The sequence below is a fragment of the Sminthopsis crassicaudata genome, chromosome 3, assembly GCF_048593235.1.
Source record: "Sminthopsis crassicaudata isolate SCR6 chromosome 3, ASM4859323v1, whole genome shotgun sequence".
NCBI classification, from domain to species: domain Eukaryota; kingdom Metazoa; phylum Chordata; class Mammalia; order Dasyuromorphia; family Dasyuridae; genus Sminthopsis; species Sminthopsis crassicaudata.
The window spans coordinates 619280028-619352116 of NC_133619.1; the positions used below are offsets into that span (position 1 = coordinate 619280028).

At 43.0% G+C, this 72089-nt stretch overlaps 2 protein-coding genes across 2 annotated transcripts in view; one reads left to right on the forward strand and one right to left on the reverse strand.

Annotated features, from left to right (window-relative positions):
• PLOD1 (procollagen-lysine,2-oxoglutarate 5-dioxygenase 1) overlaps nt 1-21613 on the reverse strand; it is a 51594-nt gene extending 29981 nt beyond the window's left edge. Inside the window, exons 1-2 of the mRNA XM_074306249.1 lie at nt 21340-21613; nt 4549-4640 (exon numbers count right to left, since the gene is read on the reverse strand). Of these exons, the coding sequence (XP_074162350.1) occupies nt 4549-4640; nt 21340-21424 (177 nt within the window). The 5' untranslated portion in view covers nt 21425-21613. The remainder of the gene's footprint in view (nt 1-4548; nt 4641-21339) is intronic.
• A 6562-nt stretch (nt 21614-28175) lies between these two features.
• On the forward strand, nt 28176-34453 carry KIAA2013 (KIAA2013 ortholog). Its single transcript, XM_074306250.1, has 3 exons — nt 28176-29685; nt 31299-32152; nt 33676-34453. The coding sequence occupies exons 1-3, from the start codon at nt 28584-28586 to the stop codon at nt 33691-33693; spliced, it is 1974 nt and encodes a 657-aa protein (XP_074162351.1). The 5' UTR covers nt 28176-28583; the 3' UTR covers nt 33694-34453.
• Nucleotides 34454-72089: the final 37636 nt, after the last annotated feature.

The window sequence follows — 72089 nt, forward strand, 5'->3', positions numbered from 1 at the left end:
TGACTGCCTTTGTCCTTCTTCTCTTTTCTCTCTATACTTTGAGGTCAGTGGGTCCCATGGATATAATTATCATCTCTATGGTGAGATAATAAATTCTCTCTCCTTAGCTCTAGGCTCATATAACCAACTACCTTTTGAACATCTGAAACTAGATATCCCATAGCAACTCAACATGTCCAAAGAAGAATCATCTTTTCACACCCCTCCCCCCATACCCACTCCCTTTCCTAAATAATCGATTTCTATTGAGAGGTCAACCCAGTCACTAGATATGTGACATTGGTATCATCAGCTTCTCTCTCTTACTCACCCCATAGAGCCATTCAGTTGTCAAATCTTGTTTTTATCTCTACAAAATCTCTCAAATCTCCCACTTCCCTCTGCCTACACAGGCACCAGGTTATTCAGGCCTTCTTCATCTTATTCCAGGACTATCACAATAATCTCCTAACTGTTCTCTCTGTCTCGATTCTCTCCCCTCTTCAATTCATCCTCTACTCAAATGTCAAAATAATCTTCTCAAACCACAGGTCTAACACATCACCCTCCTATTCCAAAGTTCAATGGCTCTCTATTACTTCTAGGATTCAATTTAAAGTCCGCTGTTTGGCTTAGAAACTTTCTATCTTTCTAGTCTTCTAACACATTACTCTCTCCTTCCTCATTATTTCAGTTTCTAGAGCCCATTTTTGTAATTATAAAATGATTAGGAGGGAGATGGAAAAGGAAACAGCCTGCTAAGACCTAACATAGCCACAAAAAAGGGCAAACACAGGCTAAAGTGGAGTTAGTCATGTCAACTGCTAAGACAGCATTTTTAGTTCCCCAAATGCCTTTTTCTACAGAGGACAGGTCTTGATGCTTCCAAGGGTTTTCTTAAAATAACAAAACATGCTGACTGTGAGATATAAAAATTACACAAATTACATAGTATCACAATATAAAATTTCAAAGTATGTAATCTTAGCCCTCTGGCAGACAGTTTAAGGGCAGCTAGATGGTGCAGTAGATAAGAGTGCTGAGATTGTAATCAGGGAGACCCAAATATAACCTCAGATACTTCCTAACTGTGTGACCCTAGGCAAGTCATGTCACCCTGTTTACTTCAGTTCCCTCCTCTGTAAAATGAGCCGGATAAGTTAATGTCTCTATCTCTGCCAAGAAAACTCCAAATTCACTGAGTGACTTAGTGACTGGAAAATGACTGAATAACATAATATTTTAAAAACCCTGGAAGGGAATCTTTTCGAAACATCTTCCTCTTCCCTTTACTACTGAATTGCTTGACTTTGGGCACATCATTTGTGTGTTTTCCTATCCACAAAATGGAAAAATATTTGCCCCACCCCTCATTAATATTGTTTTGAAAAATCATCAGGGTTTGCCTAAGGTCACCTAGCTAGTTGCAGGACAGATCATTAAACTAACGATTATATTTTTGGAGCAATTCACCATAGTATAATAGCATCATTCTGTCTTCTATTTTTCTTTTTAATTGGTAGGGAAAAGGGTAGGTGGGGAAGCTTTTTTAGAGAATTTTGCTTTAGAGACAGCCAGCCACAGGCATTTCCATGGAATTGAAAAACAACAAAAACCAAAACAACTTGTGTAGTTGAAATGCTTTAAGTGGTTTCTTGGTGCTTGCTGTTTAAAATGCCAGCTCTAATCTTAATAATATTTCTTGAAAAGATGATAGTTTGAGTGCACACCTTATACATTTTATAAATATTGATGCAGAAACACAATTGTTCTTTTAGCAGCTGCCCCAGATCTGTACTAGTCAGAAAGTCAACTGAGTAAGTGATGTTATTAAGTTATTAAGTGATGATGTTAAGTACTGTATGTCATGGACTGTATTAAGGCAGATACAAAAGAAAAACTGCAGAGAGAGAGAGAGAGAGAGAGAGAGAGAGAGAGAGAGAGAGAGAGAGAGAGAGAGAGAGAGATACAGAGAGAAAGAGAGAGAGAGGAGAGACAGAGAGAGAGAGAGAGAGAGAGAGAGAGAGAGAGAGAGAGAGAGAGAGAGAGAGAGAGGAGAGAGAGAGAGAGAGACAGAGAGAGAGAGAGAAAGAGAGAGAAAGAGAGAGAGGAGAGACAGAGAGAAAGAGAGAGAGAGAAAGAGAGAGAGGAGAGACAGAGAGAAAGAGAGAGAGAGAGAGAGAGAGACAGAGAGAAAGAGAGAGACAGAGAGAAAGAGAGAGAGAGAGAGAGAGAGAAACAGAGAGAGAGACAGAGAGAGAGAGAGAGATTCAAAGTGTAAAGATCTGTGCAAGATCCAGACAGTACAGACAGAAGAAAATGTCTGAGGCAGGTGGGGATGGAACAAGGGCGGAGGATGGTAAACAGACTTCCTGCTTCAAGTGAGATTTGAGCAGATTCTTTATGGAAGCTTGGGAAGGTTTGGAAAGAGGATTGGATAATAATACATGATAATTTGGGAAGGAGAGGCGCAAGTGTGGGGAGATTAGGAAAGATCAAATACAAAGCTCTTTAAAAGGCAGCAAAGATCTTGCGATCATAGTGCTGGAGATTCATTTAACATGTAAGGAAAATAAAGCCTGTGTGGTTTAGGGCACTTGCTCAAGATCACTAGTTTGTATTAGAGAGAAGATTTGAACTCAGGCCCGTGACTCCGAAAAGGAACTCTAGATTGAAATCCTAGCTCCGCCTCTAACTTTCTGACCATGGGCAGATGAGAATATTTTTTTCTTTCTTTAGGGTTCAGACTTCTCATTTATTAAATAAGTAAAGTAATCCTCAAGTTACTTGCCTCAGATGATCGCTTTATAATTCTGAAAACTCCATATAAAAAGGAATAAAATAACTCCCATTAAAAATAATTTTAAATTAAAATAAATTTTTTACTTAGCCTACAAAGCCTCTTGCTTGGCAGTGACCATAGCACTGGACCTAGATTCATAAAGACCCAGATTCAAATTCTGCCTCTGACAGACTAATTGTCCAATCTCAGATAAGTCACAGAACACCTCTGACCCTTAGTATTGTCTTTCAAATAAAACAACAACAATAATAATAATAGCATCTACCTTACAGATTTTGTGAGGATCAATCAGTCAGTCAAGTATTCATTAAGTCACCTACTGTGTGCTAGATACTGTGCTAAATATTGAGCTACTCTGGAGGATCTCAGTCCAAAGGAAAACAATATTCAAACAACTATGTACTGTTATGTTTAAAAAATTCAAAACACAGAGACAGCAAGTTGGTGCAATGGACAGAGCACCAGCCCTGAAGTCAGGAGGACCTGAGTTCAAATCTGGTCTCAGACACTTAACACTTCCTAGCTGTGTGACCCTGGGCAAGTCACTTAATCCCACTTGCCTCAACAAAAACAAAAAATGAAAAAAAAAAAGTTAGAAACACATAGTTTTTGGATAATTCAATCATTTTATTAATAAGGCTAGCATGTTTATTAACAAAATGATGTCAGTGGCAGTCTCAAAGGCTAATAACCCCTCATAGATATGGGTTCACAGATTACATGCCCTTGAATGAGTTCGTATTCCTAAGGGTGGAAATCAACTCTAATTGGTTAAAAATTAATAAGAGAGTGAATATCCCAATGAAAGGCTGGGCAATATTCCAAGGGGAATCTTGGGAACACTTAGATCACCTGAGTCTTCGTCCAAGAGACTAATCAATTTCCATATCACCTATGTGAGAAAAGGGATAATCCATATTTACCCAGATCTGTCTGAGCAAATACAAGCAAAAATCCTCCCGTTGGCCTAAACTTGGAATTTCTTTTACTGCCTGATTAGACCGTAACCTGCATAAGTATTTCAGCAAGATTTCCCACACTGATTGAGTTCTAGATGAGGAAGTAGAAAAGGAGAAAAACTTTGGTCCTCATTCAATAATAAGCTATTCCTACAAGGAGAAATAATCATTTCTGTCAGTACAAACAAGCCACAGGCAGGACAGTTGGAGACGTCATGGATAAAGCGCTCTGCAAACGTGATGACTTTCTCCAGGGGCCGAGAACTTCCTATTTCTTTCACCTCTCCCCACAGTCCTCAGCACAGAACTTTGCACACATGGAATGGGCAATACTTTCTTGGCTAACTAGACAGTCGGATGTGTTTCTTTAACTTCTTTCTGCATGGGAGGATGAAGAGGGAGAGTGAATACCCTGAGGCCTGGTTCTACACATTTGGATGGACATTGGGGGAAGGGGCAGATGAGAGAGAGAAAGAGAGGAAGATTTTGTAACTCAGAGAGGATGTAACACTAATTCCACAACTACCCCTCGGCTTCCATGTGTGGCAAATGGTCAGGGAGCAAAACTGGGAATTCCCATTTGGCCTTCTTTCTGTTCCTCTTTTGTTAATTATTAATTCTACTCCGGGTTTCTTTGAGGAAAGATGTTGCCGTCTTTCCTCCTACCCCCAAATTAATGTTCTTCAGACACATTTTGGTTAGAGCAAAGTTGAGGGAATAGTAGGTCCTTTCTTTAGTCCCCTCCAATTCCTGCCCAGCACCCTTGGGTGGCTATATCTACCCAGGCTATGATGAAAAACCTCTCACCTGGACTTTATAGTTGAAGAACTGGGCTGACCTCTTGAAGCGCCGGAATCCCTCGGTCTCCTTGGTGGCCACCGTGAGAACCAATAGGTTATCTGAGAGATAAATGGGTGGGAATGGCAGGAAGGGGCAGGGTAGAGATATGAGAAAGGGTAAGGGGAGAGGAGAAAAGAGGAGAGAGGAAGGATCAAGAGATAAATATAAGTATATTTTTTCCCCTTCTAGGATCCCATCGAAGTGAAGAATAATGTAAACAAATCACACAATTGGAATCCAGTGACGTGCATTTATTAAGCACTTATTATGCTGAGTGCTAGGGATTCAAAACAAAAATTAAGCAGTCCCTTCCCTGGTGAAGCAGTAGACATTTTACCGTCATTATCGAGAATTATAAAATGCATTATGGTTTGCCTAATGTTTTACAGATATTATCTTATCCGATCCTCACTATCACCACCCCAGTCATACATTATTCCCATTTCACAGATAAGGAAACTGAAACAGGCATAAGTTAAGTGAGTTACTCAATACCACACAGGCTAATAAGTATCTGAGACAGGATTCTAACCCAGGTCTCCAGTCCCCTTCTTGGAGAGATAAAGGATGATGTGGGAGTAAAGGATGAGTAGATGATGGGATAAGGAAAGGCTTCCTACAGAAGGTAGAACTGAAGCAGAACTTTGAAGGAAACTAGAGATTGTAAGAGGCAGAATGAAAGAGGGAGGGCACTCCAGGGAGGGACACAGCCTGTGCAAATGCAAGGAGAGAGGAAACACAGTCCCGTGCACTTAGAAGGAAGAATAAAGCCGGCTCAGATCACAGTGGGAGTGGAGGAGAGCAAAGTGTAATTAGGCAAGCAGGGTTATAGAGAGCTTAAGGGCCAAACTGGTGGTAAGCAGAATCACGGGGTTCTTTGAGTAAGAGAGGGATATCTAGGCCTAAATCTGCATTTGTCAGGCTGTGGAGTCTGGAGGCAGGGAGACCACAATTAGGAAGCTGCTGCAGTCCCCCTGGGGAATGATGATGAGGGTTTGATGGAGGACACTGGCTGCTGATCAGAGAAAAAGGGATGGATGTGAGAGCTTCCAAGTCTGGGCCCATCTCTATGTAGAAATTAATCATGAGTTATCCATATGGGCAGAACTCACTGAGGCCACCAGGGGGTGCCAGAGGGCACAGAGTACCAGCCTCCTGTCAGAAAGACTCAACTTCATGAGTTCAAATCTGACCTTGGACACTTAGGACTTGTGTGACCCTGGGTAGAGGGCTGTCTCCAGGTGTCCTGATGCGCCCAGAGGGCTCTGGAGGGGAAAGTGAGGCAGGTGGCAGCCCTCCCTCATTGAAATCCAGCTCACTTGCATGTCATGGCATTCCCCAACCTGATTTCATGGTCCTTTTCAAGAATGAAGGACAAAACTCTCACCTCTCAGATTGGCTAAGGTGACAGAAAAAGATAGTGATAAAAATTGGAGGGGATGTGGGAAAACTGGGACGCTGGTGCATTGTTGGTGGAGCTGGGAAATGATCCAACCATTGTGGAGAACAATTTGGAAATTTGCCCAAAGGGCTATCAAACTGTGCACATCCTTTGACCCAACAGTGTCTTTCCTGGGCTTGTATCCCAAAGGGATTATAAAATGAAAAAGACCCACATGTGTAAAAATATTTGTAGCAGCTCTTTTTATGGTAACAAAGAATTGGAAAATGGATGGATGCCTATCAATCGGGGAATGGCTGAACAAGCTTGTGGTATATGAAGGTAATGGAATATTATTATTTTATTAAAAATGATGAACAAGCTGATTTTAGAAAGATTTACATGAACTGATACTGATCTAAGCAAATAGAACCAAGAATACAGTGTACACAATAACAGCAAGAATGTGTGATGATCAGCATGAAAGACTTGGTTCTTCTCAGCGATTCAGTGATCCAAAGCAATCCTAATAGACTTCAGACAGAAAATGCCATCTGCAGCCAGAAAAAGAACTACAGAGACTGAATATAGATCAACACATGTTATGTTCACTTCTTTTTTCTGTTTTTTTTTTTTCTTTTTCCCATGGTTTTTCCCTTTTGCTCTGATTTTTCTCTCCCAGCATGATTCATAAAGCAATGCGTATTCAAAACAAATAAATTTATTAAGAAAAAAAAAAAGAATGAAAGACAAGGGGCAGTTAGATGGCATAGTGGATAGAGCACCGGCCCTGGAAGCCTCAGACATTTAACACTTACTAGTTATATGACTCTAGACAAATCAGTTAATCCGAATTGCCCAGAAGGAAAAAAAAGGGGGGGGCAAACTACCACCACCCTGAGTAAGACATTTAACCCTACTTGCCTCAGTTTCCTCATCTGTAAAATGGGCTTGAGAAAGAAATGATAAACCACTGCCCAAGAAAACCTCAAAGGGGATCATGAAGAGTTGGACCCTACTGAAAAATTGAACAAAACACCCAGAAGATTAATACTAATAATAGATAATTTAATAATAATAATAAATAGTTGGTTTTTGGGTGTAATACCTTAGTGCTGTATATCCAGGGCCTTATTTGAGCCTCTCAAGAACCCTACATGGCAGGTGAGACTCAGGTGGGTTAAAGCACCTTGTTCAGAGTCACACAGCCAGAATCTAAGCAGAATTGGAATCGGCAACATCACCCATCCTACCGTGTGAGTCTGTACTGGTAAAAGGGATGGGAGAAAGGGGTGGGCCCTGGGTGGGCCCTAACCATCTGAATGGGGACAGCCTTGGGAGCAAGGGCAGCCAACCAGACTGGTAGCTACTCCGTAGATGGCTGCAGTCTGCTGGATCTGAAGAGGTTGGAGCATTAAGTTGATCCAGATGCTTCAGGGAATAGGACGCTTGGCTGAGGCTTCGGGGCTCTGGGTAAGGGAGACAGCTTGGCAGACTAGCTGTCATGGTGCTGCCAGGGGGCTAGGGAGGAGGGGCACAGTCTACACCCCCTTGGGGATCACTGGAGGGAAGGCTACTCTCCCAGCCTAAAGGAAACCAGCAAAGTGCTGCAGGCTTGGGGCCCTTCTGGCGGGACAGGGCCCTGGGGAGCACAGGAAGGAGCGTCGGGTTTCTGAGATGGAAAAGGACAAAGAAAGGTGTTTGTGTCTGCACACGGGAATTTGAGAGCCTGGAGCTGGGCCAGGAACCCACCCAGCTCCTCTCTGGAGCTCATGCTTCGAGGGTTAAAAGGAAAGAACAAACAGCCCTTTTTCCCAAAGCACTGGAATATGACATGAGACCCCCCTCCCTGCCACCCCCCTCATTTGTCTGGGAAATATTCTCACCGGGCTGGGCAGTGAGAGGCCAGCATAGAAAAGACAGGCCTCCCTTTTTTTTTTGGCCTTGACTTAGAAACCTTCACATAGTTTTTCTCATCTTCCTTTTTTCTGCCTTCATTATTACACTTCCCTTATTATGAAGGTAGTAAGTTGTTAGGATTACTAAGTGAGAACTGAGGTTGTCTGGATAGTTACAAGGTGAGAACTCAGGTTGACTTGGTAGAAGGAGCAAGCCCATTGGCTGAAGTGGTTCTTCCCAGAAGCCCTTGCATTATCCCACGCCCATTCTCTGGGAGAATAAAAGAGAGGACTCTCAGAGGAAGAGAAAGACTCTGAATTGCATCAGGCTTGACGGGGCTCTCTGCAGGAAGGGAAGTCACTTCTTTGGACAAGAGTTAACAGCAACTGCCTGGAGACAACGGTTCGTTACAGGAAGAAGAATCTGTTGGAGAGATTTGAGTAGACACAGCAGATCTCTTCCCAGAGAGCGATCCAGCAGCTTCTAGAGACGACAGCTCGCTACAATTGGCGTCCACACGTGGGGCAAGGACTTTTGCTTATCCTGACAAGAGGAGCTAGACCAGACCTTTGCAATTTGGCGCCCGAACAGGGACAGACACAGTCCTGATTCCAGTGGAAAAGCTTCCGATCTAGATCTCAGTCTCTCTGACCCAGAACCGTGAGTAACGAGGAAACTTTGTTAAAGATTAAGTGAGTGTGCTAATAGATAAATAAGGAACTTAACTTGTTAAGGGATAAACCAGCAATCTCTTATAGCTGAAATGGGGCAGATGTTAGCTATATTCAATCCCTGGACCTCAGCCGACTCAACCTCAGCCCCAGACGCAACCTCAGCTCCATTCAGGAGTGGTACTATAGAGAGTATAATCAAGATAATTGAGGAGCAGAGTTTACTTGTAACCTGGGTACAGATTGCTAAACTCTTGGCTGCATTAAGACGCACATCCCCTTGGTTCTTAGAGGAAGAAAAGATAGATGTAGATAAATGGAAGCTAGTGGGATATGAAATGAAAGAATTTCAAGCAAAAAATGGGCCTCGTTCAATTTCTGCAGAAGTATTTTATATCTACAACATAGTTCAATTAGCCTTAAACTATCAAGCAAGTTGTAGGAGAAGGAAAAGTTCTAAAAATGAACAGAGGAGGAAGTGTGAGGAAAAAAGGAAAGATCAAGATCTTTCCCTAGAGCAAGAGGATTTAAATGAGGAATTATGGTATGATTCTCTTGAAGAAGCTTCAACCCTGCCTAGAGAACAGATTATTGACAGGCCCACATCAACCCCACCTTCAGAGATGGAGGAAGAAAGAGGGGAAGAGGCAGAAACACAAACAGAATTGCCTGTGAAGAAGCCTAAGCCTATGACAAGATTAGAAAAAGCATTGGTTAAAGCTAAGAGAGAAGGACAGGATATAAGTGATTTTATACATGCATATCCTGTGATTGAAAATACTGACTCTGTAGGTAAAAAAAGGAGAAGATATGCACCTTTAGATTTGAATACAATTAAGGATTTGAAAAAAGGTTGTACCCTTTATGGGGCTACATCAGCTTATGTCAAAATGTTACTAGATGGTTTGTCTTATGAAGTCCTAACCCCGAATGATTGGAAATCCATAGCAAGGACATGTCTGGAACCTGGAGAAAATTTATTATGGCTTGCGGAATTTCATGAATTATGTAAAATTCAAGTCAGATGCAATTTGGAAATAGGAGTTAACACACAATTCACTTTTGAGCACTTAGCTGGTGAAGGTCAATATGGAGAGAATTCGGAACAGATTAATTATACCATGACAATATATGAACAAATTGCTAAGGCTGCAATAAAAGCTTGGGGTGTCCTTCCTGGACAGAAAGATCGTGGAGAGGCTTTCACTAAAATACAGCAAGGTCCCAATGAACCTTTTGCAGATTTTGTGGGACGTTTGCAAACTGCTGTCAAAAGAACTATTGGAGAAAATTCAGCTACAGAAATAATGACCAGACATCTGGCTAAGGAAAATGCCAATGAGATTTGCAAAAGAATTATATGGGGATTAGACAAAGATGCTCCTTTAGAGGAGATCATAAGACGCTGTGCTACAGTGGGAACAAATGCTTTTTACACCCGGACAATGATGAATGTGGAAAGACAGGGTCCCTCATGGCAAGGGCCTTCTAGAGAAACTCGGCGATGTTTTCAATGTGGAAAAATTGGGCATCTAAGAGCTCAGTGTAGATATGGAGATACAGTGAGAAGACAGGGTGAGAGAAGACCTAAAACTCCATGTCCAAAATGTCACAAGGGCCTCCACTGGGCCTCCGAATGTAGATTGACACAGGGAAATGACAGGTGGGGCCCAGCTTCAGCCCCCCAAGTGGGGCATGATGGCAGCCGAGGTTACATCCAGAGAATTTTAAGACATGATCAATCAGCCAAAAGGCAATCAGATGGAAGAAAGGGATTGAAATTAGGAAAAATAGAGTTGTGTGCAGTAGAGACTACCGAGATACTCCCTGGAGAAGTGAAATCTGTTCCTGTTGAGCCTATGGATCCTTTGCCTCCAGGCACAGTAGGCTTGACCATTTCACCTTCCGAGAGTGCCTACAAAACAGTGTCCATCCATACACTGATGTGGGAGACTGGAGAACGTGTATCTAATATCCCAGTCACTAACACAGGCAGACAACGTGTGATTTATCAACCAGGAGAAGTAGTAGCATCAGGCTTATTGTTACGGACCCCTAATAAGCAACCTAGTGATAGTCGCCTAGATTTTGACTCCAATGAACAAAATCCAGGAATATATTGGACAGCAGCTGTGACAGCTGACCGACCTATGCTTACTATTTATATAAACGGAATACCATTTGAAGGATTGGTAGACACGGGTGCAGATCGTACAGTTATTAGAGGTGCCAATTGGCCCGTTCACTGGCCAAAGATTAAAGCAGACACCTATATGTCTGGGGTGGGAGGATCAATAGCAGCAGAAGTTAGTGCTAGGCCTTTGAGATGGGTATTTGAAGGAGAAACAGGAGCTTTTACTCCTTTTGTGGTTGAAAAAATCCCCATCAATCTGTGGGGAAGAGACATTTTACAGCAGATAGGATTACAAATAAGCACTTCGGCTTTTTAGGCAGGGCTGCTGTTGAAGGCCTACCTGCACTTTCACCAGTTCCTATTCAGTGGAAGACTGATTCACCAGTGTGGGTAGAACAGTGGCCCTTAAGAAGTGATAAAATTCAGGCCTTATTGGACATAGTGCAAGAACAACTTGACCAAGGACACTTGCGGCCTTCTCTAAGTCCTTGGAATTCCCCAGTATTTGTGGTGAAAAAGAAATCTGGAAAATGGAGGATGATAACTGATCTAAGAAGAGTAAATGAACAGATGGAAACTATGGGAACTCTTCAGCCTGGACTTCCATCTCCTACTCAGTTGCCAAGAGAATGGCCTCTATGGGTTATAGACATTAAGGATTGTTTCTATTCTATTCCTCTAGATAAGGAGGATATGAAAAGATTTGCTTTTTCAGTGCCTAGTGTTAATTTGGCCGAGCCTTATAAAAGATATGAATGGACAGTTTTGCCACAGGGAATGAAAAACAGCCCTACTATGTGCCAAATGTATGTTGCAGCTGCTCTTGCTCCAGTAAGAAAAGCCTTTCCAAAAGTAATATTGTTACATTATATGGATGATATTTTGGGATGTGCACCTGAGGAACAAATGTTAGAGACATGTCTACAAAGGACCATGGAAACATTAAAGTACTACAAACTGCATATAGCTACAGAAAAAATTCAAAGACATGCTCCTTTTCAATATTTAGGATATGAAGTATATCCTAAGACACTCACAGTACAAAAGCTTTCTTTAAGAACAGAGAAGTTGAACACCTTAAATGACTTTCAAAAATTAATAGGAGATATCCAATGGATGCGTCCAGTGTTAGGCTTAACTACCAATCAACTACAACCTCTCTATGACATTTTAAGGGGAGACAGTGCTTTAAATTCACCACGCCAGCTTACAAAAGAAGCACAAAAGGCTTTGAGAGAAGTTGAACTGGCTTTATCCAATGTGGTTGAAAGAGTCACTCAAAAACCCTTGGAAATATCAGTTTTTGCTACAAAAGAGGCACCCACAGCAGTCCTTCATCAAGGAGACAGAGTGATTGAGTGGGTGAACCTCCCAGCACAACCAGAACAAAGCCTTACACCTTACCCAGTGCTTGTGGCTAGGATTTTATTAAAGGCTATTAAGAGAGTAACACAATTATCTGGAATAAGTCCTGAAAAAATATACACATTCTATACTAACGCACAAATTAATGTATGCTGTGAGACCATCCCAGAATGGCAAATTTTATTGGCCACCGCTCCAAATTTTGCACATGGATCTCCATTAAAGATTACCCGGCTACTACATAATTGGCGATGGATTTTTGAAGAAAAGGTTTCTAAGGTTCCTCTTAAAGGACCAACAATCTTTACAGATGCCTCCAAAGAAAATATTTGTGCCATATACTCTCATGATTTAACCATAAAGAGAGTAATCAGGACTCCTTTTCAATCCACTCAACAGAATGAATTATTTGCTATCATGCTAGCTCTCACTTATTACCCAGGAGACGTAAATATAATTACTGATTCAGCCTATTCAGTAGGTGTAGTACAAAGAATTGCCACAGCCCAAATAAAATTTGCAGCCTCCAATATTTATCAGCTCTTTAAGGAACTTCAAGAGCAAGTGAGAAAACATCCAGGCAAGATTTATATCTTGCATGTCCACTCACATAGTGGACTTCCAGGTCCCATTTTTGATGGAAATTCAAAGGCAGATAGCCTTCTAACCATGTTAGCCAGTAGTCCTTTATTTCAGGAAGCACAAGAATCTCATTCTAAATATCATCAGGCTGCTCGAGCTTTACGTTTACAATTTGGAATCACAAGAGAGGAAGCTAGGAGCATAGTAAAAAGCTGTACAGCTTGTCTTCCTTTCCATGCTCCTACACTCCCTCCAGGGAAGAATCCTCGTGGTTTGAGACCCAATGAAATCTGGCAAATGGATGTGACCCATTATAAATCTTTTGGTCGTCTATCTTTTATTCATGTCGTGGTAGACACCTTTTCAGGATTCACATTTGCAATGCCAGCAGCAAAAGAGACAGCCCGAGTGGTCACTGAATTCCTTATACAAGCTTTTGCAATTATGGGTGTGCCACAAGCAATAAAAACAGACAATGGACCTGCATATACGTCCAAACATTTTACACACTTTTGTGCACAGTATAAGATTTTACATACCACGGGCATACCCTTTAATCCTCAAGGGCAGGCAATAGTAGAGAGAAGAAACAGAGATATTAAGACACTCCTCCAAAAACAAAAGAAAGGGGGAGCCACAGGTAGCCCTAGGGAACTTCTAAATTTAGTTCTCTATACCATTAATTTTCTAATTTTTGACAAAGATGCACTGGCTCCAGCAGACAGGTTTTATAACCCACCAGAAGGGCAGTGTCCAGTGAGAGCATCTCCACTGTCCTTAGATAATCGCCAGGTGATGTGGAGAGATCCAGAAAGTGGTGAATGGAAGGGACCAGATAGGTTAACTGCCTGGGGGAGAGGGTTTGCTTGTATTTCTTCAGCAGGAGAAGGAATCAGATGGGTGCCAACGAGTCATATTCGCCTTGTCCATCAGAGAGAGACAGAAAAAGAGAAAGACCTCAAAATAAAGGAGAAGATCTAAGAAACATCTGACACTGAAAGAGCATGGATAATAAGAAGACTGTTAAAGAACTTTAAAACCAGCAGGAATCATTGGACTTCCTCACACAAGATGAGACTAATGGACAATGGACTTATGGACATTTATAAATTTTCAATTTATGATTATGTTATATACTTCTAGCATGTGTTATGTTACTATGTTACTATATGCTTATGTAATTTATGTAATTATCTGTAATACTTCCCATATTGATGGATTTATGTTTCAAGGTCATTTATGTAATTATCTGTAATACTTCCCATATTGATGGATTTATGTTTCAAGGTCATGACTGTCCTATGTTCTAAATCAAAAGAAAGGGGGAGATGTTAGGATTACTAAGTGAGAACTGAGGTTGTCTGGATAGTTACAAGGTGAGAACTCAGGTTGACTTGGTAGAAGGAGCAAGCCCATTGGCTGAAGTGGTTCTTCCCAGAAGCCCTTGCATTATCCCACGCCCATTCTCTGGGAGAATAAAAGAGAGGACTCTCAGAGGAAGAGAAAGACTCTGAATTGCATCAGGCTTGACGGGGCTCTCTGCAGGAAGGGAAGTCACTTCTTTGGACAAGAGTTAACAGCAACTGCCTGGAGACAACGGTTCGTTACAGGAAGAAGAATCTGTTGGAGAGATTTGAGTAGACACAGCAGATCTCTTCCCAGAGAGCGATCCAGCAGCTTCTAGAGACGACAGCACGCAACAGTAAGTAATCAAAACGGAACTAGAAAGGGGTGAGGAAGAGCTGGATTCAAATCTGCCCTCAGACACTTACTGGCTGTGTGATTCTAGATGAGTCACCTAACGTTCACTTCCTCAGTTTCCCCATGTGTAGAATGGAGTTATTCCCATAATAGCACCTGACTCCCAGAGATATTGAGCGGATCACAGGAGATAAAATCTGGGAAGCACTCAGCATGGATCACATGGTGATTTACAAAATATTCTATTAAACTTTCAAACCTGCTTTTTGCCAAGGACACAGACTTGTTCACTTTCAGGCTGCTACTCTAACCACTGTACCGCCCTTTCTTCTCCACTCCTCAGTCCTGAACCCTCTCAGTGTTCCTTCCATATCTAGTGCCTTCTCTCATTCCCCTTGGGCCGTCCTGGCCCAGCTAGGGGAGGAATGTGCCTTCTAGGTCTGCAATCATGGAAGAGAATTCTGTTCCCAGCCAGCCGGGCCCCTCCATCACTGCCAGCCTTCCAAAACTTGGCCTTTACCCTCAGGCTAGTGTGGCCAACTGCAGTCTCCTTCTCTGTCCCAGTTGGCTGTCCCAAGAGGGGCAGAGCCCAGCATTTCACAGTGAGAGCCGCTGCTGCCCCCGCACTCACTACCTGCAGGGAATCCCTGGACCTCAACCTGGATCTGTCAAGACATTTAACGGTTAAATGCCTCACTCGGATCAGGATGTTGAATACTTATCTGACACTCAGGCTAGGCTTTTTGGGGGGCTCTGGGATAATAGGATGGTGGGGTGAGAATAAGGGAGACAGCTTAGCAGATTGGCCATCATGGTGCTGGGGATCATTGAAGGGATCCCCAAGCATAAGAGGAAAAAATGTTAAATTTAGACTCAGAAGATCTGGATTCTTATCTAGCTTGGATCCTTACGGGCTGTGTGACACTGAAGAAGTCATTTTCCTTCCTCTGGAATATAAAAAGGATCTTGGACTGGATCAGTGTTCAACACGAGGCTGATGGGTCACAAGTAGCTTGTGATACTCCCAAGTCTGGCCCAAGAGGATTAAAATGGATGGTCTGGCCCAAAATGGATAAAAATACAACAAAATAGCTGTTTTTAAAATTAAAGTCATTCTGTGGCCCATTGGGAAATGAAAGTCTGGGTGAGTGGCCCCCATTTCTACCAGAGGTTGACACCCTAAGTGCCTTGATGACTTTCTAGCCTTAAATCTAAATAAGTAACCATTCAGAACAAAGTCCCAAGCCAGGAACTCTTGGCCTTTGCTCTAAGTGGATTTAGCACCTTGAATAACCCCTTAAGAGAACTAGCTATGCTAATGTGCACATAGTAGGCACTTAATGTTTACAACTGACACTGCCAAAGTGCTTCACCAGGAATCTTCTGATGAAATGGGACAAACAACAATGAGGGGGCAGAGGAGTAAGAGGCATGGGTTTGAGTCCTGCCTGTTGAGTCCTGCCGGGCAAGTCCCTTTATTTTTCTGGGCCTCAGTTTCCTCATAACAGGGGTGATAATAGGGACAATAAGTACATCACAGAGTGCGTGTGAAACTTAGGTCACCCTTGTATGTCCGTCCCCTCAAACTTCAGGCTGGGGTAAGGGGGTCTCCTTTATTAGACTATGGGCTCCCCAGAGGCAGGAAATGTGTTTCTTCCCTCCATATCTACTGTGTGCAATCCAGGCTCTGCCCACAACGTTTTTAGACTGAAAGCCTAACAGTGAGATCCCCAGAGGGGACACACGATCACCTACCAGTAATTACTGTTCTTTGCTGTGGACCCTGCTCTACACTACAGCATGAGACTATCTCCATTTTCTTTCAGGTAAATGCTCATAAACCCCGTTTCTCCTAAACCTGAGTCTTCGGCTAGGTCTGAGGGTGAGAGTGGGCCCATGTCATTGCCCATTTAGCTTCATGTAACCCATTTCCAGCTAGATATGACTGCAATGATGGGGCCTGCCCTGGGCTGGCAAAAGAGAAAGAATACACAGGGGACTGTGGCTAAGTCCTAAAGCCAAGCTGGCCTCTGTCCCTGAGGACCACTGAATAGGAAGACCAGAAGATAAACTCTCTGGAAGGAGAGGGAAGCAAGGTCCTGAAATGACCCTTAGGAAAATAGAGCCAGAGGGAGGAAGCTGCAGATTCTCAGATGAGCAGCCCAGACACCAGGCCTGCTTGTGCAGATGCCAATAATCCAGTTTATTTTATTTTTTAACCAAAGGCAGACAAAGGACTTCTCTGAGCCCAGCTGGTCAGCAAGCGGGCCTTTGTCTGGGAAGCTCAGACACAGAGATCCTGGACTCGAGTCCCTGGCTCCATCACCGACGGGCAAGTGATGTGACCTGGGCAAGATAAGAAATGGTTTGGCTCTAATTTCATCAGCCTGGTGGGTTACCCAGATGGGGACTCTTATAGTCTTAGATGACTGAGAGATGTAGAAAGGAGGGAGCTACTTATATGTGTGCGTATATAAGTATATATATATATATATATATATATATATGTGTGTGTGTGTGTGTGTGTGTGTGTTATATGTATACATACATGCCTAGATGTATATAAATTTACATACCTAAGTGTATATATATATATATATGCATACATAGATGTATACACACACAAACACACATATATATATAACTTATATGCACATATATAGATGTATATAAATTTACATACCTAGATGTATAAACATATATATATATATATATATACTTATATACATATATAGATGTATATACATATATGTACCTAAATGTATACACACACACACACACACACATATATATATATATATATATACTTATATACGTATATATAGATGTATATACATTTACATACCTAGAAGTATATACATTTGCATATATATTATTGTTGTTGTTGAGTTGTGTCTGACTCTTCATGCCTCCAAGGACCAAGGGAGTTTCTTGGCAGAAACACTAGAATGGTTTGCCATCTCCTTCTCCAGCTCATTTTACAGATGAGGAAACTGAGAAAACAGGGTGAAGTGACTTGGCCAGAGTCATACCTGAGGCCAGATTTGAACTCAGGAAGAACCTTTCTGACTCCAGGCCCAGAGCTTTATCTATAGTACCACCCGGCTATATTTGTTTTATACTGTTATTTGTCTGCATTTGAGTCACTAATAAACAGACTGAAACGAAAACACGGAAGCAAACCAAAAAAACTCATTCAAGAACAAAAATAACAGTCTTAGAGAGGTGCCTGGGAGGCAAGTGACTTGCTCACCATCACAAAACCAGTATGTGTCCAAGTGGACTTGAAGCCAAATTTCTGTGACTCCAAAGACACATCTCCAGCCCCATGCCACACTGTGTGCCTTGCAATATGACGTACAGAAAACTATTTCCCAAGTGAATGTCCTTCTCCTTGGTGACTTACTTCACTTGTCCTCCAAGAATGTTATTTTACTTTGCCAAATAGCCAAGCCCACGAAGGTGGAGACCAGTGCTTCTCCACATTCCTCACCAGCTTCTAGACCAGGAGTTCTCAAACTATAGCCCGTGGGCCAGATGCAGCCCGCTAAGGATGTTTATGCAGCCCGGCGGGTTATGGCAAATGGGCTGAGAGGCGGAGACAGAGTGTGAGTTTTTGTTTTTACTATAGTCCGGCCCTCTCACAGTCTGAGGGGCCCCATTTAAAAAGTGTGAGGAGCACTGGTCTAGACCTTTGCAAACTATTCTTGTCTTAAGAAGTAACACATACAGACTTGTGCATGTAATGATTATGTCTGAGCTTGGCCTGAATAGGAAAGAAAGAAAAATACTTCCCTGTCTTCTTTGTAGAAGGAAGGGGTGATAATTATGGAACACTGCACAACTGAGATGTTGGTTACTTTTGCTACTTGGGCTTTTTTTTTTTCTCTTTTCATTTTTGTTACAAGAGATATATGGAAATTTGGGTGACTGAAAAACAAAAGACCTCAATAAAAATTACTTCATAAAGAAATATGTGGAATTGTAATAATCTTGATGGTAGAAAAAAGATTTTTAAAAATGTAATTTCCCCTTTTAGTAGAGGTGGAGGCCTACAGGTACACAATTCAATCAAAGTCATGATGTCTTTTTTTTTTTTTTTAACTGTCCTTTGCAGCAAGGGAGGGATCATTGCATGGGATTGGAGAGAGATATTAGGAAATCTCTGATTTAAAAACATAAAGCATCATAAAATCTATAAATATGTATACTTAAATATACACATATATTTATATATCAAAGATATTTTACATATATTATATATATAAATATATAAAAAGGAGCAACGCATGCAAAACTTCAGGGATCTATAATTTCTTTGGTGTGGGTAGTCTTTCTTCCCCAGGTAGATCACCCCCATTTTTAACTGAAGGGATGGTCTCTAAGAGCAGCCATGTCCCAAAATTTCAGCGCCATGCAGCCAACCACGTGATGAGCCTTATAAGTATTAGAAAATGCCTGTGCCATGAATTGAATGAATGAAGGGATGGATAGATGAATGAATAAATGAACGAATGTCTGGGCTCCAATATGGGATTAGTCACTAATCCTCTGTGTCTTGGTGTATGGGGCTGATGGTCAATGTCTGTCCCCTCCCTTTCCTTCCTCTCTGTTTCCCAAAGACAGTCTGAAGATGAGGTGAGATCATGTTGCGGTGGGAGTGGGGGCTGAGGGTAAGTTGGACAACTTAAGAAATACAAGGAGTTATTCATTAGGCAACTCTAGGACACAAATGAGTAAGAAATGGCTGATCCACTGCTGGGTCTTCGATGAAAAGCTATAATCAGTCAAGAAGCAGTTGTCAAGTATGCTGTGTCTAGCACTGAGGAATACAGGGGAAGGAAGAAGCTGCCCGGGTCCTCAAGGAGTCTGCATTCGAATGTGGAAATTTGCAGACTACTGGGCACATACAAGATAAGGCGGGGAAGTTGGAAGATAACCTGAGGGAAGTCCCAACAGCAACAGGGACCAGGAAAAACCTCCTGCAGAAGGGAGATATGAGCTGAAGAAGAAGCCTGGGAGGCTAACAAGCCAAGAGGAGGCTTTGGACACAGAGGCTAAAGGACCCCATCTACACAACCAACTCAAGCAGAGAATGTCAGGACTGGGAAGGGTCTTACTTATTACAGACTGTCAGAGCTGCTAAAAAATTAGAATGAATAATATTAGAATAGAATTAGCAAGATTTTTAGAACACAAAGAAGGGAGAGCTCAGAATAGTGAATGGGAGGAACCTTAGAACAGAGAATATCAGAGCTGGGAAAGGCCTTAATATTCATAATCTCAGAGCTGGGCACTTAGAATCCAAGATGTCAAAGTTGGGAGAGCCCTTAGAACCCAGGATGTCAGGGTTAGGAGGACCCTTAGAACCCAGGAGGTCAGAGCTGGGAGGGCCCTTAGAACCCAGGAGGTCAGAGCTGGGAGGGCCCTTAGAACCCAGGAGGTCAGAGCTGGGAGGGCCCTTAGAACCAGGATGTCAGAGCTGGGAGGGCCCTTAGAACCCAGGATGTCAGGGTTAGGAGGACCCTTAGAACCCAGGAGGTCAGAGCTGGGAGGGCCTTTAGAACCTGGGAGGTCAGAGCTGGGAGGGCCCTTAGAACCCAGGAGGTCAGAGCTGGGAGGCCCTTAGAACCCAGGAGATCAGAGCTGGGAGGGCCTTTAGAACCTGGGAGGTCAGAGCTGGGAGGGCCCTTAGAACCCAGGATGTCAGAGCTAAGAGGGCCCTTAGAACCCGGGATGTCACAGCTGGGAGGGCCTTTAGAACCTGGGAGGTCAGAGCTGGGAGGGCCCTTAGAACCCAGGAGGTCAGAGCTGGGAGGGCCCTTAGAACCCAGGAGGTCAGAGCTGGGAGGGCCCTTAGAACCCAGAATGTCAGAGCTGGGAGGGCCCCTAGAACCCAGGATGTCAGAGCTGGAAGCAACAAATCTAGTCCAGGAGGAAAGAGGAGATAATTAGTTGAAGGTCACATAGCACATTATTTTCAGCCAGGATGTAACCTTGGCACCTGGGGAGAGGTGTGTGTATGTGCAAGGTGTGAGCCTGCTTGTGCATTAATTGTTGACTACATTGCTTTCCATCTCCCACCTCTGTCCCTCCACAGAGATCTTGCCTCTCCCTTCCTCCCTCCCCCCTTTTCCATCCCCTCTCTCTCTCTCTCCCCTCCTCGCTTTCTCCCCCCACCCTTCTCCCCCTCCTCCTCTCCCTTTGCACCCCACCCCACCCTCCTGGGCTCACCCTGGCACACAGACTGTGCCAAATACACGCCTGTTAACTGGGGGGTTGCTAGCCGTGCCCCAGGTTTGAGGGGTGTGGACTCGCCCCCCTAACTTCTGGAGAGCCATTTAAACTGGCCGCAGTGGCTCTCTCCTTTCTCCACTCCTAAGCCGGCAGCCCTGTCTCCAGCGGACGCCGGAGGGAGGCCGGCGTGCCGGGAGCCGCCGGGGAGCGGCCGGAGCTCGGCTCCCTCCCTCGGGCCGGGGTTTCTGGGCACTTCGGAGAGCGCCTCCCAGCCCAGCACGGAGGGAGCCCCGCCTCTCCCAGGAGGCGGAGTGGCAAAGGGCTCCTGGAGGTTCCAGAGTCACCGAGGAGAATCCCGGGGCCCCAGGGGCCTTCCAGAGACTGCCTCGAGTGCAAGCCCCTCGTCTTGGAGGTGGGGAGACCCGGGCCCCGGGAGAGGAAGTGACTGCCCGGCCCAGGATCCCCCAGCAGCGAAGTGCCTGGGCAGGGCCGACGATGACCGGAACGGGCTTGTTTCCACACGCTGTCACGGGGCTGGGGACCGCGGGGCGGCCCTGGCCATGCTTGGGCCTGACACTACCGGGGGTCGGGGCCGGAGTCAGCGCTCCATGCCCAGAGGCCACCAGGGCAGCCAATGGCCGCCCCCACCCTGCTCCCTGCTCCCCGCCCCCGACTCCCACCCAATGAGTGCCCCGGCGCGGACTTCAGTCTGGGAAGGCTGAGGCTCCCGAGGGGAGGGGCAGGCCCCTCGATCCCCCCCCCACACACACACCTCCCAAGCCCCTTACCCTCCGGCTTCGGGTCGCTCTTGGCTTCGGCCAGGATGAGCCAGCAGACGGAGGCGAGCAGCGGCCCCAGCAGCAGGGGCCGCATCCCGGCGGGCGGGGGGCTCGCAGCCCGGGTAGGCGGGCGCCGGGGACTGCCGCTCGGGGGCTCGCTCACCGGGGAGCCCGACCCGCCGGCTGCAGCGGACAAAGCTGGGAGGGACAGCGGCAGAGATTGCTGGAAACTTCGGCTGGCCTCGGTCTGCCACGCAAGGAACCCGCCGGCTCCTCCCCGCCCCGCCCCGAACGGACCCGGGGAGGGGCTCGGGGCGTGGACCGGGAATCGGGGTACTGCAGGAGGGGCCCGGTTGGCCGAAGAGCCTCAGTCACCCCCTCCCCTTTCCCTCTCAGCCCACCACGTTAGCATTTTTCAGGTCTGCAGAGTCAGAACCGGGAGGGGCCTTTGTGGCTTTTCTAGCCAAGCCCCCTCTATTTTACACTTGGAGAAACTGAGGCTCCGGAGGAGGTGAAATGATTTGTCCAAGCTGCCAAGAGCCAGCTCTCGTCCCCTGACTCCAAATCTAGTGTTCTTTTTCCTTGAAATCAGCTGTGGGCAGGTCTTCAATGGAAGACATTTCTCTAATTTTAAGAATTCTAGAGATCTGATCCCATTGCGCATCCCGGCTAGATCCTTGAAAGGACCGGACTGTCTTATTCAAACTTTATCCCTGGTACAGAAATAGAATCAGCACTAACTTCCTAGAAAAAGTGTCTCTTGTTATTCCTAGGACTTCTCTAGCCAAAACATCTTTCCCAACAAATTTGTCATCACAGTTCCAGGGGCTCATAGTAAGCAACTTAATGTTTTTCCATTCATTCTGCACAAAATAGGCACTTGTTGTTTGTCCTTCCTTCTTTAAGTGGTTCATGACATCAGGAAGATACTGTGTCAAGTGAATTGGATTGAAGTGAGAGAGGGCTGTGCAAAGTCACTAGCCTCACTTTCACTTCCAGAGTCATGGGAGTCCAGTGGCAAGATATAGATCAGGATGACCACAGATGGGGTGGATGCAAGGGGAGGCACTGGCCTTTTTGAGCTAAGTCTTTCCCAATCCTCAGTTCGTCTGAGGCAACACCAGGGATCAAGTCTAGATAAAAACAAGACAAAGAATGATCTTTTACCTAATTTTAAAAAATCAAATCAAATCAATCTGGAAGGGGTAGATCCTTAGGATTTCTGACCCAAACAGAAATAATTGCTATATACACTCACTGAGCCATTAGAATCCAAACAATGACCTAGGGAGGCTTGGGCTGAGGACCTATCGCTGGCCAATCAATAAGAGCCAGTGTGATTTGGGTTTAAGCCATGATCCATAAAAAGGAAATCTAGCCTGTACATTTTTATATCTTGCTAGGTTTCAGTGATCAAAATTTGTATACTTTCCAGCAGGGAACCTGAAGTAAGGATATGATTCCCTATGTGGATAGAGGGAGAGGGAAAGAAAGAAGCAAGGAGCTACGTTGCCCAAATGAAACTGGCCAGCATCTCCTTCCATCTCCAAGGAAATTGTTCCTATTCTCCTCAACCTCAAGTTCATTCAATTGAACAAATATTCATGAAAGGCAGTAGAGATGTAGTCGACAGAGTGCATGAAGGGAATTCTCTTCCTTGGAGAGACCATAAATTCTAACCTCAATGCATTGAAAACATTGTACTAGGGACTTGGGATTGTTAAATCCGTCTTCGTGGTTCCATTTGGGGTTTTGGAGTGGTTTATCATTTCCTTCCCCACCTCATTTTACAAATGAGGAAACTGAGATTAGGTGGCTTGCCCAGGGTCACACAGCTAGTAAGTGTCTAAGGTCATATTTGAACTCAGGAAGATGAGTCTTTCTGACTCCAGATGCAACACCCTGTCTGCTGTACCACTTAGCTGCCCCTGGGGATGCAAATATAATAAACAAACAAATAAACAAATAAAACAAACAAATAAAGAACTAAAGAAGCAAGTAAATACATACATACATAAATACATAAAAAAAAAAAGCCAGGTCCTCCCACAAGAAGTTTGCATTCTTTTAAGGACAGGATTGAAATTAAGCAAGCAAGCAACAAGCATTTAGTGCCTACAATGCACTCACTGGCAATAAGCTAGGTAGCAGAGATCCAAAGAAAAAAGTTTGAAACAATACCTACCCTCAAGTGGCTTACATTCTAATGAGATAGAGACAACATGCACACACATAAATATCTACAGAATACATACAAAGCAGACATAAAGGAACTAGGGGAGGTAAAAGATCACCACAATGACATTCTCTCCTTCCTACGTCTAAGTAATTCTTCATAACAGTTTGAGCTGTCTGAATACAGCTCCCACAACAGGAAGGAGTTAGAAAAGGATGCCAGATGTAGAGGGGAGGAAATGCAGGGAGCAGGATATGTCAAATTTTAGAAAGTCCGGGGAGGATCCTACAAAATCTTCCCAGGAAACTGGCTTCTGAGGATAGTAGCCACTGAGGCAGTGGCCAGTAAACAATCAGTTCATCCTGAGAATCTGAGAGGTTTTTTGGTTTTGTTTTGTCTTGTTTTGGATTTTGGTCCAGTCCAGTTGGTTTGTCTCCAGCACAATTTCAGAAGGCTCGGTTGCTTCTTCTCACTACAGTTCTCCCTCCCATCCCCCCAGGCAGTGATTTCATCTTCCTGCCTTCTCCAAAGTTCTGAATCCTGGACTTCACCCAAACTTCATTCAGACTCAAGGTCTGCCTTTTTAAGAAGCAGCTGCTGCCAAGCCAGATGTTACTACCAGTACGTGCAACACGTGCTCCTTCTGTCCTCAAGCTTGCCAGCAGTTTAAAGGCACAGGCACCGGCTTTCTTGGGATTTCAAAAGGGGAGCTAGAGCTAGCTTGATAGGCTGAACTCATTCTGAAACGTGCTAATCTACATTTCTCCTTTCCTTTGATTCTCTTTACTGAGTTAGGGTAAATTCCAAGAGGGAATCTGTCAAATATTATCTAAAGTCACTCTACCAGTATTTACTGAGTGCTTACTATGTGTCAGAGCAGTGAAACTTGAAGAGAATCTTAAGAGACTGAGGAGGAAGAACAAAACGTGCAAGATATGAAGGACAGCCACCAGCTTTTAATAATAATAAGAGAAGCTATCTAAAAGTAGAATGGGCTCCCTTAGGAGACAATGAGTTCTTCAGTGCAATAAACAAAACTAGAAGGCAGAAGGAAGTTGTCATTAAATGTAAAGATGGTTCCCAGGTCTTATTTTGTAGAGAAAGAAAATAGTTTTATCATGCATTCAGAGGCAAGGAGTTTAGAAGGCTTTTTCTAAGAGATTGACTCAGAAAGGGAAGAGACTTGTAGGATGGTAGTTGTATGGTAACAACTGGTTCAAGTGAAGTAGTGAAATTAAGTCTGTGTCCCAAAGAGGTCATAGAAAGAGAAAATATTCATAGCAGTTCTTTCTGTAGTGGCAAAGAATTGAAAATTGAGGGGTTTGCCCATTCATTGGGAAATGGCCGAACAATTTGTGATTGTGATGGAATATTACTGTGCCATTAAAAAAAAAAATGAGCAGATTTCAGAAAAACCGGAAAAGACATTCATGAAAGTGATGCAAAATGATTAGAACCAAATACACAGTAACAGCAATATTGTATGAAGAATAACTATGAATGCTTTGTTTTTCTTATCAATTTCAAATGACTCGTGATGGAAAATGCCATTCATATCCAGAGAAAGAACTGAAGGAATCTGAACACAGATCAAAGCACACTATTTTCACTTTCTTTTTGTGTCTTTTGGTTTGTTTCTTCTTTTACAATATAATGAATCTGGAAATATGTTTTACACAATTCCATATATATAAAACCCAAGATATGGAGAAAATGTAGAACTCAAAAAAATTCTTTAAAATTATCTTTATAATTGGAAGTAAATTATTTGAAAAGGAAAAATATATATTTAGTGGGAGGGAAGCTGAACCCTTTCAAAGAAGGATTTGGATATTTGCTCTGATCCATTTTGTTATAAAATGTACTTGAGTCCCTTGCTAAAGTTCATTTCTGGTTGATCCCTTGGTCATCATGATTGAGGTGTTTCGTGAAAGATGACTGGGATGTACCTAAGCTATCCCCCTATTTTGAGCATGTTTCTTGGGATTAAGTTAACCTCTTCTTTGAATTTCCAACTGGGGAGAGAAGGAAGGATTTGGAACATGTGCTAACTTTGGTTAGCCTGAGGTTGGACCTCAAGTCTCTGACAGCCTAGTCTGCTTTGTTTCTATCTTTGAGCACCAGTCACTAAATAGTAATATCCTAAGAGACAAATGTTTCCAACCTGGATTGTATTTGCCTAATATCTTGTAATTGCACTATTTCTAGAGGAGATGACCACTCCAGGAGAATACTGGCACTAAAAAGACTAAGATAGTCCATTACTTCTGGCTAGCCAGAAGATCTGGATTTTGCTCATGCTTTAGAGATACAAGGTGTGCTGTTCTGCATAAAATTATACTCCAAAGTATTCCTTACCTCCTCTATAGGTATAATGGGGTATTATTTCTTTCAACTATTTGATAATGCACAATTATGAGTCCTTTGTATTTTAAGTACTTCCGTTCCAATTAAGTCCTATACCTACTATGTGCTTTATAAATTGAGTGTTTTTTCTAAAAGAGACTCCCTTAATACTGGCCCAAGACATGAACTCATCTGTAGACACTCTCCCAGGAATTTCTAAATAGGGACATAATGAAGCAGAGTTTGAGAAACGTCTTATTTCCTCTCTTTGGCATCAGACCTTGTAATGTTCTTCTCTAAATTGTAATGTTCTCTGGGAGCAGGTTTCTTGGGAAGCTTCTGGAGGCAGCCTTAGTTTCAGTTCAGAGTAATCACGCCAAATGCAGCCAGGAGTTAAAGTCCAAATCCTTTATTGTTTCCATCAAAATCGTATCTCCTTCCCTTGAGCCCAGTTAGCTTTCTTAGAGGCCTATCTCTCTCCTTGGTTCTAAGAGCTCTTGCCACTGGTCCTTTGGCTCTGCCAGCTTCAGCCTTTCGTCCTTTCTATGTCTCCAGCCAGCACAAAGGTGGAAGTTGGAATGAATCTGACTCCGCCTCCGAGAGTGGGCTTGTGGGTCTGGCCACACACCAATCATTACATTATTTGTTGTAGGATTATATCAGTGCTAAATTAGATTTAACCACTGTCTCCTCAATTCTACTCAGTATCTTATTTCAAATTCTGGCCCATGACATCTCCTTGTGGGATCAGATCAATCATACCCTGCTAAATTAGATAATCATTGTCTCTATCAATTGCACTGTCTTAGTACCTTGTAGGAATCATAACAAGATCCCAGAATCTTTGCAAGGTAAGAGCTCCTTTTGGTAGGGATCTCATCTGATTTGAAAGTACACGATAGGGAAGGAGCTGGTAGATAGCTGGAAATCCTATTATCCCCTTGCATTTCTTCTTCCTCTTTTGTTCTCTGATCTTCTTCCTTTCTGAAAGTATTGGCTGACCACTCAGAAATAGAGTGGCTACACAGAGAGTAAAAGTTTGAATCAGGATTTGAACTCAGGTCTTCCTGATTCCATGTCGAGAGGTCTATGCACCAGACCATCTGGATTAGATGACCCTGCATTTTGTTTCCAACCTGGGAACTTTCTATTTGAAGAAGTTATGGGAGAATGCTGGAGGAGACAGAGGCAGAGAAATTGGGAGATTACTATAATCCTTACAAGGCCTGTCCCAGGGTGAAGGCAGTGGGGGAGGTGGCGGTGCTGGTGACAAGAGGCAACAGCCCTCTTGCTTAGACTACATCCAGAGTACTGCGGTCAGTACTGAGAATCTCATTTTAGGGGACACATTGACAAGGCGGAGATCATTCAAAGAAGGCTCAACCCATCAATCAGTGAACATTCATCAAGCACCTGCTGTATGTCAGGCACTGAGCTAAGCACTGTAAAAAGAAGGGTGACCGTGATCATGAAAAAATTGAAAACCAAGACATGACAGGAACAATTGAAAGAAATTGTGCTGTCTAGCCCGGAGAACAGAAAGCCGATGGGAACTAGAAGGGCAGACTTCGGATCTTCTAAGGGCTGTCAGATGGGGGAGGAATGGGCCAAGATCTGCAGGGGCTCAGAGGAAGGAACAGGGAAGAGGAGGGGGAAACAGTCCCAAGGATATCCAACACAGCTAGGAAGTGTTTAAGTGTCTGAGAGCAAATTCGAACTCTGGTCCTCCTGAATTCAGGGCTGATGCTCTATCCACTGCGCCACCTAGCTGTCCCTATTTTATCTTATTTTATTTTTTTAACCCTTCCCTACTTAATATTTCCCTTCCCTCCCCGCCATCCTCTCCAGTCCTTCCCTTTCTCCTCTCTGGCCCCTCCCTTTCTCCTCTCTGGCCCCTCCCTTTCTCCTCTCTGGCCCCTCCCTTTCTCCTCTCTGGCCCCTCCCTTTCTCCTCTCTGGCCCCTCCTCTCTCCTTCTTTGGCCCTTCCCATCTCTCTTCTCTGGCTCTACTTCCTCCCGCCCCTCCCTTTTTTTGGTCCCCTCCTCTCTCTGTGACTCCTCCCTTCCCTACTCTCGGGATCTTTCCTTCCCTTCCTTTTTTTCCAGCTCTTCATCTCTCCTGACTCCTCCCCCTCCTCTAAAGTTTCTCCTCCTTCTCCTTTCTGACCCCTCCTTCCATCCTCTCTGGCTCCTCCCCTCTCCTTTTCTAGCACTACCATCTGCAGCCCCTCCCTCTCTCTTCTCAGCCTGCTTCATCCCTCCTCTGATCCTCTCTTTCCCCTTTGGCTTCTCCCCCTCCTTTCAGGCTTGCCGATTTGCTCTTTTTTTTCCTCTGGCCCCTCCTCTTCCTCTCTCTTCTAATCCATCTCCTTTCTCTGAACCCTCCCTCCCTTGCCCTCAAGTTTTCCCAATCCGTCGCAAAATGTTCGGCTTCAGGACATTTTCTGGTGGCGCTTTCCAGCAGAGGGCGGGCAGGGCTGGGCCCAGGCTCTCCCAGACGAGCTGGAGGTATCGGCGACTGCGCAGAAAGTCGAGCGGAAGCTGAAGAGGACGGCGGCGGCTGCGCAGAGCGGCTGACGGAAGCTGAGGGGGGCAGCGGCGGCTGCGCAGGGCGACAGGCGGAAGCTGAAGGCGTCGACGGCGCCTGCGCAGAGTGTCAAGCGGAAGCCGAGTGCAGTGGTGGTAGTGGTGGCGGCTGCGGCTGTGGCCGGGAGCGGCCCGGCGGCGGCCCGATGTGGCTGCAGCAGCGGCTCAAGGGGCTGCCGGGGCTGCTTTCCAGTAGCTGGGCCCGCCGCGTGCTAGGGTTGCTAGGCTTCTTGCTGCTGCTCTCGTGGTATTTGGGCGGACGGGCGAGGCGGACGGGTTCCGGGAGCGGGCCGGGCCTGCATCTGCTGCCCTGGAGCTCGGGCCCCGGCGAGCCCCGCGCCGCGGCGCCCCAGGCCTGCGTGGAGGCGGCCACCCGCGCGTGGCGGGCGCTGCAGGAGCGCGGCGAGGCGGTGCCGCTGAGCTCCCGGGCCTTCGACGCCGCCGCGACCCCGGAGTTCCCCTCGGCCGAGCCGCCCGCGCTGGTGGGCAACGGCTTCCTGGCCCTGGACGTGAGCCGCAACCGCCTGTGGGTGACGCCCGGCGAGCGGCAGCCGCCCGTGGCCCCAGAGCTGGCGCCCTTCGTGCAGCTGCGGCCGCTGAGCGCGCAGGCCGAGGCGGGCGCCGCCGCGCTGCTCCTGCGCCAAGGCCTGGTGCGCCGAGTGCGCTGCCTGCAGCCGTCCGAGCCGCCGCCCGGGGCCGGGGCCGGAGGGGCGGCGGGGGCCGGGGGGCCGGCGGCGCCCGCGGGGCCCGGGGCCCAGTGCGTGCTGCTGCAGGAGGACTTCCTGGCGCACCGGGCGCGGCCGCACCTCTACGTGCAGCGCATCCACATCCACAACCCCACGGAGCGCGTGGCAGCGCTCTGGACCGTGGGGCCCACGCCCAGGCCGCCCCTGAAGACCTTCACCAGCTCGCTGGAGAAAGCCGGCGACCACCAGTTCCTGCTGTACTCGGGACACTCACCTCCCCTGCCCAATGGCAAGGTCAACCTGGTGGTGGTGGCCACCAAGAAGCTAGTGGACCTGCTGCAGGTGGCCCCCAGGTCGCTGCTGGACGAGGCCGTGCTGTGGGTGGTCTACATCTCGGAGCCCCTGGAGCTGCGGGCGCTGAAGGCCAAAGGGGCCAAAGAGATGAAAGAACTGAAGGCCCTGCAGGACATGGCCCGAAAGGAGATCTTGGAGCTCATGGAGATCCCGGTGGCCGATCTGCTCCTGGACCACCAGCAGCTCTGGGCCCAGCTCTTCGCCTCAGGTACGTGGTGGCCCGGGACCCTCTCCGGGGAGATGCGGGTAGGAAGGGGTGGGGTCCGGCAGGTGCAGAGAGATTGGCCAATGGGGGGAAGGGGAATCTCTTCAGGTGTGTATCAGGATTTTGTCCTCGATGCTGCAGGGACCATGGCCTGAATCACTGCCACTACATGGTAAAAGAAGTCAGCAAATCATAGAGGGACACGTGGGTTTTCCCATTCTTTATATTCCTGTAAGTTGTCTTGCTGTATTTGAACGCTTTAAAATGGAGTACTTCCTAAACTAGAAGAGAGCAAGGTGTGTGGTGTAGCAGACCAGTGGTTGGAAGTCTTTTGTGTGAACGGGATATGTGGAATGAATTTTGGTGTCTTTGGAGCTACAAGCAGGGTAGGAAGAAGTGTGGGTCTGCGCTGAAGCAGTTTTTTTTAAAAAGCTTACTCTGGCATCAGGAAAACCTTGTGTTCCAATTTTTTCTCCTCCCCTAGACAATAAATAATTCTGTGTATGTAAAACGTGTGCAATTCTCCTATACATATTTCCACGCTTGTCATACTGCCCAGGAAAAAGCTCAGAAAGGAAAGAAAAATGAGAAAGATCCGCCTTCAGTCCCCATAGTTCTCTCTCTGCATGGAGATGGCTCTCCATCATAAGTCTGTTGGAACTGGCCTGAATCACATCATTGTTGAAAAGAGTCATCACATAATCTTGTGGCTTTGTACAGTGCTCTTTTGGCTCTGCTCACTTCACTCGGCATCAGTTCCTGTAAGTCTGGTTGTTTACAGAACGTTCCATTATTTTCACATACCATAACTTTCTCGGCCATTCCCCAGCTGGTGAGTACCCACCCACTTTCTACTTCCTTGTCTTACAAGGCTGCCACCAACATTTTTGCACAGAGAAATTCTTTTCGCTTTTTAATGACCTCTTTGGGACACAGGCCCAGTAGAGACGCTGCTGGATCAAAGGGTGTGCAAGTTTTATAGCCCTTTGGGCGCAGTTCCAAATTGCTCTCCAGAGTGGTTGGATCAGTTCACCGCAGAAGGAAACTGCTAGTGCTGGGTAGATCAAACCAGGGCCTGCTGGCTAAATGTCTCCTGCTCTTGAGAGAAAATTTGGGGCATTTAGTAGATTGCAGGGTCAGTGCGAGGTCAGGACTAAAAATGAAGGCCCAGAAAGCTAATGTGATTTAAGGCTGCATTAAAAGAACCAGAGTGTTTAGAATATGGAGAGTGATGGGGTCTACTCTGCTCAGGTCAGGCCATATCTGGACTATTTTGTTTAGGCTTAGGCATTGAATTTTAGTAAGACTTAGTAAGAACCTTGAAAACAAACAGGAGGGCATCCAGGATGAATGCCATATGAGAATCAGTTAAAGAACTTGGAATATTTTGTGAGGAGATGAGCTCAGAAGGGGCTGAACTTGAAAGATAGCAAACACGTTTCTCATCATTGGTGGCAGTACAGTAGAGCTCACATGACAGCATAGATGTGAGAGAGGATTCTTATCTATTGATCCAGTTAGGCGGCCTCTGAGATTTTTTTCAGTTTTCTCCATCCCCAAGTGAAACCCTCTTTGTTTCTCCATTCATAACTTGTTTCTTTCCGTTATTGTTACAGGGGTTGAAATGAAGAAGATCAATGATGCTCACACACCATCTAGCCTGACTGTCAACCTGACACTATATTACATGCTGTCCTGCTCACCAGCACCACTGCTGAGTCCTACCCTAAGTCGGTGGGAACGAGACCAGATGGAATCAACTCTGAATTATGAGGACCACTGCTTCAGTGGTCATGCAACCATGCATGCAGAGAACCTTTGGCCAGAAAAGTTATCCAGTGTTCTCCAGATCCTACAGCTCTCTGATGTGTGGAAGTTAACACTCCAGAAACGGGGCTGCAAGGGTTTGGTGAAGGTGGGGGCCCCTGGAATTATGCAAGGAATGGTGCTCAGCTTTGGGGGTCTGCAGTTCACGGAAAACCACCTTCAGTTCCAGGCAGATCCTGACGTGCTCCACAATAGCTACATTTTACACGGGATTCACTACAAGACTGATCATATCAACTTGGCTGTCCTTCTTGATGGAGAAGGAAAGCCATTCTTGCATGTGTCTGTCAAGCCCCACAGCCCACCGGTCAAGATCTATGCCTGTGAGGCTGGGTGCCTGAACGAGCCTGTGGAACTGACCTCAGAGCCCCAAGGTCACACTTTCCCTGTCATGGTGACCCAGCCGATCACCCCCCTCCTCTACATCTCCACAGATCTATTACATTTGCAAGATCTGAGGCATACTCTGCACCTGAAAGCAATTCTGGCCCACGAGGAGCACATGGCCAAACAGTACCCCGGCCTGCCCTTCCTCTTCTGGTTCAGTGTGGCCTCCCTCATCACATTGTTCCACCTCTTTCTGTTCAAACTCATCTACAATGAATACTGTGGGCCCGGAGCCAAGTCGCTCTTCAGGAGTAAGGTATAATAAAGCTGCCGCCTCTAGCTGCTCTCTGGGCTAGTTCTATGCCCAGGGTGATCCTGGCTCTGAGGGTGGGGCACATCCTGAAGCATGATGGTACCTTCTTTCTTCAAGTTGTCCTTGTGCCTCCTATACAGGGAAGGCCAAAGGAGTGGAGCGGTGATGGCTTCCTCACTTGCAGCAGATCAAAGGGCTCTCAGCAGCTGGCAGGAAGGGCAGAGAGATGGCAGTCCACCTCCTAGGTGCTGGTTAGTTAGGATAGCAGCGGACCTTGGAGGCTTCCCAGAAGCTTAGGTGTCTCCTTCCCTTGGTTTTTATTTGATGGTGACACCCACCTCCAGACCAGTGTGATGCCTGTGGTCAGAACAAGGGTGGCATATCTCTTACTGCTGCCTGGGGTCCTTGATCACCTCTGACCATCGGGTTCTGTCACAGCAAGGACTCCAGGGAATTTAGCTCTTTTGTTCCTGGATAGCTATCCCATGAAATGACCCCTTTTGGGGGGGGATGATGGTCAAGTGTTAGTCTTTTGTAGCAACCCTGTAGCAGGGCCCTAGAAAGAGTCCCTTGGGCTGCTAAAGGGCTGGGATGGGCCTAAGGGATTAGTGTAGTGAGGACTATATAACCTATAAAGGATTGAAGGTGGCTGGTAGGACCTGAGCTACACATTGCTTCCTCTGTTCTGTCCCGAGATGCAAATTTAGTGGCAGAGAAGCTAAGTGGTCTCGCCTCCTCGCCTCGCAGGGAAGAATATGCCACAGAACTAGCTATTCTTTTGGATCAAGCTGCAATACAAATTTTTCCATAAATACTAATAATGGGGTAGCCTTAGGGAATCCAGGAAGGCCTCAGCAGAACTTGCTTAATGGTGCTGGAAAAGGGGAAAACATCACTGTAGCTTCTAAAAGAGTGACTTGCTTAATGGCCAACTCAAGTGTGAGGGTGGAGAAAAAAAAAAAATAGCTCCTTTACTGCAAAAATAGAAGAGGTGGCATCAGGCACTTGGAAACTGTCCCTGTCTCTCATGATAGAACAGCTTGGAAAGTAGTGTGTAGAAGGCCTCCTAGTTGTGGGAGCAGGTGCTCAGTGTGCATTACTTAGGGTTAGCCCTGCCTAAACCAGCTAGGCCTGTTCTCCTGCCCTATACCTACACCTGGGCTCCATGCAACCTGGCCAGGCTCAGCTCCTGCTGAATGTCTCTGCCTTAAGTTCCTAGGTTAAATTACTAGGTGTTTTTTTTTGTTTTGTTTTGTTTTTTTTTTAAACCTCTATTTGCCCATTCTTACAGGCAACCATTTCCCAGGCCACCAAAATACCCTCTTGACCTTCCAACACTTGGTGGCCAGCAATGCCCTTTTTGGTCATTCCTTTGGCACTGCTATACTAGGCTGGTAGCTATTTGCAAGGTTGAATCAGAGTTAGATGCTACTCAGAGCTCTGATCAGTAGCCTGCCTTAATAGTTCTGTAGCTGTGAACAGGAGTTGGCCATGAACAGTAACACCTTGTTTTATTGATTGAACAGGAAGATCCCAGTGTCTGAGTGAATTAACAGTACTGCTTTCAGCCTCCATTTGCACAAGACACCCAGCACCCGAAAAGTCCTGCTGCTTCGAACAAGGGACCCTTTGAAAGCAACAACCCTATTGTGCCTTGTTGGGGGAAAACCAGTGACTCGGAAGTGTTTGTGGCTGTTGAGGAATTTTACATTGGAATGAATGCGTATCACTTTGGGGATAAGGGAGGGAGAGAGGCCGGTTTGATGTTTTGTAAACTTCCACCTTAATAAAGTGAACTTATTTGGAAATTACTTGAAATTGACCTTCTTCAGATTTCCCCCTTTTCTATCTTCTCCCATCCCCTTACCCTGTTCTCCTTTTTGGAGATCTCAGCTAGAAAAACTACTTTTTCCTAATTTAATGTCTTCTTCCTTGAATGAACTTTTAATTTATTTTTTGCTTGGAAATTTTGGATGTTTCAGCCTCCACTTTAGATAGCAGATCACTGAAATGATTTTGGAGCTGTTTGATCATTAGAAAGCTTGGCTGTATGTTGCTAGCATGGTTCATTCAGGGTCCAGGCAGAAGGGGGTACACAGCCTGCTTGGAAGATGTAGCATTACTGGGTTAGATTTGGAATGCTAACTTTCTTAGCCTACAGAGATTTGTGTGTTTTTGTATTTTCTGGCTGTTTGGGGATGAGCTTGGGAGGGGGAGTATTGGGCTTTCTAGTGACCTATGATTGTTGAGTTTTCAGATACCAAAGCTTTTTTGTTTTGTTTTTGAATAAATACCTTTCAGATATGTATGGTGTCACGTTTTTGTGTGTGAATAGCACCTGTCTTAAAGTCTGGTCACTTCCCCCACTGTCCAAAGTACACTGTATGAACGACACTTTCCAACAAGTGGGTAGGCTAGTCTCAGTTGCTTCCTAAGTGCGCCAGGCCCCTTCCCAATCATAGGTAGGCCCCTTGGTGTGGTTGGTCAGCTCTGATGAGCACTTTGATTTTTGTATTTGCCTGGATGAATGGGGCTCTAGGTGCAGGTCACTGTGGCTGGCCAAAACAAACATCCACAAGCCTTCTGGGGAGAGCTGAGTCCTGTGTCCAGGGAGGTTTTATTGTTATCAGAATGGGTATAAGGAGATAGCACCCGGTTCCCTTTTCAGATGGTCTAATAATAGCACATGTTTGATACAGATTGGCAAATCATTTGGGATACATTATCTCAGTAATAACCCTGTAAGATGGCTGGGCTCATCCCCATTTTACAGGTGAGACACCTGAGGCCCAGAGGTTCATGGCATCCAGGGTCACAGTTTGCACTGTGCTGTCCAATGTCACAGTAGTTCTCTCTCCATGTGTGTGTGATAGCAGACATCTTTTCAGTGACCCCAAATCCTGAGATATTGAGATGGGATTTGAGTCACTGTCACCTGGAGTGCCCAGGAAAAATCCCTGTTTCAGTTACTTCTCCATTCCCAGATAGGCTTCTACTTAATAGGAGAAAAGAGTCTGGTCCACTATAAATACAATTCTTAAATATAAAGTGTCAGAAAAAGCCCATCCCTGACCTTTGTAACATTTGGACATTGCCAAGTAAAAACAGACCTAGGCAAGCCAACAAGTAGGCTTCAAACCCAAACCTCTAATTTGATCATTTTGTTTACCTTCTATTGATTCAAATAGATTGCAAGTTGTTCAAGGAGAGGAAAGCTATGTCCCTCCAAATCTTGGGCATAGAAGTACCCGTTGGGTATATGTTGAATGAATAAAATTACAGTAAACTTGAACATTTGCAAGTTTCCATAGGATCAGATATTTGAGACGTAGGGGACTTTTGATATTTGGACCTAATCTAGCTTAATGATTTGACAGATGAGGAACTGAGACAAAGAGGGATAAAATAGCCTGCCTGAGTTAGTAGGAAGCAGCACAAGGGTTCAAGTCTAGACCCTCTGACTATAGCCAGCCTTTCCCCCACTGTTTTACAACTGCCTCCCTAAATAATGATACTGTAGCCCTAGTGGGGAGAGGACGGAGGTCTTAGAAGAGGAAAAGCGATGGGATATCAAAACTACTTGCTATCTTTGTGGCCCTGAGCTGATTTACTTCGCCATGCTTTAATTTCCTTGTCTGTAAATCCCCTAGTTCCAAGTCAATGGCAACATATTCACTGATTTTATTTATTTTTTTTTTTTTTAGTCCCCAACTTCAATTCTTGTTTCAAATCTTCTTTGGCTCTCACTTGGAATAGGGCAGGAGCCTCCCAACTGCTTCTAGTCCCCTCGTAAATTTGTCTTTTTGCAAATGCACAGTTCTGATCACCTTTCCTGCTGGAAAAACTCTAGGCCTATATTGCTTAGTGAACAAAATGCAAGTTTGCCCCAGTATTGAAAACTCCATAATTAGGTCTCTCTTCCATTCCAGCCATTTTCCATTCTCTCTCCTCCGTGTTTGGTTCTAGCCAAACCAGTTTATTTGCCATTCTCCGTTTAGGGCTCTACTGTTCCACCCTTGCATGAAGTGTAATTCAGTGGAAAGATTGCTGGATTTGGCAGAGGATTGCCTGCAGCTGAGCCCTGGATCTACTATTTATTAACAAGTTCAATCCTCTAGGCTTCAGTTTTTCAGCCATAAAATGAGGGGGTTGTGTTAGGTGACTTCTAAAGTTCCTTCCAATTTTAAAATCTGTGTTTCTGTGTGTTATCCCATTTCTAGAACTACCAGCATCTCTGCTTATGGAATTCCCTTTCTTGAAGGCTTTAAGATGGCTCAGATGCCGATTCATCCATAAAGCTTCCATGACTTCTCCCACCTGTCCCACCAGCTACTAGTGCCTCCTCCAAGTTGTGTTGATTTTGTATTTATTTTTGTATGGACTCTTCTCTGATGGAATGGAAGCACCTTGAGGACTTGAGACAGTTTAATTTTTGTCTTTATACTCTCAAGATGAAGCATAGTACCTGACATATAGTAGGTGTTTAATGGTTGGTTAGTAGAAGAGTTCCCCTTCATTGTTAAAGTGAATTAAAATGACATTACTATGTTGGAGTCTGACCGTGGACTGATTAAACCATACAAGCTCAGAAGATTCTACCATGGGTGATCCACATGAACATTTGGACTGGAGAAGTCTCTTAAATTTGTAAGTCTCATAATTCTTTTAAGCTCCTGCAGTTCTGGTTTGCTCATAGAGCACAGCACCTTCTCTGATGTGGGTATATCATGGTGGTCCTGTGCCAGTATCTCCCGTGTCTTCCAATTAATTCCAAAGTTCTTAATAAGTGTTTGTCAAATGATAGACAATACTTATTAAATTGAACCTGTCAAAGGAGGAGCTTGGACGAGATAGCAGAGACCCTTCCAGCTCTAACTTAGGTTCCTTTTAGCCCTAATTTTTTAAAGATCTTTTTTAGTACTAATATTAAGGCATTTCCCAGTTTTTTGGTCTGTTAAAACAAAAGATTCTAGAGCTGAAAGAGTTTAAAGGGCCTAATAAGTGATGTTCTCTTTTTAAAGGTCCTTCCTAGCTCTATCTGACATCAGGTGCCAAAGGTCCCTTCTAGCTTTTAGAGCAGGAGTGGGAAAATGTCCTGCCCGTGGCTCTTTAAGGCCCAGGAAATTGTTAAGGCAACCAGTGATATTGAGCTGAAAGCTAGATATAATTTTCACTGCTTGAGTTCTATAAGCTGATAATTTTATCTGGCCCCTGAATGATGTTATAAATATCCAAATAGCCATTGGCAGAAAAAAAGTTTCCCCACTCCTGTCCTAGGGGCTGAAATTTTCTAAGAAAGAAATTTCCTTTTCTAAAGAATTTGGACATTGTTCTCTGAAACCTTGTCAGCCATATGAATCCAGGATCTAATGTTACAAGTATGTTCTTCAAATTAGGCTTATAGAACAAAGCTCCCATTGACATTGTCAGAATCTTATCCCAGAATCATAGAATTTGGATTATAAAAGGAATTCTAGTTCTCAAAGTATAGAAACAGCTGGGAAACCCTCGATTTGAAGCATCTAAATGGAAAGGAGGGAAGGTCTGTCAGGTGCCTCTCAACTCAGTTTATTTGGAAGGGGTCAGAGGGGTTAGATATAACCTCCGATACCCTATAAGTATCACATATAGCCCTCAGAACACAATGTCAGAGCTGAAGTGACCTTAGAACATAGAATCTTGGGAAAAATATGTTACCTCTGAGAAGAGTCCATTTTCTCTTGTTTAAGCAGAACAAAGAGGCTTTTGTTAATTGGATTTCTCCAGCATCTGAGACTTGTAGAAAATATGCAATACTCAGGCAGCTTCTATTACTCCCTAGACTCTAGCTGTGGAGCCCAATGACCAAAATTGAGTATTAATTCTTGAGAAATTCAGAGATTTTTTTCCTCTCTTTGAGGGAGAAACAATCTAGGAATTCATAAGCTTATAGAATGCTGGGAAGAAGCCTTAGAATATAGAAGGTTTTCAGAAGTGGAAAGGGAATTAGAACATAGGATGTCAGAGCAGGAAAAAGACCTTAGAACACAGAATGCCAGATCTAAGAGGAGCTTGAAATAAAAAGAAATTGGATATTAGAGCCGAGAGAAACTTTTAAATGTGCAATAGAAAGAAACCTAGAACTTGGGTAAATCTTTTAATTCCTTGATGCCTCATCAAGTCAAATGGAGATCTGTCAAATGGAGATCTGTCAAATGGAGATCTGTCAAATGGAGATCTGTCAAATGGAGATCTGTCAAATGGAGATAGTATTAATTGTGGATTCACTTCTTTTTATATTTTTTACTCTATCATTATATTCACTATTTTAAGTTTCGAGGTCTGGGTCATCTAACGTCTTAGATGTGGTCATCTAATCTCTTCATAAAGACCTCAGTGATGAACCTCCCATCTCCCAAGACAAGGCAGCCCTTTCTACTTAGGACTCTCTTATGGTGCCTCGTGGTATCATACATTACTTGCATATTTTTGGATATCAGGTTTTTAATGATATGGTTGTACGTTTACTTCCAAATTTTTACCTAACAGCTTTAAACTATGGATGAGAAGTGAAGATCTCTCTTGGAAATTGTTATCCTGTGATTTCAGGCATATGGCAAGATTTGGCAAAGAACTTGTCTTTAGGAATACTTATTGCTTCTAAACAATAACCTATGAAAAAAGAATCAGAAATGGCTGCTGTAGAATCCCTTCCTTATTTCAAAGTACAGCTCAGGTGCCAATTTCTACAGGAAAACTACTGTTTTCCCCAACTACTTTCCTTCCCAACTACTTTGTATGTCCCTTGTATGTATGCATTTTGTATGTCCTTATATATGTACTCATTCAGTTTCTATTGGAGAGAAAGCAATGACTGAACACATAAAACCCTCAAAGAAAAATTTTCCTCTCTACAATTTCTTTTCTGTCTTTAATTTTATTTGTACAGTAGGACACTGCATAGGATTAAAAAGCTTTTGCATAAATGAGACCAATGAAGACCATATTGTGATTTGAGTCCATTTTAAGAAACTACTAGGGAATTATAGAATTTAAGTTACTTGTTCTCTTTTGTTCAGTTCAGTCCTCCAATCAGGACTTTCTCTGGTGGATTTCTATAGCACAGTGGTGAAATCTCTCTTGTCTCTGTCTCTTCCCTTTCCTTCTCTCTGTTTCTATTTCTTTCCATGTCTCTTTTTCTGCAAATCTTATTTCTTTCTTCTATCTCTCTCTTGAGCTTTCCTTCTCCCTCTTTTTGTTTCACTCTAACTGCATCTGTCCCTCATTCTATTCCTATTGCCCCAATTGCCATATTAGAAATAAGCTACAAAGATAAAAAGGACTCTGTATGAAGTAAGTTAGTTTACTTATGGGTCTTACAAGAAATGCTCCAGAGGCAGTCTCTGGCCAGATGTGTGCTTACAGACATGAGAATAAGTCTTTAACTATCCTAAAGCACAAAGTCTCTCCCTCATTGCCCCATTTTGCTAGGGATGACAAAATTAACAGACAGTCCTCCCATTGCATGTTCCTCCTTGACATGTTCTTTCTTCCTCCCTCATTATACAACCCATTTTCAAAAAATTGCAGAAAGCTCCTCTTTTGGGGAGGAGATGTTATTAACTAGCTCATTGAGCATGCACACTTTTACCCACTTCTTGGTTTGGGATGATTTATCAGTTCAACAACTTATCTTGTTTTGTATTACTAATTCGGTCAGCTGATGTGATCTTTCTGCCTTTATTAAATATAGGTGGCTCACAAGCCTTGAAATAGTTAATCATTTTGTCTTAGAGAAAATGGATTTTTAAAACAATAGCAAAACACAAATAAAACCAAACAGGCTTAGATTTCTCCCGAGAGAATGAATGAGAGTAAAGCATAAGATGGGGAAGTAATTCTGTTTCATCTTAACAATTCTGAGCCTGTTCTATGTGTTTCCTGCATAAATTGGTGACATTTCTGGCCTTTTTGTCTCATTTTTCATTCTCCTTCCATTTCCCATGTGGTGACAACTGCCTGCCTTCCTGGGGCACCATCTTTGAACCCCATATCATCATTTCCATGTTGTTGGTATTCTGTTCCCTGGACTCCAGCATGCTCATGCTTTTGACATACTCCTTCCAGCCCTGCGCTTTTAGGGTTTTACTCCTCTTGAAGACTTCTGTTCTCCTTTCCTTACAAGTAGGAGGGTTTCGGTATCAGTGACTGGTCAGAATGGCTCACCAGGGGCCCAAGAAAGGGGTGCTGGAAGTTCCTGTTTGCCAGTGGACATTATTTTCAATGCCCCATTACATTAGAAATGAATGAATGCCAGGTTACCTTCTCTGTTTAGTTTTTGTCACAGACGATGACTTATTGGATGGGAGAGAGGGAAGAGTCACGTGGCCAACAAAATGATGGAATAAAATCAGTTAGAAAATTCTTTAACCCAAATGAAAGGAATTGTAAAGGGCTGAAACTCTGAGCAGATGCACTTGGACAACCAAGCACTTAAGGCTAATTACCAATTGGATAATACTCTATTAGCATATGCTTGGAAAATGGCCCTGTCCATGATCTGTTGGTGCATACAGAGAATTGTAAGAGGGAATTAGAAGGTGGAGTAACATAAGTGAGAGTTACTTTTTGGTGGAAGAGAGAGAGAAGGTATGGAGATTCCTGTGTCCATTCCCCTGACTGCTACCCCAAAAGACCAAGAATGAAGATCAAGGCTGTTTGCTTATCCTGACTCCAGCTGATTCTAAGGTATCCAGGGTGCTAACTCGGTCTTCACAAGGAATGATATGGCAGGGAAAGAGTCATTATGGCCTGATTTCACAACATAAGACAGAAACTCATACATGTGATGAAACTTCATGAACCAACTTTAGAACTACAATATTTAGATATCTAACTCAATGCTCCTTCTCCACCTGACTCCGTAATGTTTCAATGAACATACATCACACAATCTCGGGCACTAAAGTTACCCAGAAGGGAAATAAGAAAGAATGAATGAAACAGGGATATTAAAAAAAAAAAAAGGCCAGACACCAAAATTATCTAAAGGAAAGCTTCAATAAATGTCCAACATACAAAAAGAAAAACCAAATTGGAGATCCTATGATGGAAGAATAAATAAAATCTCAAAAAGAATTTCAAAATATTTTAAACAAATAATATGAAAAAATGAGCTAATATTACATGTGGAATGTATGGAAGTTCATTGAACTGTACCGTTCTACCTTCCTTATTTGGGATACTTATTATATGATAATAATAGCACAGTATTTTACTCTGAAATCTTTGGTCTAATCTGAATGAGAAATTCTTCTCTTATTTCAACTATTAATACTGAAATAGAATCTTATGTTTAAATTGTCTTACATAATTCTTATCATTTGTAAACTGAAGGCCTGGTCTGCCCAGGTTCTCTGAATTGATTAGGGTAATCTTGATCAGCTTAGAGAAGTAGAAAGTTTTGGGTTGATATAAATATCCCTCAAAGTCACCTTTGATCAAACGGAAAGGAGAATCCTTAAAGGGAGTGGTCAAAAACAGGTTAAATGACTTTAGGAAAATGCTTGTCCAAATGGGTCAAAAATGTAAGTGACTCTTGTTCTGTTTGTTGAAACAAAACTGTTTAACTGAACTTTCACTTGAACTCCCTAACTATGATTTATGTTATTGTGCAAATTTGTCTTTATTGGAAATATTAAGATTATGAGTGCCCTTGGCTTGCGTCAGAGAATGATTTTCAAAGACAAGATGGATTTGTCATTTTGGATTTTTTTTCTCTTTCTAAGTAGAGATGCTTAAATAAGTTTTGTTGTTGTTCAGTCATTTCATTTGGGCCCTACTCTTTATAATTCCATTTTTTTTTTTTGACAAATTTACTGGAGTGGTTTGCCATTCCTTCTCCACCTCATTTGATAGATAAGAAAACTGAGGCAAACAGGATGAAGTAATTTGCTTAGCTTCACATGGCTAGTAAATGTCTGAAGCCAATTTTGAACTTGGGTCTTCCTGGCTCATTGCCCTGGCCCATCTAATTGCCCTTTATTTAATTAATAAAATTGCATGTAGGGCTTCATTCATACTTGACACCTTCAGGGCCTCTCTTGCAATCTTTGGTCTAGTGCTGGAAAATATGACAACTCAAAAAAAGATAAGATCAGGGGACCTATAACACTCTTTAATAAAGGCTTGAGTCCCAAAAGCAGAGTACTGCTTTTTTTTCTTTTATATTATGAAAAGAGAGAAAACTATTCTGAGAGATCATGCCATAGCACCAAGAAATTCCAAAATGTTTTTAAGGGAAAATAAATTGAAATTCATAAAAAAAAGAATGGAAAATGAGTTTAGGTCAGAAATTAGAACTCTCAATGTAGAAATCAAAGCTTTCATTGAAGAACTTAAAAAAAAATTAGAGTAGAAAAAAATGAATACGGAATGGAAACTTTCTTCAAAGAGGCAGAAGCCATGAGAGATAGAACAACTTATCTGGAAACTAAAAATCTGGAAGTGGAGGAACATGTGGCAGGAGCAGGAGATAAAATATTTTTAAAATCACATTAATTCTAAATATGCCCAAGGACTAACTTTGAGTGCAAGACATCCAGAATTAAAGTATGGATCATGGGTCTCACAGAAGGACCTGACGAATCAAAAAACCTGAATTCCATAAAAATACAAAAAACCCCAAAACAACTGTCCAGAACTTTAGGCTATGGACAAAAAAAAAACCATCAGGTGAGAGAATTTCCAGATTGTTTTAAGAAAAACAAAACAAAACACTCAGGCAGTAAGTAATTACATTTAGTATCTACAACAAACAACAAATTGTCCAAGCAAGCAAGAAAAGGGCCTTCAGCTATGAAAGAAGGGTAATTTTAAAAATATAGGGTAAGAGAGGAGAGAGACATATTTGTAAAAACAAAAGTCATGGGTAAAAATAGAATGAATATTTATTTTTTTAGATTGAATGTTTTAAATGGTTAATCAGAAAAAGATATATGCCATATTTATCAATAATAATAATAATAGCACCTACTATGTGTCAGGACTGTGTTAAATGCTTTACAAACATTATTTCATTTGATCTTCATAACAACTCTGGGAATAAGTGCTATTATTATCCCCATTTTATAATTGAGGAAACTGATACAAACAAAACTTAAGTGATTTGTGAGAGTCACACTGATAGTAAGCATCTGAAGTAAGATTTGAAGGCCCTGTCTTCCTGGCTCCATGTCTAGTGCTCTATCACTTAATTACCTCCTCTAAGAAAGGTCTCTCTGTCCCTTTTGGGAATAGATCCCTGAAAAATTATTCTGAAACACTCTTCTGGCCAAATATAACTTATACTACCCCTAGGACTCTCCCGTTCTACCACTTGGCAAACACTTTATATCAGCTGAATTTGAATAAGAAATCTTTTCTGATTCCCTTAATGTTTGATATCCTGCAATGATCATGTATTTACTTATCTTTGTGTGCGAGTTTCCCCCTAAAAGAATAAAAACTCTTTGAAAACAATGGGCTTTTTAGTTTTATTTTTTATATGTCCAGAACTTATAACAATATTTGGCATTCAACTAGTCTAGATAAGACTAGATTGAAATATGATTTGTTCTCCCTTTAATTGTCAGAAGTCCCCTCTGTTCTGGCCCAAGCAGGCCTCTTCCTTTGTACTCTTGCACACTTCCTCTAGGAGTTTCCAGGTAACCTACTTTCACCAGTGTAATAGCTTTATCACATGAGCTTTGGATTCTTATCTGTAAGATTCTGCTAATGATACTTGCAAGACCTGCTTAACTGGGTTGTTTGGAAAATCAGTGAATATAAAATACTCTGTGTTCAATTCAATAAACATTTATGGAGTATCAACCTTGGGCTAGGCACTGGAGATATAAAGATAAAAAAGATAAAAATAGTCTCTCAAGGAGTAACAGTCTACCAGGGAAAAACAACACAATACATCCAGGTTAATTAATATTCTGTATATGCAATGCATACTCAAATACTCAAATGGATCTGGGATAGTACCTAGTTGGATATTCTTTCCAACAATATTGATTTTAGCCTACCCATGGCTGCCCACCCTACTTATTTTGGACAATAACCTCCTGTAGGGAACACAATATGCGACTTTGCTTTACCTCTGGTAGACTTTTTCTTCTCTTCTTGTGAGAGGATGATGGTGATTCAAGGAGACTGAGAGGCAGTTGTTGTTCTCTGACCTCCCTACTGAGAGGCAGTTGTCTGACCTCTCTCCTCTTCCCTCTGCCTCCAATTTATTTTATTCCCCGTCCACAAGCAACACCTGTATCAACAAAGGCTGCCCTGAAACTACCTCAAAATTCACAATCCACAGCTGCAGAGGTTCTCTGAGAATTGACCTGCCCCTTTACCCAGGCATGGTCCTTAAGAACTTCCCACGAATCCAATTAGACCCACCCACTGACAAAGACCTTTTTCATTTTTTCCTGATGTCCATAGAGAACCTGGGCTGTTTATCTCCCTTTTACTATGTAACCAGCCCATCCTCTTTTTTGATAATATTTTTCTTTTTTCTTTTTCCTGAGGCTGGGGTTAAGTAACTTGCCCAGGGTCACACAGCTAGGAAGTGTTAAGTGTCTGAGACCAGATTTGAACTCGGGTCCTCCTGACTTCAGGTTTTTAAAATTTTTATGGAATTTTTCTAGTTAAGTCAAAATCAACAAGCATTGGGAAATCCTTGCTATGTGTCAGGCATTGTGTTAAGTGCTAGGAATACAAATAAAAGCAGAAAGAAAACCACTTCTATTGCATTCTAATGGAAGAAGACAACACATAAAATGGAGTTCAAAAGTAAGAGGGAAGAAGGAAGAGTTTGAGGTACCCAGCTTGGGTATAAAAAGTCCAGGAAAGTTGGGAATTTAGTCTAGAGAGAAATAAAGACATGGCTGGTCTGGTTTGCCAGGAACCTGTCAGCTTAAGGAAGGGATATACTACAGAGACAAAGAATACTTCCAAGTGGGAGAAGGGTTTCAAGGGTGGCGTGTAGGAGTGAAATAAGCTTACAGAATGGAGAGGTTTCTGAGGCATTATAGAGAAAGACCAGGAGAATCAGGAGTACAACCTGGAGAAAGACCTCCTTCCTCTATAATAGACACATTGGTTCATAAGCCGAAATTATTTTTATTAGAGTATATTTGCCAATACTTATCAAAAGTTCATTTTGAGGCATGTATTTAGGCTTTAGCATTAAATTATAGTTTATGCAAACCATTTTTAACTTAATAGAATCAAAATTGCCCATTTTACAGCTAGTAATATTTTCTATCTTTTGCTTGGTCATATATCCTTCCCTTCTCCATAGGTCTGATGGGTAAACTATTTCTTTCTCTCTCAATTTGCTTATGATATTACCCTTTAAGTTTAAACCATAAGCAGCCACAATTGGACACACTTACTTGAACCACCAATATACCCATTTTGGCATTATCTTGGGATATGATACAAGACATTAGTTTCTACCTAGTTTCTGCCATATTGTTTTCTACATTTCCCAATGGTTTTGGCTGAATAGTTATTATTCCTGAAACTGGTGACTTTGTGTTAACCAAACACTAGATTTCTATGGTCATTTACTACTATGAGCACCACATTTTAGGAAGGGTTTTGATAAACTAGTGTGACCAGGGGAGGCCTCCCAGGAAGGGCAAGGTCTTGAATTCTTGCCATGCAAAGATCAGTGGGAAGGCTACAGATGTGGGGGAGGGGGGGAGTGGAGTGGAAAACATAGTTATTGTTCAAACATCAGGACTGCCCTATAAGAGGTGGTGCAGTGGAGAGAGCACCAGCCCTGAATTCAGGAGGACCCGAGTTCAAATCTGGTCTCAGACACTTAACACTTCCTAGCTGTGTGACCCTGGGCAAGTCACTTAACCCCAGCCTCGGGGGGGGGGGGAAGAGGGGGATTAAGCTCATGATGTTTGGGCTCAAAAGTCACAATGGAAAATTGCAGAAAAGAAGATTTCAGATTGATTTAAGGAATTTTTAAAGGAAGAATTCCTTAACAATTTGTTGGTGTTGTGTATTTGTCTTAGTCACTTCTGTCTCTTTGTGACTCCATTTGGGGTTTTCTTGAAAAAGACACTGGAGTGGTTTGCCATTTCCTTCTCCAGCTGATTTTACTTATGAGGAAACTGAGGCAAACAGGATGAAGTGATCTGCCCAGAGTCACACAGCCTAGTCAGTGTCTGAAATTTGATTTGGACTCAAGAAGACCAATCTTGCTGACTCCAGGATGGCACTCTATGCACTACAGCACCACCTACTGGTCCATCTATTTCATTTGATCCTCATAATCCTGAGTAGAAGTGCTATTATTATACTCATTTTTATAGATGAGGCAACTGAGAATAAAATGACTTGCTCAGAGTCATATTGCTAGTATATGATTAGGTATCACTCCCCCTTTACTAATTGTATAGCCAAAACGGCCTACCTTTTATTTCTGTGCCTCAGCAAAAACCTTAAAATACTCTCCCCTCTCCTCCCCTCTGCCTCTTGGAATCTCTAGTTCCCTTCATTAAAGATTCAGCTCAAAGGAATACTCTTTAAAAGAAATCTTTCCTGACTTGTACATTTCTAGTGTTCCCTGATATTGCTTTATATATGATTGGATTCCACTTACCTATTTTGCATACTACTCAGTCATATGTAAACTCCTTGAGGACAGAGAATATTTCACTTTTATCTTAATATATCCATTGCTTCACATAGTGTATAATGTATAATAAAATTAACAAGCATTTATTAAGCATTTACTAATTTCCAGGCGCTGTGTTAAATGCTAGGATAGTAAATAGAAGTGGAAAGAAAGACACTCCCTGTCTTCAAGAGGCGTACATTATCTGGAGAAAGACAATACACAAAAAAGATCTGAAAAGAGGGAAGGTGGAAATGAAGGTACTCAATCATGATTTAAAAAAAAATGTTCACATCTTCAACAATAAGATGAACCAAATCAGTTCCAATTGAGCACTAATGAACTGAACCAGCTACACCCAGTGAAAGAACTCTGGGAGATGACTATGAACTACTACATGGAATTCCCAGTCCCTCTGTTTTTGTCTGCCTGCATTTTTGATTTTCTTTACAGGCTAATTGTACACTATTTCAAAGTCCGATTTTTTTTTTTTTTTTTTTTTTTTTTTTTTTTTTGTACAGCAAAACAACTCTTTGGACATTTTTACATATATTGTATTTTGTAACGTGCTGTTGTCTCCAGAAGCTGCCGATCGCTCTCTGGGAGGAGATCTGCTGTGTCAACTCAAATCTCTCAGACAGATTCCTGTAGAGAACCGCTGTCTCCAGACAGCTGCCGTCAATTCTGGTCCAGAAAAGTGATTTCTCTTCCTGTAGAGAACCGCCTCAAGTCTGGTCTAGAGCAGAGATTCACTTTTCCTCCAGAGCTGCCCTCTTTTATTCTCCCAGAGAATGGGCGTGGGATAATGCAAGGGCTTCTGGGAAGAATTACTTCAACCAATGAACTTGCTCCTCCTAAGGATTCAAGCTCTTCTCCAGGAATTCACAAGTAAAAACTCCCAGTCATGGCCAGAACTAGAGAATTGTCAAGTACCGACTTAGCACTTAGTAAGAACCTAATATCTCATTATCTCATTAGCACTTAGTAAGAACCTAACAGTATTTAATTTATACTTTAACATATTTAACATGTATTGGTCAACCTGCCCTCTGGGGTGGGGGAAGGAGGAGAAAAATTAGAACAAAAGGTTTGGCAATTGTCAATGTTGTAAAATTACCCATGCATATATCTGGTAAATAAAAACTATTAATTAAAAAAAAAAAAAGGTTCAGAGTGTCAGGAATACAACATGGAGAAGAATGAAGACATGGTTGGGTCTCTTCCTTAAAATGGAAAATCTGGGACTAGTCAATCAGAAGGAAAAGTTTGGGGGCAGAGAGTGCTTCCAAATGGACAAGTAGTTCAGAGGTAGAGTGAGCTTCCAGGATAAAGAGTATTTCAGGAACTCTCTAGAAAGTGAGATGTCTTAGAGAGGAATGAAGATATTTAAATAGGTATTTAATACTTGCTGATTTGAGTAATTTGAATCCTCTTTGGTCTGAAGAGGAATAGAAATGCTCCCTGGGGATGGAGAGGACAGTGCTTAGGAGGTTAGGAATGGAAATTTATGTTGAGTGTGTCCTGGGTATTAACATGTGCCTCTTGCATTAGATTGTAAGCTCCTCGAGGGCAGGAATTGTTTTTTGTTTTTGCTTTTGCTTTTGTTTTTGTTTTGTTTTGTTTTGTTTTGCTGAGGCAATTGGGGTCAAGTGACTTGCCCAGGGTCACACAGCTAGGAAGTGTTAAGTGTCTGAGATTAGATTTGAACTCCGGTCTTCCTGACTTCAAGGATCTTCCTGACTCTAACCACTGCACCACTTAACTGCCCCAGGAATTGTTTTTACTTTTCTTTGTTTCTGTCCCCAGTTCTTAGCACAGTACTGGTCTATAGTAGGTTCATTAAATCCCCCAGGTGCATTTCTCTTTTTCCCAACCTTCACTTGCATTCTAACAAGGGTATTCAGACTTTCCTAATCCTGCTTCCTGGTCCTAGTTTGGTCATTAATGCACTGTATAACCTTCAATAAGTAATTTTATTTCTCTGGGTCTTGGTCCCCTTGTCTGTAAAAGGAGGGGGTTGGGCTCTGTGCAGGGAAGGTCAGGTTCTGATCCAACTGGAGAAACTGCCCTTGGCCATAGCTTTAAATACCGGGTTCATCCAGTGTTACAACAAAGAATCAGGAGACAGGGAGCCCATCTGCCAGAACAAGTTAGTTTTATTGTTATTGCAGCTGTTCAATTATTTTCAGCCATATCTAACTCTTCACGACGCCATATAGGGTTTTCTTGGCATAGACACTGGAGTTGTTTGCTATTTCCTTCTTCACCTCATTTTAGGAATGGAAAAACTGAGCAAACGGGGTGAAGTGACATGCCCAGGATCACACAGCCAGTAAGTGTCCGAGGCTAGTTTTGACCTCAGTTCCTCCTGATTCCAATTCCATGCTCAGAACACGATAGATGTGGTGGCTCAAAAATCTCACAGAAAGGCTTTTATTAGAAAACGGAATTTTAGAACAAGAACCTAGAACATTAACACCTAGAAAAGTTTGAAAAGTCAGGATGTCAGAGGTGAAGAGACCTGAAGCAAAGAAGAGTATTTCTGGAAGAGAGTTTAGGAGTTCCATTTTACAAAAGAGCAAATTGAGTCCTAGAGCATTTAAGGAGCTACTTGCCAGAGAATCTAACTGGGAGACCTGGCTACGTCTGGTTGGGATTCAGCACCATGGACAGGACACGGGCCCTGCAACCCCGCCCCAGTATCCCATTGGCCATCTAGGGCGGTCTACATCCCGATCCAAGTGGTCCCAAGATCCAGTCCAGGCTCTCCGTGGCCCTGCTTCGCCGGGGTGCGATGGGAGAGAGTTTTTAACTCCATCTCCAGCATCTCCCTCCCCGGTTGCCATGGCCATCCCGTGGCCCGCTACCCTTCCGCCCTGTCTCTCTCCTCCACCTCCAGAGTCCTTCCATCTCTGGGGACGGCGCATCCTTCGGGCTCAGAGTGTTGGGCTGGGAGCTGGGCTTGGGCGTTTTCTGGGCGAGCCAGGGTCCCGCTTCCTTCTCCGGTTGAGCCCCGCTTTCCTAGTTGTAACCCCTACTCAGAGTTTGTCTCCCGCGGCTGGTAGCCGAAAACCGAGTCGACAGGAAAGAGTTGGTGAATAGTGGCAGCCTCCGGCTCCGACAGCCGAGCTTGGCCCGGCCTTAAGGCTCTGGACTGGAGCGGGACAGGAGTGACTCCTGAGGGGGATCCTCATGTAGGTCCCCAAGGACCAAGCTGGGCTCTCTGAAGAGCCGTCGGAAACCGACGGGGTGGCAGGACCAGGGGGGCAGCTGCGATCGTTGCGCAGGGTGAGTCTGTGGGAGGCCGGATCCGGGGTCCAGGGCGCTGACCCGGAGTACGTCCACAATCCCTGGGGGCGGCGGCCGGGGGAGCTCCAGAATCCGGGAGAGTACAGTGAGTGTCAGATTCCCTTCCCCGCCTCATTTCCAACTCCCACCTCACTCGCCCTTACTCATATCCATCTTCAGAGAACGACGAAACTCGCAAGGGTGGAACAAGTCCAGAGCGGGCCTCTCCGCTCCGGAGCCCGGACTCGTCTGTCTCCTTGGGGTTCCCTCTTGGCGCGACCCTTCCTGCAGGCAAAGGGCTAGCTCTAGCTTTCCCCCAATATCCAGGAATGAGGGAATCCCCAGAGCTAGTTTAGAGCACCCTCCTTTTCCTTCCTTGTCTTCTATTTCCCTTCTGTCTCTTCCTTTCCCTTCTCCGCCCTCATTTTTCCTATTCTTCCTTTTCTCCTCCTTCCTTCCTTTCTTCTCCTTTATCCTACATTTCTCTTTCTCCTGCTTCCTCTCAGCCTTCTTACTCGGTTATCCTCTTCTACAAAGTCTTAATGAAGCCTAAACCCAGTCAAGGACAATCTCTGTCTCACTGCTTTCTCACTCTGACTCATATTTTTTCCCTTTTTCATCCATGCACATAGCTCACCACTTTGAATCCCTGTATACTTCCCTTTCCCAAATCATTTTTATGTGATGATGTGATTATGATAGGTCCCTTCTGACCAAAGTTTGGAAGGCTCCTTAAGCTCCTAGAAATTCTCTCCACCCTCTATCCCAGAGTTTATTGGTACTTCCCTTCCTCTCCTAGTCCCACTTTCCCTTTGCCTTTGGTGTTTTGGGGTGGAATTGTTCTCATAAGAAATCAGATCAAGATGAAAATTTTTCTCCATATTATCCATCAAGGGGGAGGGGAGGGAAGATAAAGAGTTATGATTAATAATGGAGAATTATTAAGGAACAGTTTTATCAGATTTATTGTTTAGTATTATTAGTATTTATTAGATTAGAATCACCAGGAGAAGCAAGTTTAAGTTAGTTCTCTTATCTCAACAGCGTTGTCTAGTGGGAGAATCCTACCACCCCAGATGAGTTGTTCATATGGTCTTTGGCGATGGTGTTTGTGCTCTTCTCCAATCCTGGAGTCAGCCAGACAGTGAGGAGGATCTTGGGTGATTGTGTGTTCTCTCTGTTGACCCTCTTGAGTCTCATCACCTTGGACTTGAGGGACAGCCTTGAGAGGCGGAGGAACACAGAACGGGCCTTCAAGGATCTGTCATTCTGCAGATATCTCTTGGTGATGCCTTTGGTCAGGTTCCTCCAAGAGGAAAGGGACATCTGCTGGCCCCCATGGGTGACCTCCCCATTAAAAACCGATAGTCTATTGTGTAGGGAGCTGCTGGACCACCTGGAAGCTCTCTGCAGAAAGGAGGAAGATAGGCTATTATCTGAGAAATCCTGGATGCCAAGATGAGCAGATTTCATCAAAATGACACAGCAAAGGCTCAATGTCTCCTCAGCCTTTGAGTGGGGCTCATTGCTCTCTGTGCTCATCTCAGAATTGCTAGGGGATCCTGAGGACACCCTCAGGGCACTGAAGAGTAACCCTGATCTGGTTGATGTGGTCTTCTTGAGGATTCTCTTCCAGGTTCAAGAATTCCTTCTCCAGGTCTTTCAGCAGCTCCAAGACAGTGAGAAGAGGATACCAAACACTCTCCATCCTTAACTTTGCCCTTCTCAATTCAAAGAACCTGTCCTCCTCCCTGCCTATATCAGTGGAAGGGCTTTCCACCTTTGAGCCTTTCTCGGCACTCTCTCGCTTGAGCCCTGGGAAAACCCTGGCTCAGAGCCTCATGTGTGTACATCATTACCTTTGGGACAGTGGCCACAAGAAGATGTTGAGAAAACCAGAGCCATCCTCTCATCCATGAGCCTGAAGGTTACCTTGTTGCTGGTGACCAGCCTTATCTACTCTGTCTTCTTTGTGTCTTTCAAGCATATGGCCCTATGGATCCAGAACTATGCCCGGAACCTCAGGATAAGGATCGAAGCTCTGAAGCATGAACGGAGGCTGGCCGAAGACCTCCTCCATCACATGCTGCCCAGATCCGTGGCAAAGCAACTCCGGAGACTGAGGACTATGAGCAGGTAAGACTGTGCCCTCATATTCAGTTATTGCCTGATCTTTTCCCACAATCCTTCTTTCCTTTCTAATCCCACTGTTGCCACCTAGACTATGACAATGTTCTACCATGGGGTTTTCGTGTGTCAGATTTCTCCACCCTTTCACACTACTGCCAGAATAATTTACCTTACCCATAGATCTGACTGCAATACTCCTCTACTCAAATATTTCCCATGGCTCCCAATCGCTCCCAAGTAACATTTGGATTTCTTTTGTTTGTTTTTTGATGAGGTATTTGGGGTTAAGAGACTTGCCCAGGGGTCACACAGCTAGGGAATATTAGGTGCCTGAGACCAGATTTGAACTCAAGTCCTCCTAACTTCAGGGCTGGTGCTCTATCCACGGCACCCCCAAGTGTCCCCCCTCGGTAAAATTTTAAAAAATAAAAATTAAATTAAAAAAAACTCACATGAGTCTTTATTAAGCACTTACTAAGTCAGATACTGTGAATACAGAGAAAAGAAAAAAAAAATCCTGCTTTCAAGGCTTAACATTCTAATGCAAATAATGACACATGGAATATATGTAAATGTATCTATATACATAGATGTATATATATATATATATATATATATACTCATTATATATATACTTATATATATTATTATTGTTCAATTGTTTTATTGTGTTTAACTCTGCATGACCTATGGACCATGGGCTTTTCTTGCTAAAGATACTGGAATAGTTTGTTATTTCCTTCTCCAGTGGATTGAGAAATACATAATACATACACATAATATACACAAACACATATAAACATACATTTATGATCAACAATAGATAATCTCAGAGAATCAGAGAGAATCACCAAGATTAAGGAGAACTGGTAAAGTTTTCTTATTGGTGAGACTTTGATTGAGACTCCAAAGAAGTTAGGGAAGGTAGGAGTTGGCCATGAGGAAGGAGCTGGACAGACCCCAGGAACAAAGACCCTGAATTAGGGTCTCAGCATGAAGTGATGAAAACCTCCACCAGGGGGATGGCAGTGTCAGAGGAGAGAAGGGGAGCATTTGAGAAAGTTTATGAGGGTATAAAGGGCAACTAATTGGCTATGGGAGGGTGGTGAGAGTAAAATGAAGATGAACTGGATTACAAGCCAAGGCCACTGGGAGCCCCTGCTCCCTTAGGTCCCTAGCTAATTCTGCTGTGGAGTTTTTTTTTCCCTTTTCAAAGCTGCCTTTGGTTGATGTTTATTGTAACTCTGAGCACGGCTATCCAAAGTAGGGAGAGCTACTTAATCAGGGATAACTGGGCATTGGACTGGCTAGTGAATCACCAAGGATATGCTGGTAACCAGCTGTTAGGTTTAATCTGCAATATTAACATTTTCTCCATCACTTTCTTGAGTGTAGACAATTAACAGAACAATAAATCAAACCCTGGTTTGTGGCATTTGTTGCTGATTTCTGAGGCATAAATGTTCGTATTGAAAATTTAGCAAAAAAGCTGCCTTAGAGCAGCCATGGGCATCTTCCCTCCCTCATGGTCACTTATTCATTCTGGGTGTCTCCTTCCATCATTTCCAATTGAATCACCTAAATCTGCTTAACAGACATGGGCTGATGAGAAGAGAAAGTGAGCCAAAATGGGGAGAACACTGAAAAAAAAAAACAGTCTGTCCAAGAATTGGGAAGATCCAGGCCAAGCCCAGTAAATCCCTGGAGAGGGAAAAGTTTGCTTGTGGGAGGAACCAGTTGGTTCCATTGGTCCTAGAATGAGCAGATCATTAGCAATGACACAGATTCAAAGGCTGTTACAGATGAAAAGGAGCTTGTGAATAATCACATCCAACTCTCCCATTTTTACAAATCAGAAAACTAACACTCCAAGAAGTAAAGTTGTCTTAATGAAAATCACTCAGCTGATTAATAATAATTAGCATTTATGTAATAGTAGAATAATAATAACTAATATTACACAAAGTATTTTAAATTTTGCAAAGCTCTTTATGAATGTTATGTCAAATGAGCCTCCAATAGCCTGTGAGGAAAGTCCAGTCATTTCTTCTATTTTGTTGATGATTAGTTAGTTCTCACAACAGCCGTGTGAGGTCACTAGGATATTACTTTTCTCATAAGGCCTCACTTTTTCATTTGGAAAATAAAGTTCACGACATAATTTAGGGGTCAACAACTCTCAAGCTTGAAATCTATGACTCTGTGATCAAGTCAGGGACAGAGTTGGCAGTTCAGCCAGGTCCTCTGCCTTCTAATTCCAGGCAGTTTCCATTAGCATGTGGGAGGGAGCTTCCCACCTGAGATCTACCACATGTGAAGATTCTGGGACAAGTCAGCTTTTCCAGTGACTGTCCATCCATAGACCAGAAAACCCCATATGGATGCTTGCTCCTGTTAGATGCTCCTCAGGGTCAGTGGTTTTCAAAGTATAGCCTGATTGTTGAGGTTCCAAAAAGATTTAGCCCACTTCAATTGGTGTTACAATTATAATAAACTTTGCCCCTTGATTTGGAGATGGATCGATCTGCAACCCCAACCTTTTTGGGGTTTCCTTTTGAACCTCAACATTTGGTGGCCCTGTATGGGGAGAGTCTGGCTTCTCCTGGCTTTATCCCCTCCTTGTCAAGGTAAGCCCCCCATTCTTTTCTCCCTCGATCTTACAGCTGGGACACCCCAAACAACTGGAAGAAGGCTTGACTGAGTTATCTTGAACTCCACTCTCAGCAAATTTTCCTTCACTGGGGATACCCAGACTTAGAAATTCTTGCAATTTTTGGTAAAGTTCCTAGGGGACCTTTGTCACCTTTTCACTTTCTCTGGGACATCAGAGGAAATGAGGTGGTATAGGATGGCTTTTGGCAAAGAATATATAACTGTATTATTATATTCTTAAGGCTGGGAGACTTTAGGATCATTGACAGATTGTTAGAACAATAGCACTCTTAGGTCAGAGGACCTCAGTATTACTGCTATATTTCCCCTAGAAACTGCACTCCATGTACTCCATCATGACAACTCAGAGATGTCAGAGAGGATCCTGCAAGGTCAAAACTATTCTTCATAATAATACTAAGGTATTTTAATTTCAAGTGTGATAAATATCTACAGTAAAAAAAAACCATATAAACAAAGAGTCTTTGGGGTCCTCAATTTTTTTAAGAGCATAAAGGGGTCTTGAGACTAAAAAGTTTGAAGCTCCCGGCTCTGATGTAATGATTCTTTTCCTCTTCCCTTTGTTGACTGAGCAGCTGTAGATGCAAAGAGGGAGGAAAATTTATTTGCATTTTATTCCCTGGTGCTTTTGTGGGGATAATTGCTCCTAATTAGTCCCAGGTGTCCGGATCAAACCAAAGCTTAGGAGGCTGAAGAAGGAGTTAGGAGGGAGAGGGAAAGGAGGGGAAAAAGGAAGGGATTGCCCTAGAATTTGAACCCAATTAGAAAAGAAGGAGGATCCTGTGTAAATTAGACTATCTTCCTAGCTTGGCATCTTAGGTTCCTGAGGTGGAATTAAGGAACCAGGGGACAGATCAAGGGCCAGGAGCCAGGTTTGATGAAGGAAACAGACAGATTAGTGGTAGCCCAAAAATGACCTCTCCATCTCTGCCCTAGTGGGCTCCCCTGGACAGTTCTCAGAGCTGGGAGTGAAACTTGAGGGGCAGGAAGCCCACATATGCTAAGCCCCAGAGTGGACCTTACCACTAGTAATCAAAGACTCATTTTCATCAGTGGAGTTTCATCAATGAATTGGTTTGAACTATGGTCCATCTGTTTTTCTAAAAGGGGGAGACATGCTGTTGTCTCTTATTCTCCTAGAAACACAGAGCTTGAGGCTCATTGGGAAAGGACTGTTATTTGCATTTTGTTTCAAAGTTGCTTTGTGGAGGATAATTACCCCTAATTAGGACAGGGAATAGATATAGAACAAAGCTTCAGGCAGAGGATGTCAGAATATGGGGTAGGGAAATTGCTGGGGTAGGACGTGCTGTAACTTTGATCAAATTAGAAAAAAAAAAAATGGGGATTGGGCGCTAGACTTCAGAAGCCTGCTGGTGAAATACATTTCTTATCTGTCCCCAGAGATATGGCGAACTGGAGATGCATAATGAAGCATACAGTGTCAGACAATGTACTGATGTGTTTTGCTTTGTTAAAAGAGAAAGATTTAGAAAGAGGACTATGGGGACTGAGTATGGATCACAACATAGTTTTTTTCATCTTTTTTTGTTGTTGTTGTTTGCTTGCTTTTTGTATTATTTCTCTTTTTTTCTTTTTGATCTGATTTTCCTTGTGCAGAATGATAATTTTGGAAATGTGTATATAGAAGAACCGCACATGTTTAACCTATATTGGATTACTTGCTGTTGGGGGAAGGGAGAGAGAAAAAATTTGGAACACATGGTTTTGCAAGGATGAACATTGAAAACTGCATATATTTTGAAAAAAAAAAGCTTTTTTTTTTTTTTTTAGAAGGATTTGTGGTGCAATCATTGGGAATCCACAGACATGTAGAAGTAACGAGCATCAGTAAACATTTATATTAATTTTTAAAAAGAAAATGATGCAAAAATAGAGAAAAGGATGAGGAATTTTTACTGAATATCTGATTCCTGAAATGCTCTCCCCCCCCCCATCTTGGTTCCTGGCTGTTTCTCGAACAAGATTCCCCATCTCCTGATCTAAGCACTCCCCCCAGACTGTGCCTCATGCCTGGAATCCTCTCCTTCCGAGACTCAACCTCTTGCCTCTTGGCTTCCTTCAAGTCTCAGCTAAAATCCCATCTTCTGCAAGAAGCTTTTTCTGGTCTCTCTTCATTCTAGTGTCTTTCCTCTGCTCATTCTCTCTAGTTTATCCTGTCTTTAATTTGCTTTAATGTGGTTATGATATTGGAGTGCTTTGCCATTTATTTCTCAAGCTCGCTTTACAAACTGAAAACCGACTTGCCCAAAGTCACACTACTAGTAAGTACCCGAGCTGGATTTGAACTCAGTTCCTCCTGATTCCAGAATTCCTTCAGCTGTAGCTGTTCCCCTTTTTTCTATCTGCAAAGCCCCAGGACACCTTGAAAATGGAGCTGCTCTTTTTGGAGGGGCCCTCCCCACCCCTTGTCTCCTTCTGCTCTGCTTCCCCGGGAGCCAGATGACTGTTTTCTTCTCAGACATTGTGGTTTTCACCAGTATGGCAGCCTCCTGCACCCTCTGCAAGTGGTGGACATGCTCAACAACATGTGTCTGCTTTTGTCACCAGGATTGAGTCCTATGATGTCTACAAGGTGAGAGAGGGCTCATTAATGTTCTTCAGTCTCAAAATCAGTATCTCTGTCTTTGAAACGGGGGCTCAGACCTACACATTCACCAGATTTGTCCATTTTCCCGAGAACAGAGAATTATTGATTTCGATTAATAAACATTAATAGGGGAGCTAAATTACTCAGTGGATAAGTAGGCTTAGAGTTCAAATTTCCCTTTTCATGAACAGTAACACTCATTCCTCTTCCCTGGGGCATAATTGGGGCTAGGGCTAACAGTCCAGACCCCATGAGCCTTTCTTCACTTGATGATTTCTTTCCAATCTGGCAGCCCCAAAGATTCACATCAGCTCAGTTACCTATCAGACCCTCCTGACTTTTAAACTTCCTTATGGTGAGAGTCTCCCCAGTTTGCCTATGAAACTGAGTGTCAAGGAGAAATTGATGTCAAGGTGAGAAGGGGCTGGGTCAGATTGAGATGCCGGCCTGGGCCCTCCTCAATTCCAGGATGCCCAATGATCTGGCACCATGTATGGTAAAACTGGACAGCACCTTAAGAGTCAACTTTACACACCTCCCCCCCTTCTCCTTTTACAGATGAGGAAAATGAGTCAATTTTAAGTGGGTTGCCAAAGATCATACGAGCAATGGCCATCAGAGCCCTTTGCCTCCCTAGCAGTCCCAAGGCTATCTTCATATGGGGATCTGTTTGGGGGATATCCCCTCAGTGTAGCCAGAGCTAAGATTGAATGGTCTCCAGTGTCTTACTCACTCACTCATTCATTCATCCATTCATCTGTCAAATATGTAAAGCACCAGCCGACTGTACAAGGCACTCTTCTGTCAGCTGATCAGAATACAGATATCTCTGCCATAAACAATCATCTTCAGGAGCCCAGGCAATGGAAAGATTGCTGGATTTGGGGGCAGAAATCTGGGTTTCAATCTAAACTGGATCAGTGACTATCTGTGTAACTTTTGTTAGAAATATGCTACAAAAGCTAGAAACTGGAAGATGAATGGATGTCCATCAGTTGGAGAATGGTTGGGTAAATTGTGGTATATGAAGGTTATGGAATATTATTGCTCTGTAAGAAATGACCAGCAGGAGGAATACAGAGAGGCCTGGAGAGACTTAAATCAACTGATGCTGAGTGAAATGAGCAGAACCAGAAGATCACTGTACACTTCAACAACAATACTGTATGAGGATGTATTCTGATGGAAGTGGAAATCTTCAACATAAAGAAGATCCAACTCACTTCCAGTTGATCAATGATGGACAGAGGTAGCTACACCCAGAGAAGAAACACTGGGAAGTGAATGTAAACTGTTAGCACTAATATCTGTCTGCCCAGGTTGCATGTACCTTCGGATTCTAATGTTTATTGTGCAACAAGAAAATGATATTCACACACATGTATTGTACCTAGACTATATTGTAACACATGTAAAATGTATGGGATTGCCTGTCATCGGGGGGAGGGAATAGAGGGAGGGGGGGTAATTTGGAAAAATGAATACAAGGGATAATATTATAATATATATATATATATGTATATATATATATATAATAAAAAAAATTAAAAAAAAAAAAAAGAAAAGAAATATGCTACAAAGATAAAAAGGACTCAGGATGTATGAAACACGTTGGTTTATTTATGGTTCTTACAAGAAGCAGTAGATCCCACCAGGGGTGAATTGCTATTTAGGAAAGAGTCTTTTAAATTTTCTATTCTGAAGTGCAAAGACCTTCCCTCCTCACCCCATTGACTGGGGATGATGAAGTTAACAGACTTCCTGGTTCTCCCATTGCATTTTCCTCCTTGATATGTTCCCCTTCCCCTATCATAGAACCCATATTCCAAAATGGCAGAAAACTCCTCCTTTGGGGAGGAGTTAACATTAATTAATTCATTAAATATGCTCACTCAACGCTTGCAGTTGCCTTTTACCCACTTCTTGTTTTGTGTTGATTTTATCAATTTATCAGTTCAGTGGCTCAATATCTTATTTTAAACAACTAACTAATTCAGTTGTTATGGCTTTTCTCTAAGTCCTTGTCCCTTTATGGAAAGACAATTCTATAGGTTCTCCACAGATTGGACAAGCCACTTCCCTTTTCGGGGTCTCAGTTTCCTTGCTTATAAGATGAGGGAGCCGGACTCATTGATTTTTCTAGTCTCTTCCAATTCTGAATCTGTGACCCCATATTCCTCCCCATTTCCAGTCTATTTCTTCCCCTGAAAAGGGTTGGTCTTTTCTAACTCTGCAGCTACAAGCCTATAATTATATAAACTAAGTAGGAGAGAAGGCAGTGAATATCCGGGAAAATCTCCTGCCCATCCATTTGGGAATGGAGCACACCAGAGCATGGTTCTTCTCAGCTCTCTGTCATGGAGGAACGTTGCCAGTCTAAAGGTAGCTCTCCACTTCTGCTCAGAGCAGACCCAACTCTCGCTGAGAGAGTTCCTGAGACAAATTAATTTTAATATTTGCCCAAACTGCGCAATCTGAGAAAACAAATGTGCCGGAATACGAGCATCTATGGGACCCAGTCTAAAGCAATCCCCCCTCTACCAATCTAGAAATCATTGCTGTTCTCCTTTGGGGGAAGGGAATGACTAAAGAAGTGCTGGAGAAAAAAGGAATGGCCGATGGGAGTTGGAAAGAGGCCAGGTTAGACTTGGGGGAAGAGAAAACTTCCTGATAATCGGGGCTCTTTAAAAGTAGAAGGCATTGTCATAGGGTCATCATCCAGGGCTGGAAGGGACTAGTCTAACCCCATAATTTTGGAGACAAAGATACTGAGGGTCAGAGAAGGTTCAATATCACACAGAAGAGGAAGAAATTTGCTCATTGTGAAACAGCTAGCAAATTTGAACTGGGTCCTTTCACTTCAGAGTGGGTACTCTTCCCATTATACAATTCCCCCTTCCTTAGAGGCCTTCAGGCCGAGGCTGGCTGCCTCCTTGGCTCTTGGGATGTTGTGGAAAGGATTTCTGTTCAGATACAAGTTGGATTTGATAATCTCCGACATCATCAAATTGAAAATGAACCCCAGAGATCATTTTTCTAGATGAACTGAGGTACAAAGAAGTTAAGGGACCTTTCTTTTTTTTTTTTTTTTATTAACTTTTTTTTTTTAAATTAAAGCATTTTATTTTTCAAAACTATGCACGGAGAATTCTTCAACATTAGCTTTTGCAAAACCCTGTGTTCCAATTTCCCTCCTTCCCCCATGCCCTCCCTTAGATGCCAAGTAGCCCAATATATGTTAAACATGGTAGAAATGGGGCAGCTAGGTGGCGCAGTGGATAGAGCACCAGCCTTGAATTCAGGAAGGACCCCAGTTCAAATCTGGCCTCAGACACTTAACACTTCCTAGCTGTGTGACCCTGGGCAAGTCACTTAACCCAGCCTCAAAAAAAAACAAAAAAACAAAAAACATGGTAGAAATATGTTAAATCCAATATATGCATACAGATTATACAATTATTGTGCTCTACAAGAAAAAAAGAGAAACAAAACCAAATACAAGTAAACAACAGAAAGAGTGAAAATACAATATTGTGGTCCACACTCGGTTCCCACAGTCTTCTCTCTGGTTGCAGATGGCTCTCTTAATCATAAGATCATTGAAATTGGTTTGAATCATCTCATCGTTGAAGAGAGCCATGAGGGACCTTTCCAACATCACCTAAGGAATAAGTGCAGAGCCAGGATTTAAATGCAAGTCCCCTGACTTCAGAGTCACTCTCTTTTGGTGCCTTTCCCTTCCAACTTTGAGATGCTGCTGGTGATAGTTTATTTATTCATTCAACAAATAATTGTTGGGCAGGAGAAAGCTATTGAAGGAATCCAAGATCTCCTGGACTCAGCTTAAGTCCTTCCCCTTCTTTCAGGGCAAAGGGAAAATGAAAACTTACTGGCTTTGGGGAAATGAGAACTACAGAGTGGAGAATGGCAGCCTGAGGTGTCACTGGCAGCCATTGAAGAATGCCTCTGGAAACAAGGCGGCAGAGAGGAGTCCAAGCTCTGGCCTGAGTGTGAGAAGGGGGAAAGGCTTTGTGGGCAGTGGGGGATCCAGCCCTCGGTGAGGAAAGGGATCAATGGGGGGGCTATCCTTGGAGACGCTTGCCCCAACTTCTCAGGGAGGGACCACCACAGTCCTGCTAGCTGACTCCAAGAAACCGGCTGTTCTGGGGAAGCCTGGAGCAGCCTTGGCCAGGGAGAAGCTACTGAAGGGGAACAGAAGAAATGGGGAAGGACCATTTTGAAATGAAAATAATTCTTAAGCTTTAGAGCTGGAAGAGATTTTAGAAAATCATTTGAAGAAATAAGAAGGGGAGGGGAAATGATAAGATAATGAGGAAAGGGTAAAAAGAGAAGCTGAGAAGGAAAATATGATGGAGGAAAATTCACAAAAATTATTAAAAGTTGGCCAAATATATAAGAAAACATAAAAACCTGGCAAGGTGTATATGAACTGATACATAATGAAGTGAGAAGAACCAGCACAGCATTATACTTAGAGCAATATTATGTGAATATCGAATAGTGGATATATAAATTATAATTGTGAAAGACTTAACTACTCTGATCAGTACCATGATCTAAGACAATTCCAAAGATCTCATGCTGAAAATGTTATATACTTCCAGAGAAAGAGAACTGATGAACTCAGTGCAAATTGAAGTATAATTTTCTCACTTTATTTTTCTTGCTTTTTTGTGACAGGGCTAATATGGAAATGTTTTACATGATTTCACATGTATAATTGATATTGAATTTCTTGCCTTTTCAGCGACTGGAGTAAGGATTGCAGAGAGCTATAGAATTTGAAATTCAGCATTTTAAAAAGAATTTAAAAATAAATAACATTTTAAAAAAGAAAATGTTTCAATAGGGTCACAAAAATCATTTAGTCTAATCCTTCATCAACTAGTATTTATACTAGTAACCCTGGAAGGAAGATGCTATTTATCATTCCCATTTTACAGATGAGGAAACTAAGGCAGAGGAGGCTTACTTACTCAGAGTCTCATAGCCAATCAGAGGCCAAATTTAAAACCAGGACTTCCTGACTCCAGGTCCAATGCCTTATCTACCTAGCTCTCTCTCCTCCACTCTACCTGCAGACCTCCCTAGCTTCCTCTAAGCCCCAACTAATATCCCACCTTCTATAGGAAGCCTTCCCCAACTCCCCTTAATTTTAGTGCCTTCCTTCAGCTATGTTATTTCCTAATTATCCTATATAAAGCTTGCTTGTTTATTTTTTAGCATGTTGTCTCCCCCATTAGATTGTAAGCTCCACAAGAATAAAGACTGACTTTTGCTTCTTTTTATATATCTAGTACTTATTATAGTACTTGATACATAAGTATATTTAATTCACTATTATCAATTGATTAAGTAATTTATTTGAGTCATAGCTAGCTTTATTTTATATATATATTATTCAAATAAATCTCTTCAATAGCCCTATGAGGTAGCTACTGATATTGTCATTTTCATTTTTTATTGTTATATTGTTATAAATGAAGAAAATTGCTATATTATAACCATGATTTCCCTCATTTTACAAATGAGAAAACTGAGTTTGAGAATGATTAAGTGACTTGCTCAGTAAATGGCTGAATGTCCTCTTACTTCAAATCTAGAGTTCTTTTCCTCTCATCAGAGGGTCTCCACTTTCAATGCACAATTCCATCCATTTTCAATTTTCTAGGCCTAGAGATGGAGAGGTCAAAGTTGAGAGTGGTGTGGGTGGGGTAGTTACTAATAATTGGAAAGTAATTTATTGACAGCATAGAACAATAGAACACTTAATTATGTTTGTGTGCCTCAGCTTGATTCTAGCTATGTCCTTTTTCCCCACTCTGGATCTCAGTTTCCTACTCTGTAAAATGAGGATATTGAGCTGGATGGCATTCAAGATTCCTTTCAGCAATATCATTGTGATTTTTCTGATTTTAAGTTGTTGAGATAAGCTGGCTTTCTCTAAATGGGGCTGATCAATCACTCAGTCAATCAACATGAGTTTATTAAGAGCTTATGATATGTCAGGCTCTGGACCACTTGCTGGGGATGTAAAGCCAAAGAAAAAGTTTCCACTTCAAGGAACTTCCATTCTCCTTTGTTTACAGATAAGTAAATACAGAGTATGGTGGTAGGTGGAGCATCCACTGGGATGATCATAAAGGACCCTCTTAAGGTGCTTAAGCTCAGTCTAAATGATCTGGGAATCCCAGGAAAAAGCTGCCTGGCATTAGGGATAGCCTTTACAAAGTTTCAGAAGCAGGAGATGAAATAGGGAAGAGCCAAGAGGTCAGTGGATAAAGTGATCTGACTGGGAAGTAGGTGGTCCGGGAGTGTTTGAGGATAATCCACAACACAGCTCATCCCAGACAGATAACTGAGAGCCATCTGCCCTTTCTAAAGCAGGATTCTGAGTTAATTGATTGCCTTTTTTTTAAGACAAACTAACTACTTTTTAAAAGTAGAATCACTCATTCTGTGGCTTTTTTTTTCTTTTTTTATTCTAGTCTAGTGCAGTGGAGGCTAAAACAGCCTCAGATAAGATCTCATCAATAAACACCCCGAACCCCCTGAGCTGATATGTCCACCTGGGGGTGAGATGCCCCACAGATCTGACTTGGATGATAAAGCCTCTCAACTGACATTCCCTTTTCCTGACCTGAGTACTCCCTCGTGCCCAAGGAATGGCAGCCAGGGGCACGTAGGGATAGATAGGATCCTTCCTGGTTTTGTGGAGGAGATGGAATAGACCCAGTGGATTTGCTTTCCTGAAGGCGTACCTCAGGGTTTTCTCAGGGCCCATGGATGGGCCACTGGCCCAAGAGCCGAAGCCTTCACTCAACACATAAAGCAGAATCTGAGGACCGAACTCTGGAAGCCAAGAGCAGCCTTCAGGGCAACTAAGACTCCTTGTCCGTAACCTCAAGATCAATGAGCTCCTTTAGGAGTGAAAGATGTGAGACTGGAAAGCTATACCTGGGCTAAAAAGCCAGAGGCTTCCACTTTGTAGAGTCTGATCTGTAAGGGAGCTCAGAGACCATCTATCCAGGGGTTCTTACCTTGGGATGGATTCTGGAATAGTTCACAGGGGGTCTGTGAATTTGGATGGAAAAATGGATAAAATTATGTCTTTATTTTTACTTACTTCTACCTGAAATTTAGCATTTCCTTCAATTATGAATGAAAAAAGCCCAAACATTATTCTGAGAATGGGTCCATGGATTTTAACTACCAAAGGAGTCTGTTACACACACAAATGTGTTGCACACACAAAGGGTAAGAACTCCTGATTCACTCCATGATGCTATTTTACAAAGAAAGAACTGATTTCTCAAGATAATGTTGGTATGACCATCTGAATCTCAATTTCTTCATCAGTACCCTTTTTCTTCCTCTCTAAAATGAGGGTAATAATAACACTTATCTCATTGAGTTTTTATGAGACTGAAGTGAGATGACTTTTATTAAGTGTTTTGCAAATCTTAAAGTAATGTAGAAATGTTTATGATGTAATAATTAGTAGTTGTATTAATATTACTAATATTTATTAGTCGTTATTTTTGTAGGAGAGTATAATGGTGGTAGTAGCAGTAACAGGAGTAAGAGGAAGAAGTGTAGTAGTATAATTACAATAGTAGAAGTAGGGATGGTAGTAGTAGAAGGAAGGGTAGTAGTGGTGGTGGTGATAATAGTAGTGGTAGTAACATTAGTAATAGTAGTAGAAGGAGAAAGGAGTAGTAGTAGTTGTTGTAGGAGTAGGAGTAATAGTAATAATAGAAGGAAAAATAGCAGTAACGGTAATGGTGGTAATAGTAGTAATATTGAGGAAGAAGAGTGGAAGTTGTAATAATAGTAGTAGTAATAGGAGGAGGAGGAGTAGCAGTAACAATAGTAATAGGAGAAAGATGTATTAACAGTGGTGATAGTTGTAGTAATAAGAAGGAAGAGTAGTGATAGTGGTGGTTACATAAGCAGAAGTAGTAGGAGTAGGAGTAGTGTTAACAATAGTATTAGGAGAAAGGTTCTTTCTTAGCAGAAGTAGAAGTAGGAGTAGGAGTAGTGGTAACAATAATAATAGGAGAAAGGTGATAGTTGTAGTAATAAGAAGGAAGAGGAGTGGTAGTGGTGGTAACATAAGCAGAAGTAGTAGGAGTAGGAGTAGGAGTAGTGTTAACAATAGTATTAGGAGAAAGGTTATTTCTTAGCAGAAGTAGGAGTAGGAGTAGTGGTAACAATAATAATAGGAGAAAGGTGTATTAATAGTCATGATAGTTGTAGTAATAAGAAGGAAGAGGAGTGGTAGTGGTAGTAACATAAGCAGAAGTAGTAGAGGTAGTAGTAGGAGTAGTGGTAACAACAGTAGTAGGAGAAAGGTTCTTTCTTAGCAAAAGTAGTAGAGGTAGGAGTAGTAGGAGTAGTAACAGTAGAAATAGAAGGAAGACTAGCACCAGAAGTGATGGTAATAGTAATAGTAACAAAAAGGGAGAATAGTGATAATAGTAATAATAGTAGGAGTAGTGGTAGTGATAGTACTAGAAATAGTAGTAGTGATAGGCAAAAGAGTAGTAATGGTGGTGGTAGTAGTAGAAGTGATAAAGAAGAAGAGTGGTAGTAGGAATAGTAATAATAGCAGAAGTAGTTGTTATTAGAGTGGTAGTAAAGTAGTAATAGAAGGAAGAGGAGTAGTAGTAGTGGTAGTGGTGGTAGTGTTAGTAGTAATAGGAGTAGGAGTAGGTCTAGAAGATATCTAAGGTTCTTTCCATCTCGAAATGGAAGATCCATGATCTTTGCATAAAAATAGATTGAACATGAAAATGTTTCCATGGGGCTCATACCCAAGATAAGTGAGAAGAGAATAAGAAAGTCTCTGGCTGCTTTAAAAGATGGGCTACATACATTCCAGGGTCCTGAAAGAATCAGCATATAGCTGGGATCTACTGGTAAATGTTTATTTTTTAAAATGTGCCCATTGACGCCACTTTTCAGTTTAATCTGCAGTGTGGACATTTTCTCCATCGCTTTCTCAAGTCTTTGTTGATTTTCAAGGTATAAATGATCTTACTGAAAACATAACAATCCACCCACCTGAATAGATATAAGCTGGCTCCAGCACTCCCCTGTAAGATATGATGCCAATCTACCATCTTTGAAAAATCAAAGTCCTGCAAGTAGTCCTGCAAGACTGGAGTCAAGTAAATGCTACAGTTTCCAAAAGGATAGAGGATGGATCCTCTAAGTTAGGAGCCAGTGAGCTTGACTTGGATTTGTCAAAATCTTAGAAAAACTTATTAAATAGTTGTTTTTAACATTTGGGAAGGAAAGTGGTGACCCAAAGGAGTCAGTTTATTTCATTATGAAATGGGCATTTCCAGAATAGCACCTTCCTTTTAATGGGCTAAGATACAGCCTTTTGAAGTCCTCCTTGGGGAAACCAATCAGAGAGATATCAGGAAGTGAATTAGGCATACAGGTTTCAACGATCTTTGTAGGGTTGTCCAGTGGAGGAACCATTAAATTGAAAAAGTTAAGACTTTGAATCAACACTATTGATTGAAATTCTGACCCTGCCACTTAAAATCGAATTATCTTTGGACAAGTTGTGTCAATTATCTCATCTGGGAGTTCCCTACTTTAAACTATGTGGCAATAGCAAAATGAGTGACTGTATTCTGCAAATGTGGCTGAGACCAGGGGAGGTTGGGCAGAATAAAGATTGCAAATATGGGGTTGGGGATAGAGGCACAGACTTCCTATTTTCAATATCTTGTGTAGCATTTTAGATCATTTCCCTAGCACAGAGCCAGAAGACCTGGGTTTAAGTCTCACCTCTGACATATTGGCAATGTAGCCCTTAAACTCTTAGTGGCCCAAGGCAGCTCTGTGAAACTCCAAGTTGTAAAGAGGCAGAGCTACATTGGTAGATGAGATTTTCTCATCTGAGAGTTCCTTATGTTAATAAAATCAGATCCAGTTCCTATCCCTAACCTTGCTGCTAAATTTCCAAACTGGACAGGGCCACTGGAAGTCATTTGTAAACATGAAGGCTCTCCACTTTGACTGATCTACTTTGGTGGAACCACTGATTGAAGACTTCAGAATAATATTTCCTGGTAGACCACTCAGCTATTGCACTTCTCCTTTAAATAATTAAAACAGGGATATGATCCCTTTCTTTGGACTTAAAGAAGGCCACACATCTACATTAATTGACCAATGTCACAAGTAAAGATTTATTAAACATTTACTTTGTGCTAAACTCTGAGGATACAAAGAAAGGCAAAAGGCAGTTCTTATTCTCAAGGACCTTATATTCTAATGGAGGACATGATATGCAAAAAAATTCTATATACAAACAAACTGTATGTAGGCAATAATCAACAGAAGGAAGGCACTAGAACTAAGAAGGATCGCGAAGGGCAGCCAGGTGGTGCAGTAGATAGAACACTGCCCTGGTCAGGAAGATTCTTCTTGTGTGATCTCGGGCAAGCCATTTCACCTCATTTTCCTGTTTCCTCATCAGTAAAATGAGGTGGAGAAGGAAATGGCAAACTACTCCAGTATCTCTGCCAAGAAAATACCAAATGGAGCCTCAGAGAGTTGAACATGACTGAACAGAAGGTGGGGATTTTAGCTGGCACTTCAGGGAGCCAGAGAAAATGAGGAAGGAGAGAATGTCTTCTAGGAGCAGTAAGAAACCAGTGTTGCTAGATCACAGAGTGAGGAACAGATGGGGGTATAAGCTATAAGAAGGTTGGAAAGGGAGGGGAGACCAACTTATGAAGGAGTTTGGATACAAGGGGGTTTATATTTTATCCCAAAGTGACAGGGAACTATTAGAACTTACTGAGTGAGAGTGACACGGTCAGAGCTGTATTTTAGGAAGATCATTTTAGTGGCTGACTGGGGGATGACCTGGCTGGAAAGAGACTTGAGGAAGACTAACCAGCAGGCTATTACAGGGGTCCAGGTGTAAAGAGATAAGGACCTGCCATGTTAGAGAAGAGAAGGAGGTTTATACTAGAAGTATTATGAAGGCAAAGTTGACAGGACTTGGCAACAAATTATTTATTAAGAGTCAGAGAAAGTGAGGACTTCAAGATGACAGGAAGATTTTGAACCTGTGTGACTAGGAAGGTGGTAATATCTTCAATAGTAATAGAAAATTAGGAAGAGAGAAGTTTTGTACAGAAAGATGAGTTCAGTTGTCTACAGGATATTTAGTTCAGTATCCAAGAGGCAGTTTAAGAAATGAGATGGAGGGGCAGCTAGGTGACACAATGGATAGAGCACCAGCCCTGAATTCAGGAGGACCCGAGTTCAAATGTGGTCTCAGACACTTAACACGTCCTAGCTGTGTGACCCTGGGCAAGTCACTTAACCCCAGCCTCAGGAAAAAAAAATTAAAAAAAAAATGAGATGGAGATCAAAAAAGAATTTAGGGCTGGATAAGTAAATTTGATGATAATGATAACTATGAATTCAGAAGAGAGCAATGAAATATTATAGAGGGGATCCAAGACTGAGTTCTATGGACACCCACAGTTACTGGGGAGGGGGACCATGATAAAGGTCCCACAAAGAAGAGTAGTTAGGAAGAAAATCAGAAGTAGGAGAGAATGTCAAAGAGAAGGTGATCAAGGGCTGCAGAAGGATGAGCTCTGAGAAAAGGCCATTTCATTTGGAGATGAAGAGGATTATTGTATGTTTCCAACTGTTGGGGAAGGGGGGAGGTTTTAATAATATACCTGCTTAGAAAAATCCTTCCCAAGGACTCATCAGATTTGGCTGACAACCACTGAGAAATGCGCTGAGGGGACAACAACTACTAGAAATTTTAATTCCTCAGGGTTACCCTTAGAACCGTGAGTAGTAGAAGAGGGGATGCTGCGCCAATTTGGGGGCAATCCCACTGCTAGGAAGGCTAGAAATGGAGGATCCGTTCGATAAGTGGGAGCACAATTTCTGTGTCCTGCCCTGAGCAGAGAGAGACACTGGAAAGCCCTTCCAGCAGCCTTTACCTGAATATGGACTTAGATATATTGGATTACCTGCCATCTAGGGGAGGGGGTGGGGGAAGGAGAGGAAACATGGGAGCACAAAGTTTTTCAGCCGTCAGTGTTGAAAAATTGTCCATGCCTATGTTTTGTAAACAAAAAGCTTTAATTTTTAAAAAAAATTAAAAATATGTAGTTAGGAAGCTCAGAAAGCCCAGACACTTGCTCTAGAGGTACTCAAGCTCCAGAGTTCCAGCAGGTGGCACCAAAGGCTGCTCTTTGCCTGGGATGTAGCCAATAGTCAGAAATCTGATTTTTGGCTATTTTTTTCCATCCCCAAACTCTGGGCTCTCCTGTGGGCCCATGGATTTTTGGAAGGGAATTTTGTCCTGTTCAATCAAGGAAGCATCTTGCAGTGGGAAGAGTCCTGAATTTACAGTTAGAGAGACTGGGACCCTTGAATCCTGGCTCCATAAGTAATTTAACTGTCTGATCTTGGTCTAGTCAACCTCAACTGTAAAACATGGAGAATGGATCGGGAAGTCACTAAAGGTCCTTTCAGCCTGTGATCCTGTCCTTCTCCTACCCCATACTCCAAAGGAGAATTACTTGATTTTTGAGTACTAAGAAGTCAAGGACCATCTCTTATGTATTGTTGTATTTCCCACGCAAGAATTGTTAGTGACAGCTCTGGTTCAGAGTATCTGGTACAAGAAAACAAGGGGTGGCTAGAAGTTGTAGGGAATAGAGTGCCTGTTCTGCAGTCAGGAAAACCTAAATTCAAATCCAGCCTCAGATACTTCCTAGCTATGTGACCCTGGGCAAGTCACTTCACCCAGTTTGCCTCAGTTTCCCGATCTGAAAAATGAGCTGAAGAAGAAAGTGGCCAACAGCCCCAGTGTCTCTGCCAAGAAAACCCCAAATGGGGTCACAAAGAGTTGGATGCGACTTAACAAGCTCAGAATAGTAAATCTCAGGAATCAGAAGCTCTGGGTCACGACTCGAACGCTGCCTGTAAAACCACAAGCAAGTTGCTCATGTTCTTCATCTTTAAAAGAGAATTAGATGAGACGGGTTGTGAAGTTGCCCAGTCCTAGAGCTAGGGTCTTCTTTCTAACCTGGGTCCTTTTGTGAACCTGTGAGAAGTCCAGCCTCCCGTCTGGGCAAGGTCCAGGTCTTCCTCTCTTTGCCTCATACAGAGCTCAGTACCTGCCGGGAAAGAGCCAACAAGCTGTTGAAGAGGGGTTGGGGGCAATGTCTGAACAGGGGACTCAGGAAAGCCCCCTCAGCCCCTCAGAGACTGATTCTGGCTGAGGCTGACATGACAGGTTCCATTGTTGGTCCCTAAAGGACCCAGGATGGTAATCTGGAGAAGGAGGGGAGGGAGGCAGAGACCCCTGTGTGGTCCTTGACTTCTCTCCTTTCCAAAGTGAACTCCTTCCCCACTTCCACTTTGGGGTGAAAGTCACTGGAAGAAACAACGGGGATTCTTTCAGATGGCATGAAAGGAGTGCCAAGCTTCAACTCGGCAGACTTGAGTTCTGGTTCAGACAAACTACTTGGTCTTTGGAAAGACAATCCTTTCTCAGGAGTCTCTGTGTCCCCCACATGAAGGAGTCATTGGATCATATGGGTGCTAAGACCCTTCCAACCTAGAAAGTCTAGAAGCTGGGAAACGGATGGGACAGCCGGGAAATGTCGGGGCTGGGATTCACATCTGGGTATCTCCACATCTGGTGCTCTTTCCACGCCACCAATCAAATGCTCTCAGCAGGGCATTATAACTAATCCCCAACAGCTTTGCCTCTGGATGCGCCCTGTCCAGGGAAGCCCTCCTTGACCAAGAAAGTACTTACTCAGTGCCATTAAAGCTTCACAGAGGCTTTGCACATGGGCCATAGTTGACTGATTCCACCTTGTTCTGTGTTAAGTCAGAAAAAGTGTATTGGGCCTGAAAGTAGGAGACCCAGGTTCAAATTCTGACTCTGGTACAAGCTGTGTTTACATGGCAAGTCACATAGCTTTTTGGAACTTCGGTTTCCCCACCTATAAATTAATCAAGTGATCATTCAACATTTATTAAGCATCTATATGTGCTGGGCATTGTGCCAAGTGCTGGGAATACAAAAAGAACAGTGTGGAAGAAAGGGAGCGAGGGCCATTGATTTTTATGGAGTTTATGAGGAGCCTACCAGGGCATGGAGGTACTGGGCCCTGCCACTTGGGGGAACAACATGAGGAAAGGGAGCAAGGGCCATTTTGGGAAGAACCTGAGGCTCTTGGGGCCTGCCTCTGCTGAGAATGGCCTTCCCTCCTACTTGGGCAGAGCCAAAGCTGCTCCGAGGCACAAGGGCCAGTACACTGAGTTTGTTTACTGCTTGGGGAGCCCAGTCCCCAGCCGCCAGAGCTGCCCAGGCTCCAGTCACAGGACTGACAGGAAGGGACGGAACTTCTGGATGTTTTCACACCAACAACACCTCGGCTTATCAGCCTGGATGAGGCCTGGCCTGGGCCAGGGCCAAGGAGTGATGTCAGTGCCCACTTAGGCCTCCTGACTCTGGAGGACCAGCATCTTTTGTCTCC

What these genes read in the sequence shown, in the direction of transcription:
- KIAA2013 (XM_074306250.1), top strand. Translation starts at nt 28,584, where the DNA reads ATGTGGCTGCAGCAGCGGCTCAAGGGGCTGCCGGGGCTGCTTTCCAGT. An exon ending in GGCCCAGCTCTTCGCCTCAG is followed by an intron (nt 29,686 to 31,298) that starts GTACGTGGTGGC and finishes TTATTGTTACAG; the next exon opens with GGGTTGAAATGAAGAAGATC.